This window comes from Sciurus carolinensis, chromosome X (genome assembly GCF_902686445.1).
Source record: "Sciurus carolinensis chromosome X, mSciCar1.2, whole genome shotgun sequence".
Classification (NCBI taxonomy): domain Eukaryota; kingdom Metazoa; phylum Chordata; class Mammalia; order Rodentia; family Sciuridae; genus Sciurus; species Sciurus carolinensis.
In genome coordinates, this window is record NC_062232.1 from 113,733,273 (window position 1) to 113,805,361 (window position 72,089).

General features: G+C 43.3%; 3 protein-coding genes and 1 pseudogene across 3 annotated transcripts; 1 reads left to right on the forward strand and 3 right to left on the reverse strand.

Annotated features, from left to right (window-relative positions):
• Positions 1–14,327: 14,327 nt before the first annotated feature.
• On the reverse strand, positions 14,328–15,409 carry LOC124972391 (magnesium transporter NIPA2-like; annotated as a pseudogene).
• Positions 15,410–29,839: 14,430 nt separating this feature from the next.
• Positions 29,840–30,022, forward strand: LOC124971663 (embryonic testis differentiation protein homolog B-like). Its single transcript, XM_047535324.1, has one exon. It carries the CDS (start codon positions 29,840–29,842, stop codon positions 30,020–30,022), a length of 183 nt encoding a protein of 60 aa, XP_047391280.1.
• A 15,280-nt stretch (positions 30,023–45,302) lies between these two features.
• On the reverse strand, positions 45,303–46,207 carry LOC124971664 (growth arrest-specific protein 7-like). The gene is given in 2 exon segments (XM_047535325.1): positions 45,303–45,409; positions 45,412–46,207. Coding segments are annotated over 2 exon segments (903 nt in total).
• A 2,034-nt stretch (positions 46,208–48,241) lies between these two features.
• Positions 48,242–50,425, reverse strand: LOC124971883 (RNA-binding protein EWS-like). The gene is given in 2 exon segments (XM_047535837.1): positions 48,242–49,660; positions 49,663–50,425. Coding segments are annotated over 2 exon segments (1,974 nt in total). The 5' UTR covers positions 50,392–50,425; the 3' UTR covers positions 48,242–48,415.
• Positions 50,426–72,089: the final 21,664 nt, after the last annotated feature.

Below are 72,089 nucleotides of genomic sequence, written 5' to 3' on the forward strand. Positions count from 1 at the left end.
CCAATGCCTCCCCCAAGGAAGAAATCCAAGATGACAGATGGGCACAAGTGGGTGTAGAGGGGGGAAAAATGTGTCATAGTCACAGTTGTTTCCAGCTTGTTTTAACCAGCAAATAAACCATTATGCTACTTGGTGAAGGGATGAGGGTGTGAGTTTTTTTTTTGGTATTGGGGTTTGAACCAAGGGGTGTTTAAACACTGAGCCACATACCCAACCCTTTAAAAAATATTTTATTGAGACAGTCTCCAAGTTTGCTTAGGGCCTCACTAAGTTGCTCAGGCTGACCTTGAACTCATGATACTCTTGCCTCAGTCTCCTGAGTCACTGGGAATACAGGTGTGCACCACTGCACCCAGCTGGTATGGGTTTTTCTAAATATCTGTTTCTCACTGGGTGAGACAACAATCCCATCCTTCACAACTTAAGTAATTTAGCCAATCACAGTGGTAAATAAAACTCCTATGAAATGTCCATGTGCTTTAAAGACTAGACACTTTAGTTTCTAATCCTAAAAAAGTACATTTTTTGATTTTTGGATGGGTGAACTTCTGGTTCCATGTCAACATCTTTTGGATAAAGCCCGTGAGAACAGAGCAGCAAAGAAATCAGAGGCACCTACTGACGCTAAATAGAGGTGTCTTAACACATCCTAGAATAGCTCCTACTTATATTTAGTACTTTCCTCCCCCATCACCAACTGTCATATCTGCAACCAATTTCCAACAAATTAATCACCACCCAGAATAGAAGTTACTTTATATAAGTAAGGAAAGAATGGGGACCTTTTGGTAATTCTGTAGTAAGCACTCTCTATAGTGCACTTCTTAAATCCTGGAATGTCCTGATGGGTGCTAAGTCATGTCAGCTTTGATGGAAGGACTCAACATGGGTCCGAGTAAGGAAAAGAGCAGAATCCTGGGACACCTCCTTGCATCACAGCAGAATGGGGGTGGGTTTCTAAACAGATGCCCATGTAATCACTGAGGACATTTGCTGGCCCTGCAAAAGAAATGAGTGTTTGGCTGAAATTACGTTAAAAGCCTAAATAAAGCAATGGGATGGGGGTGGGTAGGTGGGTAGAGGCTGGAGAGAGGGGGAAAGGAGCTAAACCAAGCTCCATAATGCTCTGCTTTAATACATGTATTCCAGAAATGGGGCACTAATTCCTTGAGTGTCTCCTGTGTGCTCAACTCTTGACAAGGATTATCACAGTTCATTATCACAACCTCCCTGATATCATGGCATGATGCTCATTTTGCAAATGAGGCTCAAAGATACAAGTGAGAAAAGGCCAAAGGTCTTTCCAATTCAAACACTAGAGGCTGAGACGGGAGGATCGTGAGTTCAAAGCCAGTCTCAGCAATGGTGAGGCACTAAGCAACTCAGTGAGACCCTGTCTCTAAATAAAATACAAAATAGGGCTGGGGATGTGGCTCAGTGGTCAAGTTCAAGTTCCCCCAAGTTCAATCCCTGGTACCAAAAAAAAAAAAAAAAAAAAACACCCTAGAAATTCAATGTGAACAAAATACAATGTGCTCCATGTACAGAGGAATGAGAAGTTATGCTCTATTTGTGTACGATGTGTCAAGATGCATTCTATCTATCATGCTAAGTGAGATAAGCCAATCTCAAAAAACTAAAGGACGAATGATCTCGCTGATAAGCGGATGAGGACATATAATGGGGGGTGGGAGGGGCTAGCATTAGGTTTAGGGTTAGGTTTAGAGTTAGGCTAAGGAGAGCGGCAAGAATGAAGGAAAGAAGGACTGTGTAGAGGGAAAAGAGGGGTGGGAGGGGTGGGGGGAGGGGAAAAATAAAATAAACATCATTACCCTATGTAAATGTAAAAAAAAAAAGATGCATTCTATCATGCATAACTAATTAGAAAAAAATTAAATAAAAACTACAATGTGTGGTTGCAGGAGACTGCAAGGAAATGGACAATACATGGATAGGTAAATATTTAAAGCAGTATGGGACCTACATAATACTTGAATTATTAACCTGTGCCTCCAGGACTCCTACCAAATAAATATCTATGCTAGCACAGTGGGGTAGACTGGTAGACCATCATACTCAGTTGGTCCTCTATTCTCATTTTCCCTACCTTTCTTAGATTTTGCTGGCTTCAAATTGCATTTAAAGCCATGTTCTCATACATGCTGATTTAGTCAGCTATTTTGCTTCCGTGACTAAAAGATTGGACCAGAACAATTTTAAAGGAGGAAAAGTTTATTTGAGTGCTCACAGTTTCAGAGGTCTTAGTCCATAGAAGGTTGGCTCCATTCCTTGGGGTTCGAGGTGAGGCAGAACATCATGGCAGAAGAGCATGGCAGAGGAAGCAGCTCGCATCATCAGGAAGCAAAGAGACTTCACTCTCCAGATACAAAATATATACCCATAGCCACGCCCCAGTTCCCACCTCCTCCAGCCACACCCTACCACTTCAATTAATCCCATCAGGGATTAATTCACTGATTGGGTTAAGACTCTCACCACCCAATCATTTCTCCTCTGAATCTTCCTGCACTGTCTCCCATGTGAGCTTTGGGGGACACCTCACATCCAAACCACAACACCTGTTAAAAAAAAAAAGGCACATAACCATTGCTTCCATGGTCCTAGATTCCTTAAATTTGCTCTTGAAAATCTCATCCAGTCTATCCAGTTTCTGTCTGGTACTTCAAGGGTTTTCCAAACAGGATAAAAAGGTAACAAGACAGCTGTGGTGTTGCATGTCTGTAATCCCAGTGACTCGGGAGGCTGAGGCAGGAGGATCACAAGTTAGAGGTCAGCTTCAGAAACTTAGTGAGAACCTGTCTCAAAATAAAAAATATAAAGGGCCAGAGATGTAGATCAGTGGTAAAGCACCACGGGATTTAATCCCTAGTATTGAAAAAAAGTAACTCAAAACTTTGATGTGAAAATGTTAGATCAGGTTCTTTTGATCTGACAGTCTAGTAAAGTCAATGTATCTGTAACAGCACACCTACAGTAACACAAATGAGGACTAGACCAAAGTGCCAATGCCTAGCTAAGAAACTGATTGTAGAAACAAGGTCTCTACCATAGTGTTAATTAAGTGGTGTCCATGAATGTACCCTGGCATTGCTGGTAATTCCTAATTTAGAAACTCAGAAATAGAGTCGGCATCAACCTAAATGATGGTCCAGCTAACAGGAGGCAGGTGCTGTCTTCCACTCAACACCTGTCATCTCACAAAACATAAGGTTCCTCTTACTTGTCTAGTTGGTCTTGACCATCATTTCCAGTTCTTTGCTCTTCATGCTACAGATGTATAGGTGACTAGTACCAGAGTTTTCCATCACAGGTCCTGGAGGAGATGATGGCTGTCCAAATCTTCCAGGGGACTTGCCTGTGGAGAGGTATCTAGCACCACTTCAGGGAAATTCTGTCACTTGGAAACTCAGGGAAGGTGAGTGAGTAGACTAAACTTCCTCTTTCCCTCTCCAGGGCAACTTCTGAAATCAGTTGTTGGGGACCAGGTAGTCAGACATGCTGCATGTGTGAGGCCAAAATAGTGAACAATAATGTCAGACAGAAACTGCATGAATCAAACCACAATAACAGATAAGAACTCAGTTTTGAGGCTGGACCAACTCTTCACAAGAACCATAATTCATCCTGCTTTAATAAAAATCATAGGGAAATTGTTAAATATTACATTGAAAGGTATTTATTACCAGTTATTTGCTAGAAGATTCATAAGCCCATTTTTTCTCTTCAGTAATATTGCAATTGACTCATACAAAGCTATGGATAACAAATCTTTTAAATGAATTCGGTATTCTCATTTTGTTACTAATTGCTAAAACTCAAATACCATGCAAGATTATGGTAGTGAATCATTTAAGTAGGTTTTCTGTTCTATTTAATAGACCATGAAATGCACATAGTGCAACTGTTTTTGTCTCAGTAAAGAGTAACAAAATACATTTGAAACTTGCTGACATTAGAAATGAGCTAATGCTTGGAATGATTTCATGAAGCTTTCATTCATTAGATGTTCCTACAATCTGACACGGAACATAGGTCTTTGGGGAGAAAACAATGAAAAAACGTATAGTTACTAATTTACAGATTGGGAGACTTCCTCTTAATTAGCAAATATACCTCTAGGGTAGTAGATGCAATGAGCATGGGGATAAAGTGCCTTCCATTCCACACTTAGATATTATTTCAAGTCTGGGACTTGTCCTGAAAAATTAACACTTGTCAATCTAGTTTCCCAATTCCTGAAACCAGCATTCCTAAAAGTACCAACAATACAGATCAAGAATTCAAATACCAGAATGAATCTGCTTTAAAAAATGTAACAGCTTGGTTTAGAAAACATTACTGATCCATCTAAATAGGAGTCATTAAATAATTTTAACAAAATATACACAATTCAAGGAAATATGAAGAATCAGGGGCTGGAGGTATGGCTTAGTGGTAGAGAACTTGCCTAGCTTGTGTTAGGCCCTGGGTTCATTCCCAGCACTGAAAAAACAGGAGTCCCCAGTCAACGCCCCCTCAGCAGAAGTAGCTTAAGATACATTGTTGCCCCTTCTCCCATTACCCCTTTTGTATCAAAAAAAAAAAAAAAAAAAAAAAAAGAAAGAAAGAAAGAAAGAGAAAATAAAAAAGAGGCAGGAATATTAGGAGGAACTTGACATAGGCAATGCCATTTTGAAACATATCCTCTATCTTGAAACAAGTCTCCTGGAGGTCACTCTGACTCAACCTGACCTAAACCCCACACAAAACTGTCATTGTGCAAAGAAATCCCAAACACTCCATTGTTATAGGAGTCTGAAATCCTGAAAAGCACCTGGTTCCTTATGAAGATGACGCCACAAGGACCCTTCCCTGACAACCCCCTAGCAGTGGCCTAATGGCAAAAATACACCCCCACTCCCCTAAGAGGGGAATCACTTTATGCCTTGACTATATCCTTTGTTGCTTTTAAACTGACATTTTTTTCTTTTTCCCAACCTTCTTTTCCCTGACCTTCTCCTCCCTGATCTTCTTTGCCCTGATCTCCTCCTTGATCTTTCCTCCCCAATCTCATTTCTCTGAATCACCTCTTTAAAACCCCCCTGCTCCCCTTGACAGGGAGAATCACAGACTCTTGTCCCAGAGTCCCCCGTGTTTCTCCTTTGCTAGCAAAGCAATAAACCTTCTTTTACTCAAAACCTTGTCTTCATTATTGGAGTGGTGTTAGGGACAAGGACTGAGTTTTCAATAACACCCCTATACCTACCCCAGGTATACCTACTGTTAAAAAAATCAACTGGTGAAAAGTTAACAAGCAAACTCATCCATTACCATTATCAAAGTGAAATAACTCTATTATCGCAATGAAAGTATCAGATTACTCAAGCAATTAGAGTCATCGGGCATTTGAAGTATTTTCCTTTAATTCTCCCCCCGAATATACATTCTGTGTCACATAGTGGAAGGATTTTTTTTTTTTTTTTGGTACCGGGTATTGAACCCAGGGGTACTTAACAACTTAGCCACATCCTTGGCCCCCTTTCTATTTTTTTTTTTTTTATTTAGAGACAGGGTCTTGCTAAGTTGCTTAGGGCCTCACTAAGTTGCTGAGGCTGGCTTTGAATTTTCCATCTTCCTGCTTCAGCCTCTGGGGATTACAGGTATGCCTGGCAGGAACTGCCTATTTCTTAAGCTAATATGGTAGTGCTTGGGGCACTAAAACATAGCACCTGTGAAGAAAAAGGGACAGTACTCTTGCCAATGGGTACAGTCCCTAACAGTCCACCACTCCTCTCCTTCACATTTGTAAATAGAGACTACATAAATCATTTTTTAATGCTAAGGATACTTGGGAAGGAGGACCTAGGCCAACATTTAAAGAACTAACAATTTATTAAATGCAAAATTATGGTTCTGAAATAAAATTTAAAATTCAAACTATTCCGGATGACCAGCAAATGTCATTCTATCCCAGGGAATAGAATGGGGTAATTTGGGGGTAAATTTACTCATTTGGAAGTTACAAATGCCCTGTGATTTTCAAAGGAAATGCATGCAGATACTAAAAATGGAACTTAATTGGATAACATGATAGTCAACATGAAATTGTTGTGGGAAAATTAAATCCCAAATGATACCAAATCATCCCCAAAATGTTCAGAGGAGACTGGTGACAAGTACTTATGAGCATTTGTTGTTATAAAATGACAAGCACTCAGCCAGATGGACAATGTGTGTGTGTTTCATTTTGTTGTTCTGTTTTGGATACTGGGTACCGAATCCAGGAGTATTTTACCACTGAGTTATATCCCTAGTCATTTTTATCTTTTTATTGTTAGACAGTTTTGTTAAGTTGCTGAGGCTGGTCTTGAACTTGTGTTCCTCTTGCCTCAGCCTCCTGAGTAGCTGGGATTATAGGCATGCACCACCACATGCAGGCAATGTGTTCTTCTTAAATATTCTGAACTCCTTTTCTGACATTTCTTCTACCATGCTGTCACTGGATTCTATTAATATAGAATCTAGGTTTGTTTGGATAATTTTCTTCCCCTGACTTTTCATGTTGTTCATGTATCTTCCCCTCTAGCAGTGCAGATCTGGGGTATTGCAGTTTCCCCTGTATAGGCTTATAGTGACCCTATAGGTTTCCAAAACCTTTTCTTTAAGGGGGAGATCAACATTGGCAGTGCCCAGTACAGACAATATGTAATCCTAAACCAAATAGCCCCTATGAAGATGTTAGCAATATTGTCATAATAAATAGAATGGTTCAATTATTATCTACAGTATAACAAATAGATTTGCAATAAGGTCTGCAGTTTCTAATGGAGGACAAAGAGGATGGGGAAGGGTGTAGGATGTAGCTGTTAATGGGATAAGAAAAGAGTATATATAAGTTCTAGACTGTAGAAAGAGTGATAGTGTAATCAAAAGAAATTGGTTGTTAGCATGAGAAAAGGGAGAAAGAGACTCTGAGGAAACAGGTAAACAAAAGGAAAATAGAGGGATAAAAAATAAATAAAATCTTAAAACTTTTCAAAAAGGAGAAGAAAATCTACAGTATAACAGTCATGTAGTAATGAAACCTCCCAGTGTTCAGTAGCCTGATGCATGAGAGGTACCTGACAATGAGCTTCAAGTCTCCAGCAGGCGTGGCAGGATGAGTTTTGCCCCACCCAAAGATCGGAGCTAAGGCTTCCAGGATTATCCATCTGGCTTCCAAATGTGTTGGCAAATGGGGAGCTGCAGCTTGGGGTGTGGACGTGGTCGGCTGGAGGTCCTGGAGGTGGGGTGTGGCTGGTCTGGGATCCTGGAGGTGGGGCGCAGTCAGTCCATCTGGGGGTCCTGGGGTCCTGGAGACGGGGCTTGGTCAGTGCAGCCCGGGGTCCTACAGGTCCTGGCTGTTGTCTTAAAATGGCGGCAGCCACGTGTAACCAAACCCGCAGATACTGTGACAGTGAACTTCCAGGCAACAGCAGGCAGCTGGTGCTCCACTGGCAGTCTGCAGTCGGTCTGCTGGCTGCTGTCAGATGATCAGCAGGTGAATCTCGGGTGGTGGGTGATGGATAGGTGAAAGGCAGGTGATGGACAGGCAAGAGGCAGGAAAATGGCAGATGATAGGCACCAGTCAGTGAGCAATCTACACTCAAAAAGTAGTCAATATGTTGGCAGACTGCACGTGATCACAGTAGACAAGTGGGATAAACAGAAGGGGATCAATAAGCTGCAAAAACTGCCTCACCGAGAAACAGATATCCTCTGCTTGAAACCGGAGTTATGGAGCGACAAGGAACACAGCCTCCCTCTAGTCCACCATCTTGGATCTCTTCTCTTCTTCAATATTGAAATGCCAAAAAACTTTTTCCATTTGCAGTAGACCCATGAAACAAGATACAAAAAAAACCCCTAGAATTTTGGGCTGGGGTTGTGGCTCACTGGTAGAGCACTTGTCTACCATGTGTGAGGCACTGGGTTCAATCCTCAGCACCACATATAAATAAATAAAGATATGTGTCCTTATAGAACTAAAAATGTATTTAAAAATCCTATATTTTTTAGCAAATATTTGATATTAAACCAATTTAATGGTAAAATAAAATTAAAAGTCTGGCTACATAACCTCTATAAACTAATAACTGTTGTAGAGCAAGAGGCACAAGAGGAAAACCTTTTCCCCATCTGTGAAGGAGGTAATAAGAACCTTTTTAACATAAAACTTATGAAAAAGGCCAGGACCAAAAATTAATAGAATAAAATGGTACCACACACAAATCTGTTAAATACAATCCCAAAATGGGTTTAATGTTGACCTAGGACCAAGAATTAACAGCAATCACTGCCATAGCATATTAGGACTTCAAAAACTGATCAAGTTTTGCATTTATAACTCAAGACTATCCCAAAATTTGCTGAGCATGGTGGCTCACTCCTGTAGTCCCAGTAATTCAGGATGATGCGGTAGGAGAATCACAAGTTAGATGCCAGCCTCAGCAACTGAGTGAGTCCCTGTCTCAAAATAAAGAATAAAAAGGACTGGGGATATAGTGCTAAAGTATCCTTGGGCTCAATGCCCAGTGTCAAAAAATAAAAATGAATAAATAATTTAAAAAGACTATCCCCAAATGTTTCTTTTTATGAAGATCTAGATTAGTGAACAAGACCAGAATTTAAGCAATATAAATTACATCAAACATACCATTCTTTTTGCAGTGCTGGGGTTTGAACCCAGGGCCTTAATGCTTGTGAGGCATGTGCTCTACCAACTGAGCTATCTCCCCAACCCAAACATATCATCTAATTATAAACTTAAAAGTCCTCTGTTAGACATTAGTTTCTTTCTCTGTAAATTGAAATTTATCCAAACCTTGTAAAGGAAATTTGTGAAGAGCAGCATGACTGAAATTCCTTAGATACCATGAGATGAACAGCCAATATTAAAACAAACAGGTCCATGTCTGCCTGACAAAAGCAATTAAGGAACATTCATGATGGACCTTAAGCTTCAAGTGCTTAGACAGAAAAATCAAGTTTCAAATGTGAAAAAGGAAACTACTTTCATTTGAACAATATTTTTGGAACATGGCCCAAGCCAAAATCAAACAAATTCAAATATCTTTAATGTCACAAAAAAAGAAAAAAAAAACTCACAGAACTATATTTTAAGTAAAACAAAAGTGAAATTTTTGGTAATTTGATTCCCTTCAGAGACTGAAAACAACGAACTCCTGCCAACCACACTGCTATTTCCATTACTCATCAAATGAAAATAAGTTGGGCATAGTGGTGCACACCTGTGATCCCAGTGACTCGGGAGGCTGAGGCAGGAAGATCTCAAGTTCAAAGAAAGCCTCAGGTTTTTGGTCAAGATGGCGGAGTAAAGGAGGTACTTTCCAAGCTGCTCCGAGGTGCAAGACAAGGAAAGCAGACGAACAACGTCTCTTTGAGGTTGGTGAAAAGAGAAACTTTACTGGGATTTAATACCAGACTCCTAGAACAGCCTAGGGAGTCAGAAGTTTGGATAGAAAAAAAAAAATCCTCCACTAGCACTGGTAGCCACCAATTTGGATTTGGAGAGGAGAACTAAGAAAACCTACATTTCAGGTGGCACCACAGCATGTCTTGAAACAGAGAAATCAGTGATCATGGACATTGTCCAATTGATCCAGTGGGTGAACTACACTATATGCTCACGTAAGAAAGATGCTGCACTTCTCCAGGTAACCTGTGAAGAGCCCAGACAGCCTCCATTATTTCCAGCTGTGCTCTAGTGACCAGCTGGTGTGGGTCCAAACCCCAGTGCCCAGACTTGTGTAATTCCAGCTGGGTCTGAAAACCCGACCTGGCAGAGGTCCACCAAGTAACCCAGGGTGTGACTAGAAAATCAGGTGAAATTCAGGTGTGCAGAATGTTGTACCCAGGGGAATTTGGGACACTCCAACCTAAGAGATCCCAGGTGCCTCACCTTTTGAGTTCTGCCCTTTGCAGGACCAGCTGGGGATGACCAGGAACTTGATCCAGCAGAGGTGAGGCAGGGTGGGGTGGGGTGTGAATGTGCTCTTTGGGACTGAGCCCAGGAGGAGCTGCGGGTGGTGGAGTGGATGAAGGACTGGCTCCTCCTCTGCACCAGTGGAACCCAGGGGAGATTCCAGGGGTACAGACTCCCAGCACGGATCAGAAGCAGCTGGGCTCTGGACATGTGCTGTTTTAAAAGCTTCACCAAACATCATACACAAAGCACTGGGGGTCTAGCTGTTATGGGAAGTCAGCTGGATGAGAAGAAGCAAGAGACTCAGAGAGTAGAACTCAAACTTTATTATACACCAGTGAGCCCAGAAATTCTGAATGCCAATCCACTGTTTCTCACAAAATTTATAGGCTATTTGGTGTCATAAAATTTCTAGTTTACATGACAGAAGGCCTTGTGTGGGGTTTCCAGTAAGAAGTGTGTTTACAGAAGCAAAAAAGCCATAAGAGGGGCTGGGGCTGTAGCTCAGTGGTAGAGCACTTGCCTAGCACGTGTGAGGCACTGGGTTTGATCCATAGCACAACATAGAAATAAACAAAATAAAGACATACTGTCTCTTGACAACTACTAAATTTTAAAAAAAGGGAGAAACTGTCTCTTTCACAGGCATCTTATAAATCTTTAACCTTGTGTCTGAAGCCTCACGCAGGGGTGTTTGCATTTCAAAAGGGAGTAGTCAGACTCCTAGAGACAGTCATTTACAATCCAAAACGTAGGGACTTCTGGTTAATTAGGTTTCCGGAGGGGAACTGACCCTTTCCCCAGGCATTTGTTTCTCAGGATAGTGGTCCTGTAATTTCACTTTACAACTAGGTCTGGTTTTCTCACCTCATGCCCCCTTTGATGCCCTTTAAGGGGCATCACCTCTGTCCATGTTCTCCAAGCTAAGCTGCTGGTAACTCTGGAGGACCATTTGGAAGTTTATGGCTGCTAAGCAGGAGGAGACAATTGGGTCAGCATGTTAAGACTGCAGGGACCAGGGGCTGGGGATGTAGCTCAGTTGGTAGAGGCCCTGGGTTCAATCCCCAGCATCGCAAAAAGAAAGAAAGAAAAAGCGGGGACCAAACAGGAGTGCCAGGAGGAGCCCAAGGAGGGGTCCAACCAGTGGTAGGAGCCAGGAAGCCCCCCTCCAGTTGTTGCTCCAAATGTCCAGGAGTTAGCTAATTCTTCTCTCTTTTTTGCAACCCGCTCTTTCAGTTGTTGAGCCATGTTTAGGACTATCCCTGACTGCTTTACATAAACACTGCATGCTTCGTTGAAGAAGAGGCAAAGTGGGTGGGGTTGTGGCTCAGTGGTAGAGCACTTGCCTAGCATGTGGGAGGCCCTGGGTTCCACCCTCAGCACCACAGAGAACTAAGTTAACTAAAGGTCCATTGACAACTTGAAAAAAAAGGAATCCACAAGAGGCAAAGTCCTCCCTTCTCAGCTGTTCTTAAACCCAGTCCTCTCCAGTTTTGTAAGGTCACTAATGCTAAGGAGTCTAATTGGTCTTGCATGGCCACTATTGATTTGGCTACTCACTCTATGTCATCTCCCAGGTCCCTAGATAATTGGGGCCAGTAGTATTTGAGCTTTCCAGGATGCCTTAGGACGATGTCCTGACGTAGAACTGCTTCTTTGGCCACCTGATCACCATTCTATTTCCTCGGCTCATCTGGTTAGTCCCTTTCTGGTGCCCATGGCAGTGCATCACGGTCACCTGAGCTGGTTTCTAGACTGCCTCTAGGAGTTGAGTATTCTTTGTTTTGTATTTCTTTACCCCCCCCTACTGATAGAAGTTCTCTTTCCTTTAGATGGCCCCATGCACATGCAAAGTGTCAAAGGCATATTTTGAGTTAGTGTGAGTGTTGACTAGCTAATTAGTAACATACTCTAAGGCCCTGATCAATGCTCATAACTCTGCCCACTGGCTGATCACCCCTGAAGCAGCACTCCTGCTTCCACCACATACCCCTCTGAGGTTACTGGGTATCCTTCTATCCTTTGTTCTTTGCATGAAGCTTCTCCTGACTGTGAACAGGGTGAGATCCAGATTCTGGAGGGGGCTGGTCAATCACTTCAGGCTGACTGGAGTAAATTTCATCTATCAAGCCTTTGTAGTCATGATCAGAGATCCCAGTTCTGCTGATAGGAAGGATGAAGGGTTTAGGGTATGCACATAACACCCCTTGTCAGTGGGCCACCTGGGCACTGGTCAGCCTCAGTGCCCCTTGCAGTCCATCAGAGCAGTTATAGCATGAGCAACTTTTACATTGATATTCTGTCTGAGCATCAGCTTGTCAGCTTCCTGGACTGAGGTCACAGTGGCTGCCAGAACTCTTAGGCACAGGGGCCATTCAGTCACTGCTGGGTCCAGTTGCTTTGAAAAGTAAGCCACTGACCATTGCCAGGGGCCAATCTCTTGGGTGAGGACCCCAAGGGCAGTCGTTTTTCTCTGCCATAGAGGTTGAATGCACTTTTTGTGTCGGGCAGTCCAAGAGAGGGTACTAAGGCTAACTGCAGCTTAATCTCATGGAAAGCAGGTTCCTGTTTGGTTCCCTAGCATAGGGTGTCATTTTCTGGCCTCTTGGTGGCCTCATACAGAACTGATACCCAGTAGCCAGCACTATATACCCAGGGATCCAGATCAAACAACATCCAGTCACTCCCAAGAACCCCTGTATTTTTGTCCTGATTTAGGTCTGGGGATGGAGCAGACAGTTTGTTTTCATTTGGGTCTTGAGGACTAATAGCCTGGTGTAATGAGAAACCCAAGATATTTTACTCGTTGCTGGCAAATTTGGGCCTTTTTCAAGAGACTCTGTAACCCATCTCCGAAAGGAGGGTTAGTAGGGTTTTAGTTCTGGCCCTGCAGGCCTCTCAATCTGGGATAGCCAAGAGGAGGTCATCTACATATTGTAGCAGGGCACAATTCAGATGGTCCTCAGGAAAGGCAGTTATTTCCCTGCCTAGTGCCTCCCTGAATAGGGATGGAGAGTTCTTAAAGCCTTGGGGAAGTTGGGTCCAAGTCAGCTGAATCTTTCCAGTCTCTGGGTCCTTCCATTCAAATACCAAGAGGATTTGGCTGATAGGGGCTAATCAGAGATAGAAGGCGGTATCCTTCAAATCCAGGCACATGAACCATTTGGCTTGGGGCAGAATCAAGACAAAGAATGTGTAGGAATTAAGGACCACTAGGGGTAGAAAGAACACCACCTCATTAATTTGGACTGGTTGGCAATCTTTGCTCTTTGGCTTTTGCACCAGCAGTGAGGGTGTATTCCAGGGGTACCAGCACTCAACCGGGATCCCAGAGTCTCTCAGTCCCTGCAGGTGCTTCCTTATCCCAATGTGTGTTTCCCTTGTACGGGGACATTGTCTCATTCTGATGGGCTCTGCTCCCAAATTCAGTTCAACAGCTAATGGGGGTGAATTCTTGGCCAATCCAGGCAGCTTGTTTTCTGCCCAGTCTGAAGGGAATTCTTGAAGCAGGGAGGAAGGATTTTCAGTGGTGGTTGGATTTTGAGCATAGAGTCTCCATTCATCTCCTTGGGGTAACATAACTGCCATCACTATGGTGGGTTCTTTTCCTAGGGTCAGGTAGGTGGGAGAATCAGGGGTGAAGGTGATCTGTGCTCCCAGTTTCGAGAGGAGATTCCTTCCAAGGAGGTGAATCAGGCATTCTGGCAAGTACAGGAAGTTGTGCAACACCAGATGTCCCCTGAGCTTACAAGTGTAGAATTTGCAGAAAGTCTGGCTGCCTGTGAGCCAGTTGCACCTACTATGGTAACCTCATCACAAGGGAATGGGGTGATGGGTCATGTGACCACAGAATGCTCAATGCTTGTATCAACCATGAACACCAACTATCATTTTTTTTATAGGGAAGGTAAATCAGAGGATAATGTATTGGGATAGTTTTGTTCTTGTTTACAATCAAAAAGTCTTATATGATCAGGGATTGATGGGAGTGGGAATGACAAATGTACATTTCAGACCTTTATCACCAATGAAAAAAGAAAGAATTTTTTAGACTTAAAACTTGTCATTAGTGCATTTAGCTTTTGAAGAAAGAATCAAAATGTAAAATACCTCTACAATAATACAACGTTAATAGAAATCAGCTACATACTGAGGTCATTTTAGTAAGCTACCATTGTTTAAATATAAGAAAAGTAACTTCTTGGTTCAAATTATTGAAAACTTAAAAAAGATTGTCTTTAGAGAACATTATTTATAGACAATGCTTTTTCAAACAGATTGTGATATTCAAAATCACTTTATAACATAATTATGGATTAACCTTTAAATCACATCTTTCTTTTTAAAAAGTTGTCAGATTTCCATTTTTCCAGGAGATATTCTCACTAGTGTGTTGTTCAATTCCACAGGATAAGCTTTCTTCCTTATTATTAAGAACTTTGTACACAGTAGAGAGATTGCCATTCATTGCTTTATCATGTTTTTGAAAAGACATGGGCAGACTTGCTAGACTAAAGCTGACGTCTTTAAAGGCATGCAACAAGAATATCCCCACAATGATTGTGAAGAAGCCACTCAGAGTCCCAATGATATCATCAGCAGGCATATCTTGCCACTCCTTAAAAAGAATAGCTGAACAAGTTAAAACTGAGGTTGTAAAGAAAACGTAATATATTGGCATCACGATGGAAGTGTTGAATATGTCCAGGGCCTGGTAGAGGTAATTGATCTGTGTGCTCACACAGACTATGAGGCTCAAGAGCAGAATCCAGGCCAGGGGATGCTGCAGCAAGACTTTCCAGTCAACAGTTCTTTGATGGCGATGCCCAAGCCCTTCACACAGGAGACTGAAAATGCTCCAATTACAGAGCAGATTGTTATGTACACAAGAATATTTGTCAGTCCGTGGTGAGGTTCCACCACAAAGATTATTATCAAGGACTCAATGACCACAAGTGTTGCAAATACCACAAAACTTGGATCACCTAACTTATGTGACATTTAAGGTCTCAGTCTCCTCTTCCTTTGGAGCATGGATGACCATAACTATAGACCCTAGAATGCTTAGCAAACATCCAATTTTCCCATGAAGATTAAGTCTTTCATTTAGAAAGTATGAAGACAGAATGGCACTTACGAGGACGCTGAGAGCTCCCAGTGGCGTCACTAGTGTGGCTGGTGCAAAGGCATATGCAGCAAAGTTGGCCACCTCGCCTGCCCCCATTGACAGTAGTCCAGCCCACCACAACCATTCTTTAAGACATGCATGGCCACCTTGACCTGCTCTCATGGAGCCTTTTCTGGCAAGTCGCAGGTGGCCTTTTTTTTTTTTTCCAAAATTAAACTCCTTCCTATGAAAATGCTGGAGGTCATAGCCAATCCCAAACCAATATAGAAATCATATTTTCCACTCCCTGGGCTCATTTTGTTTGTCACTTAAGCTCCTGTGAATCACATTGGTCACAGAACAGAGAAACTGCTGGTGCTGAGGCAGGGGGGTGCAGTCTTCACATATGTAAGTTTAATATGGTCTCTCTTTTGAAAACCAGGGATGATGTATTCATTCTCATTTCCTCGTAAATACTACCCTTTATTCCCATTTAAAGTTTTAAACTTTACTGGCAGAGTACTTCCAGCCCCAGCTGACATGTGGGCCGCTTGACTTCCCCTCAGTGATTCGGCCCCAGGAACCTTGGCTCACACCCCCACACAAGCCACTCCCTCTGGTGCTTGCGGGGCCACCGTCTCAGTGTCCAGTGGGAAGTGCGAACATCTGGGGCTGCTGCCGTGCAAGCTGTCTCTCCATACCAGCGCTGAGATAAACCTACCCAGGACAACCTCCATTCCTGCTGTGGCAGGGACCCAGGGCCACTGTCGAGGAGAACCTGGGCGCTCCCAACTGTCCTTTTGAATGTGGGCTCTCAGGGACCAAGAATCAAAGAGCCCCGTCTTCCCTATTTTGAGTCCCTTCCAGCCAGGCCAATGAGGCTACTGGTGCCAGGCTCCACATGATATCGGCCTTTGCTATGAAATGGTGGGTATTTCTGAATGGGTTTAACTTTTTACAGTTTGGGCATTCATTTTCCAATAGCTTAGATCCTTATAGTAGGCACATTGGTCCTGCTGTGGTTGGGGGACAGGGTTGACTTTGAGGCATCTGGTTCTTGCGAGGTGGTTCAGGTCATCTGACTGGGTCCAGGCATCTGAGTGATGGCAAAAGGAGGGACGCTTTTTGTCTCATGCATTTGTGTGCCTCTCTCTGTGTAGTTTGATCCTGATTGACGAAGACCTTGTTAGCCGCCTCAAGCAACTGAGAAGTGTTCATACCTGCAAACCCCTCTGACTTGTGGAGTTTCTTCCTCATATCTGGACTGGATTGGGCCATGAGAGCTGTGTGGACCATGCACTGATTCTCTGGGACTTCTGGATCTAAAGGTATGAAAATTTGAAAGGTTTCATGAGCCTTTTGTAAAACTATGAAGGAGTTCTTCTGGCTTCTGGAGTAATGTTTCAGACATGTTAGTGGGCTTCCTCTCACCTGACCCGACTCCTCAGAGGAGGGTGGTTTGGTATCACTCTAGCCAGTTGCATCCCTCTTCAGAGTTGTGGTCCCAGGCCAGGTCCTCCTCTGGGGCTGCCCTCTCTTTCCAGGTTCCAGCATCTACCTCTCCTGCAGGGGCCTGTTCTTGGAGCCCTTTCTGGGCTTCTGTCAGCATGCATCTTCTCTCCTCGGTATTGAAGAGGGTGAGGAGGAGTTGACGGAGGACTCCCCAGCTTGGTTGATGGGTTTGGAAGATTGACTTCAAGAGATTGATGAGTGCGTGGGGCTTTTCTGAGTATGGAGGGTTATGGCGCTTCCAGTTCAGGAGGTCAGTGGTACTGAAGGGCTGGTAGTAGAAAATGGAGCACCTTCTCGAATGGCGCCATCTGCATTGACCTGTGGGGCCCAAGAGCCTCATGCAGGGGCAGCTGTGGGCTTGTGGCTGCTGAGTGAACCTGAGTCATCTCCCTGCAGGTTCCAGACTAGGGTCTTCTTGTGGGGGTGGTGCTGCAGCCAGCGAGACAGATGGCACCAGGGCATCCGACAGTGAGTCCAGTTGACTGGGAGCTGGTGGTGGAGTGGTGGGTATGTAGGGTGGCAGGGGCAGTGGCTCCTCTTTGGGGTCCCCTGGATGATGGGCTTGGTGGGCTTTGGAGTTGCCATGTTTCTGGCTAACAAGACCCTACACTGGCCCTTGGAGCTAATGCAGAACCTCACCCATGGGGTCGTCTGTGCAATTTGGAGCCAGGAATCTATGTAAGGAAACTGACCCTGGTGGCCTGGGGTTTTGGTGACAACATGGTGAACTGCTTTGACGGTGGGGACATGGAGGGTACCTTCCAGAAGCCAATCTGCACCAAAAGTGGACCATTCAAGCTCACAAAGTGTGGTTTCTAGTAGGACATGTGTTTGCAGAAGCAAAACTGTTAAGAGAAACTGGCTCTTTTCACAAGTATTTGATAAATTTCTAACCTTGTGTTTTAAGCCTCCCACAGGGGTGTTTACACTTCAAAGGGAGTAGTCAGACTCCTAAAGACATTCATTTACAATTCAAAAGGTAGGGACTTCTGGTTAATTAAATTTCCTGAAGAAAGGCTGACAGAAAGGGAGGGGAACTGACCCTTTCCCCAGACATTTGCTTCTCAAGATAACATTCTTATAATTTCATTTTCGAAATGGTTCTCATTTTGCCATCTCCTAGCTAGACCCAAACCCCACCTCTCGGAATTCCACCTCTGGGAACCCCTTTCACAGAACCCCTCACTGTGAGTGGAGTAGACACACTCTCCAACCACACCCACCCACTTACTGCCAAGGAGGGAAGCTGAGAATGGGCAACCTGACTAGCTCCACAAAAACAAAAAGAAATTGATAGCCCCTGACTACTACTCTTGTGTGCAATACATATCTCAAGAAAAAACAGAAAGAAATTCAATTGGGAACTGACAACCAACATATAATATTATTGATAATTTTTTTACCTCAATGGAAACAATTCCTTAATTTTCCATCAGGAACCTTTTTTAAAAAAATGTTTATGTGCTGAATCGTTCATAGACATTTGTCCATATATATGTATTTGTCTCACTCATCCCATTTCTAGCATTTCTTGAAGGTAGTTATTTTCTTGACTCTGTCTTTTGAGGACTAGGTTTTTGATTGGTATAAGTTGGTTTTGTTTTATATTGTTTTCTATTTCTCTTAATTTGCTTCCTCTCTTTTGCTTAGCTAACAACGAAATTCTATTATTCTTTCACTCTTCCTTTAATTTTTACTACTACTCTCTCTCATCTTGCCTCACAGTTATTACATCCTACATCTCTTCTGCATTCTCCCTCTTCATCTTTATGACATAGCAAACCCTTTTGCAAACATACTGTGGTGGGCAATTGCTTACCACACCACTTCTTTTTATAGTGCCAATTAACATTATAGATGTCAAAGTATGAACTAAATATTTATTTTAATGCTGCATGTTGTTTACATTGGTGGTTGTTATTATTTGTCTCACCCTAAACTGCGAGGTACTAGAAACCTCAAGGACATTATAAATTCATGGGGCAGAAGCTCTGTCAACTCAGATTCTTTCTGATAAATGTGTAGACCTACAAACAGTATGAAAAAACAAGGGAACAGATCATCCCAATCAAACCATAATACCTCATTAACAGAATTCAATGATATCACATTGGAGGAAATGTCAGAGAAGGAATTTAGAAAGTTCATGATTAAACTAATCTGTGAGGTAAAAGAAAATGTAAGAAGTATAATCAGAGAGAAAATTCAAGAAGTGAAAGGCCACTTCAATAAGGAGTTAGAAATCCTGAAGAAGAATCAATCAGAAATTCTCAAAACAAAGGAATCAACAAACCCAATTAAAACCTCAATGGAAAGAATCACCAGCAGACTAGACCACTTGGAAGATAAAGTTTCAGGCAATGAAAAAATACATATAATTTGAAAATAAAGTTGACCATGCAGAAGAGATGTTAAGAGACCATGAACAGAACTTTCAAGTAATATGGGATCACATGAAAAGCCCAAATATAAGATTTATTGGGATAGATGAAGGCTTGGAAGAACTAAACCAAAGGAATGTACAATATTTTCAATGAAATAATATCAGAAAATTTCCCAAACCATAGGAATGAAATTGAAAATAAAATATAGGAGGTTTACAGGACTCCAAATACACAAAATTACAACAAATCTACACAAGGGCACATTTTTATAAAAATGCCCAGCATATAGAAAAAGGATAAAATTTTAAAGACTGCAAGAGAAAAATGACAGGTTACATTTAAAGGGAAACCAATCTAGAAATCAGCTGACTTCTCAACCCAGAACATAAAAGCTAGGAGGTTTTCAAATATATACCAAGCTCTGAAAGAAGATGGATGCCAACCAAGAATACCATACCCAGCAAAATTAAGCTTCAGTTTTGATGATGAAATAAAAACCTTCCATGATAAATAAAAGTTGAAGAACTTACAATTTGAAAGCCAGGACTACAAAATATACTCAATAAAAGATTTCATGAATAAGAAATAAAGGGCTGGTGTTGTGGCTCAGTGGTAGAGCACTTCCCTAGCATATGTGAGGCACTGGTTCAATTCTCAGCACTACATATACATACATAAATAATGGTCAATTGACAACTAAAAAATAATAATAAAAAGTAAAATTGAAAACCATCTAAAGGTGGAACTATACTAGAAGAACAGTCAATCAATGGAGAAACTAATTCAAATTAAAAACCAGAAACAAATCAAAATGACAGGAAATAAAAATCATTTCTCAGTAGTGACATTGAATATAAATGACCTAAACTTGTCAATCAAAAGACGTAGACTGGCAGATTGGATTTAAACAAGACCCAAAAACATGCTGTCTCTGAGACTCAGCTTATAGGCAAAGACATCCATGGACTGAAGGCGAAAGGATGGGAAAAAACATATCCCTCACATGAATCATGTAAACAAGCAGGCGTTTCTATCCTCATATCAGATAAAGTAGACTTTAAGCCAAAGTTAATCAGAAGGGACAAAGAAGGACATTTCATACTGCTTAAGGGAATTATACATCAGCAAGATATAAAAATCTTAAAATATATGCCCCCCAAAATGGAGCATCTGTGTACCTCAAACAAACCCTTCTCAATTTCAAGAATCAAATAGACCAAAACACAGTAGTACTGGGTGACTTTAACACACCCCTCTCACTACTGGATAGAGCTGTCAAACAAAAATTAAACAAGGAAGCTATAGTACTGGGCTGGGTATGTAGCTCAGTAGTAGAGCTGCTTGCCTAGCATGTTTGAGGCTCTGGGTTTGATACTCAGGACCACATAAAAAAATAAAATAAAAAAGTATTGTGTCCATCTACAATTAAAATATCTTTAGGGCTAGGGAGATAGCTCAGTTGGTAGAGTGCTTACCTTGCAAGCAGAAGGCCCTGGGTTCAATCCCCAGCACCACAAATAAAAAAAAAAATTTAAAAAAGAAGCTACAGTACTGAAATACACAATTAGTAACTTAGACTTCATAGACCTATGTAGAATATTTCATCCATCAATTACTGAATACAATTTCTTCTCAGCAGCATACAGATCATTTTCTAAAACAGACCACATTTTAGGACACAAAGCAACTCTTAGCAGATACAAAAATACCCTACATTCTATCAGATCATAATGGAATGAAATTAGAAGTCAATGATATAATAAAAAATAGAAGCTACTTTTAACACCTGGACACTAAATAATACCCTACTGAATGATCAATGGAAATATAGGATGAAATAAAAAAATTCTTAGAGGTAAATGAGAATAGTGACACACTTATCAAAATTTCTGGGACACTATGAAGGCACTTCTAAGAGGAAAGTTCTTTGCATTGAGCTCATTCATTAAAAGAATAGAAAGTCACCAAATAAATAACAATATTACATCTCAAAGCCCCAGAAGAAGAAGACAGGAAATAATTAAAATCAGAGTTTAAGTTAATAAAACAACAATTTTTTTAAAAAATCAATGAAACAAAAAGTTGGTTTTTTGAAAAAATAAATAAAATTGATAAACCCTTAGTCATTGCTAACCAAGAAAAAAAAAGGAAAAAACTCAAATTTCTAAAACTCCTGATGAAAAGGGAAGTATCAACGTGGGCACAGTCAACAAATATATGAAAAAATGTTCAACATCTATAGCAATTACATAAATGAAAATTAAAACAACACTGAGATTACATCTCATTTCAACCAGAATGGCAGTTATCAAAAATACAAGTAACAATAAATGTTGGCAAGGGTGTGAGGAAAACAGTACAGTCACATTGTTGGTGAGACTGCAAATTAGTGCAACCATCTTGGAAAGTGGTATGGAGTTTCCTCAAAAATCAACGAATGGAACCACCATCTGACCCAGTCATCCCACTCCTTGGTATATACCCAAAGGATTTAAAATCAGCATACTACAGTGATGAAGCCACATCAATGTTTATAGCAGTTCAGTTCACAATGGCTAAACTATGGAACCAACTCATGGGCACCTTCGACAGATGAATGGATAAAGAAAATGTGGTATATATACACAAAGGAATACTACTCTGCCATAAAGAAGAATGACTTTATGACTTTTGCTGGTAAATGGATCTGGACACTACTTTGCTAAGTGAAATAAGCCAATACCCAAAAAAACAAAAGTTTGAAAGTTTTCCCTGTTATGTGAATGCTAACTCACAACAAGGGAGCAGAGGGGAAGAATAGAAGTCCAGTAGATAAGACAAAGGGGAATAAAGGGAAGGGAGGGGTATAGGGATAGAAAAGATAGTGGAATGAATTGAACATAACTCTCCTATGTACATGTATGAATACACCATAGTGAATCTCTATAGCATATATATCCATAAGACTGGAATCCTAATTAGAATAAGATACACTCCATGTTTGTATAAATATGTCAAAATATACTTTACTGTTGTATTAGTGTTCTCTAGAGGAACAGAATCAACAGGAAGTATGATTATAAAAAGGGAATTTATTAGGTTGGCTTACACGACCAGAAGCTGGATAGTACACAAAGGCCGTCTGCAGCTGGAGAGCTGGAAGAACCAGCAGCTGCACGGTTCAAGAGGTGGAAGTGCCAGAACAAGAGGAACAACAGTGCTACCCTAATCCAAGACCAAGGCTTCTGGAAACTATCTGGAGAATCACTGGCAGTCTGCTTTGGAAGAGTGAAGAAGTGAGAGTCCAAAATCCTCAGGCGATGAAAGCAGCAATCAAGAACCGGTTTAAGAAGAGCCAAGCTGCATCTGCATATGCTTCCTGGTTCTTCCAGCTTTTATTCCATTCTATTGGGCGGTGCTACCCATGCTTAGGGAGGGGCTCCACTTCAGTTCACTATCCCACATTCCAATCATTCCTAGACACACACAGTCGTTGACATAGCAGAGGCCTCTAAATCATGGCCATCTCTTAATCCAATCAAGTCAACAATTCAAATTGACCATTACAACTGTCAGGTATAACTAAAAAGAATAAATAAATTTAAAAAAACCAAATAGGCATAAAAGTAAATAATTTAATTGGCCACCAAACTCCTCATGTTCACAATGAAATTACCAAGTGTTTAAAAAACTTTGAAGACAATATTGGAAGAAGACGAATTCAAAATGTAATCACACAAATTAAATGAAACATATTGTCATATTGTTAAAGAGGAAACTTCACTGAAAGGCAACTAACTCCAAACACAATCCTTCCATGTGTTACTTTCCTCTTTTTCAGGTCCAGAATAACAGGAATATGATGTCCGACAAGAAATCTCACAAACGGCCAAGACCAAGATTTAAACAAATCCATGCACGCGGACCATCCCTTCCCAACAATGCTGTAAAATCTAGGTCAAAGCAGGCCCCCTGGTGGCCAAGGACCACTGTGCGCTGCCGGCCACACCAGCTCAGCATCCACACCAGCATCTATCCCAAGTTCAAAACACCGCCTTACGATCACGACTCGGGTGGTGAAAGAGCAACACGTGCACCAACAAAATGATCTGTGAGCCGCGTCCTGCAACAGCTTTAAGCACAACACCGGGCCCAGTTGGCTAAGGCCCGCCCGGTCATCCACACAGAAGCCCACGAGACAAGACGTGGTTAAGGACATTAGCACACATCATCCACTTGTCCATCAAACATCACACCATTAACCACGAATTAGGAAGCAAAATGAACTAAACGTACGGTGACGGTGACTGTTGGAGGGGGCCACCATGGTCCTACATCCATGAGCGGAACCATCTTCGGGACCCAGCTGCACAACCCGCAGCTCAACTGCTCCCCGACCACAGAGCACCCGGGTAGCTGCTCACCAGTGGAGGGCTTGACAGCCAGGCCATGGCCCCGCCCTCCACCAAGGTGATTGGAGGGCCTGAAATGATAGACAGGGAATCTGCGCTCGCCGAAGGCCCACAAGAGGAACCCCACACCTATCTCAAGACCCAGCTGAATAGTTGAAGGCTTTGCACCGATGCACATCCCTCAACGTCCGAAACTACCCCTCAGACCTTGGCCTCGGTTTCCTGTTACTGTTGAGCGGGGAAATCGGGCTCCCCCTGTTAATCCAGGTCCACATCAATCGCACCCCCTTTTGGAGACCAGGCTGTGCCCTGCTCTGAGCTCCATATTTTATTTGTACAAGTAAACACCACCCTCTGCCTCATACAACTGTAAGGAACAAACAGATAAATTAGTATGCTAATAAAAATGACGACCTGTGAAATTAGGGAATTAATGAGTAGCACATGGATGCACAGGCACATCAAATGCATGTCGGAAAAACCAGGCTCATGAGCCCACGCAACACACCAGATGATCAGATGAAGCAACCCCCTCACTCCAGTCCATAAAAGGAGGAGCATCCTGAGACCGGACACCGGGTGCCTGGATCCATCACCTGGTCACTCATCATAAGCCTTCCCAATACAATTTCCACAGTGACCAACCACTGAATCCCTGTCCTTGGACTTTAGCAGAGTGTGGTTTGTCCTGCTTGTGAGGATCATGTACACCCACTCTAAGCTGCTGACACTCCAAGCTGACACTCTGAAACCACTGTCTTTCTGGGCCTTGGCCTAGAATAAGGTTGTGTTCTTTGACAGCTCTCTACCTGATCAATGTCTTCAGCTGGTTTGTGTCTCATCTGGCCACCTACTGTGACTCTTTGACTTTGTATTCATCTCTCTCTCTACCTGTGCTCTTCATTCCACATCCCGTAACTCTGGCCATCCTAAACCTCAGTCTTTCTGCGACCTATTCTTGCATCATTGTGCGAGGTGTGAGGTGTGGCTCTACTGTTATGAGAACTTCAGATTGGAATAAAAGAACTTGTGTTCAGGCTGGGGGGTGTGGCTTAGTGGTAGAGCGCTTACCTAGCACTTGTGAGGCACTGGGTTCCATCCTCAGCACCACATATAAGTAAAATAAAGGTATTGTGTCCATCTACAACTAAAAATGTATATAAAAAAAAAGAACTTGTGTTCACCCAGCTTATGAGTACCAGGTGAGCCACAAGTATTCCATGAACTGCTGATGCTGAAAGTGGCATAGAGCCTGTGAACTTAGGGATAGTCAAGAAACTCTGACATTGGGAAAGACACAAACATGTTTGGTCTACATTATTGGCAGAGCTTGCTCATGATACTCCTGGAGGAAACGGTCCATGAGTTCCTGCTCTTGCCCCTACAGGTATACGGGCATTCTTTGTTCTCAGGTGGGCACGTGGGGAGACATCAGAGCGGGGATGCTGGAGAGGGATGTGGTCTCTGAGATGACCAATACCACATGGTCCTTTCTCTAGGACCACCTACATCTCCTTGTGCTTCACAGATCATTCAGGCTCCATTCACGCTTCGCACTAGGTCAGTGCCCTGGGCTTCTCCCTGTGTGGGAAGAATGAGCAACCTCTGTCAACCTCCTGTGTGCTCTAGCACGTGGTTAGGCGTATGGCCGTAAGAGTGCTCTTTGGATTCACATCCCAGTTCATCCTCACGCTACGCCTGCAGTGAATCTGAGTGTGTGAGTTCTCCAGTCTCCCGTGGTGTCTCCCTTGGAACAATCCAGCAAGCCCCAGTGATACCACTGCCCTGAATGATCTGCCTTCCTCAAAAGTCTCACGTCCCCACACCCCTACTGATAGGACCTGGGCTTCCCTCTCAAGTAAGCTGCTTGTAGTCACAGGTTACCCTCCAGGCGCTTCCTGAGAACCCACACTTGGCACCTGGCATGTCAATCCCCCCACACCGAAGTGTGGAGCAGTGTGGGGGGTTTCCCTGCCCCATCCCGTGTGGATGTGAGAAAAGACTTTCTGTCAGAGGACAGGACAGTGCCGGCTATCAATTAATCACCAAAAAATGTATCTAATCAATAAACACAAGAGCCAATAATCTTTCCAAGTGGAAGGGGATGTGGTGGACTGGGCCATGCTAGATCTGGCCTCCAATGAGATGGAGAAGCCCACCTTCACCTTTATTTATAGTCCCATAGGTAAAGGGACCCTGACCTGAAGGGGCTTCTGTGAGGGACAGGATGGGGTGGAGTTAGGGAAACCATTTGCTCAGAGAATTAGCATTTCCTCAGGGGTGAGCCACTCTGTACAGGGCCACCTTCTCCAGGCTGTCTGGAAGAGTCTCTCATGTCTGCCACTTCCTGGGAGTCAGACCTTGTATCCCATGGCTCAGCCAAACCTGACTCTGCTGAACATGGAGGGCTCCCCAGGGGGCAGGATATAGAGCCCTGTGCTCTGTGTTACTGGGCACCAACACTTGACAGAAAGGCTGCCCATCATTCTATGTCTCCTGAATATGCTGCCTCATGATCTCCCTTTTTCTCACTTGATGATCTATGTCAGGAATACAGACATGAACAGGTAACAGCCAAAGAAATGCCTCTGTACCCAATATCCAGCTAAGGAAATGAAACTTCCAATGGAAGGACTCTACTGGTCCTGGAGTAAGCACTATTTGAGTCTGGACTTTGTTGTTCCCATATCTGTGTGGCTGGCACATAGAAAAGCACAGGCTAAAACCAGAGTTTTTTTCTATCACCTTACGATGCCCCCTGTCCTGTCCATCTGCTGGGTTCCTTCTTGGCCACGCCCCACTGTCAATCAGAGGGTCAGCTCTATGACTTTTGGATCACTTTCAGGCTCTTACATGCTTTGGTGGCCTTGGTATCCCACCCCATGAGTGTTCAGTCCTTTCTCTGTCTTGTCCAAGGTGATGATCACAGCTGTCCCCTCTCAGGGCTGCAGCTGCTTCTCACTTGTTCCACTGAGGTGAGGCCCCGGCTGAAGCCTTTGGTAGGAAAGGCAGTGAGCTGTGCTCTGATCCTTCCACTTGCACGTGGGCCCCACCTTCCTTCCCCCCACCCTGTTAGGCTTCTTACGCAGGGTCTGTTGAACATGGGATGGACACAGGTCAGACTCAGTAAGTGCCCCTTATCTGGGTGGAGTGCAGAAGCTCTTTTCATCTTATTTCTTGCTCTCCTGGGAGCTGCCCTCTTACTCACTTTGGGGAAGGCATCAATGGCGTGCGTCCCCTGCAGTCCCAACACATGGCCTTAAGGAAACTCCCTCCCACTCCAGCCACTACCACTTAAGTCATGATTTGGACTCCTTCCCTCTGACTCCACCAAACTTCCAGGCTGACAAATGAAGCCCCACCCCACCCCACGGCCACTAGTAGCCTGCTTGAAGCCCCCTCCCTAGTAATTTGGAGGTGGAGGTTGTTTCCACAGGTCCAATTGGCCGACCTTCAGCTGCTCCCAGCATGGCCCACCCTTGGCTTCCAATCCCCCACATTCTGCAAGGTTAGTGACCACCTTCTTAAGGGCCAGTGGCCAGAGCTCACCTACCTGTGGCCCTGGAGTGGCACCCAGATGGGTCATGAGTACAGAGCCTGAGAAAGGAAAAATGTCAAACCCCAAGAAATGAAAACCCGGTCTCTGTTGAAATGGTTGCATCAGGGGAAAGCTTTGTTGAGCCACACCATTTTCCTGGGCTTCTCATCGACCTTGAGGAAGTCAGAGGGGTGAGTCACGTGGTGTTTGGGCAGTGGCCAAGTCCACCCTGGGGTTTCTTGGGTCAGTTTCCACAGCCACTGGGCCAGATGCGCATCGCTTCTGTAACTCCCCAGCTGTCTTCCTAGTAAAACGCTCAGCAGGCCTTTGCGGGCCAGGTTGGCTTTCAGGTATTCATCTGCCTTTCGCCTGAGTCTCGGGGTGCTGGTGCTGGAACGGACTTCACGGTGTTCTTTATCCATGATGGCCGGCCTCCACAGATGGCTGCGGACAGAGACACAACAGAGGACCCCTGTCGGCATGACTGGAGTCCAGAATTACCTGTAGGAGACACCCGAGTGGCCCAGAAAACCCTCTATACCTGTGCCTGCACACACACACACCCTTGCACACACACTCTGTCTAAGGGTCTGTTTGAAGGGAACAAATGTCACATATTTGGTCTTCACACATACATGAGTCTATTTCTGGAGTCTTCGTTTTGGTACAATGACACATGGGTCCATTGCTCTTTCCATTTCCAGTGCTATTCAGTGAATTTTGGTATTCGGTATGACAAGCTGCCCTGTCAGACACTCCTGCACATTCTCTCTTCAAAATAATTTTAGACTGTGGCCATCCAGGTTCACACATACTCAAATTCTTCTTGTGATTTCTGATCGGGATTGCACTAAATTCATAGATTAATTCACAGAAGAGTGGACACCATCTCAAGAACGTGACTTCTTTCCAGGACAAAATGTTGTTTTAATACACTATTTTAATATGAATACACGATCAGTGTAACCCCACCTCATGTTCAACCACAAGAATGGGATCCTAGTTAGAATCGGTTATACTCCACCTATGCATAATGGGTCAAAATACAGTCTACTGTCATGCATATCCAAAAAGAACAAGTAAAACCGCAGTTATAAGATTAAATAAATAAATAAATAATTATTTTAGTGCCCACACAGGAGGCTCTTAAAAGTCACATGTGTATTTTCCTCATCATGTTTATAGAAGTTCAATATGTTTGGGACCAATGTCAATAGGATGCTGTTTCTATTACATTGTGTAATCATTGGAAGGCTGTGAGGAGTCTGACCCTTCACAGCCAACATTTCTCATCTAAATGCCCACTGATGTGAATTGTATATTATAACAGCAGTGACTGCACACTCATGACCAAGGCGGTCCAGCGACTGACAAGTGCAGCACTCTAAGTTCCTGATTCGAACTGGAGACCAAATACTGAGCGTTGCCCAGGACCCCTGTTGAGATGTCACGGATGCAGCGAGGCCCTGACACAGAAGGTTTATTGGGAAGTTTCACACAAGCCAGGGAAAAGTTCTGAGACCAAGATAAAAACCCCTTCCCAAGGGAATAGCTCATGCAGACGGTTCCAACTCCTGGGTCTTACCTGCCCCCTTTCATAGCCCCTTCCACTTACCTCCTCATCGTTGAACCAGGAATAGCTCACAGGCAGGAGTGGCCAGCAGGTCGATCCCATCAACCACTGTGGTCTCAAGGTTCCGAGACTCATTGTGCCTCGCCATGACTCCCTTGGGGCTTAACCAATCAGGCTCTGGAACCCAGAGAACACACTGAACCATGGAGACAGGGACCATTTCTTCTCACTCCTAATCACCTCTTCAACAGCTGTCTTCCAGAAAAACCACAGTGATCAGACAGGTAAAGCATCCTGACGTAACTGGATAAAATGGCATCTTTGGGGCCACCACCCACATCATCTGTGTGATGACTCCCAACCGTGCTGGGCACAGGGGAGAGGGCAAGGCACAGTGTATGTTCAAACTGACAGAGTGACTCTCCAAGGAGAAGTGGGCGGGGACCCAGGCCCTAGTTAGGTGCTTCCTCATCTCCAGGCCCACCTATGTGTCACAGGGATGAATCCTTTCATCTCTCCTGGGGGTCAAACACTGAGAACTCCTTGGGCACCCACCTCTGGCCTTGGTACTTTGTCAGATTCAAACCAAGTACTTACTGCTCCAGGCTTTTGGGGGTGAGTCATGGGCAGCTCTCTGACAGGGGGGCTGGAAGTGGGATGCAGGCTTGTGGGGACATGTCTTGAGCTGTTTTGGACTCCCATCTTCTCTGTTGGTGTCCCCTTCTGGGCTCTCAGGACAGATCTGGCTTTGGAAGGGCTCCCTGTCCTCTCCTGGTGGTATCCTCACCCTTGCTCTTTACTCCTCCAGACCTTGAACAGGTTAGTCATACTGAGTTCCTGGCCTCAGATCCCTTCCTTCCTGAGATGTCTGTGGTGGTTTCTCCTTACGCTGTCCTTGGCAGATTCAGAGAGCAAGTCAGACTAGGTCCTGCCTTTGCCAAACTTGGGATCAAGCAGATATAGCCAAGGGAGCTCACAGTTACCATACAGCATGGAGGGTCCATCAGTCAGGCAGTCAAGAAAGGTTCGTGAGAACCCACACATTGAGCAATTGAAACAGGAATTGAAAAGGTGTCAATAGAACAGAAAAGAGATGCTAGGCACAGACCCATTCATATGACAGAATGAAGGAACTGATCAAGTTGGCACTGCAAATCAGATGATGCCCCAAACCCATCTCTTACAACCATTGCTGCCTCTGTGTGTGTGTGTGTGTGTAAGAGAGAGAAAGAGGAGAGGAGACAGTGAGAAAGGGACTTTGGTCCTGTTGATCATGGAGATTTCTTTATCTTTTCTAGGCTTTCTCAGTTGTGCTGTGTTCCTGAAGTCGTGGGTAGAGTCCACCAGTCATGGACAAAGGACATCCCATGGATATCTCCCCACCACCTGAATCAAACATGGTGGAGAAGTCAGACTCACAGTTCAAACCCCGTGGGGCCTCCAATAACATACTGACCTATTTAATCAATAGACAACTGGGGAGGCCCAGAAATGATGTGGATCTGTCCAAGTGGGTGTGGATGCTCACATGAGCTTCCCCACAGTGGAGTGGCCTTTGTTGCCGTGTCATTTTGTCCTGGGACTCCCCTATTCATCTTTATCTGGAACTATAGATATACAAAAAAAGAATTTGAACAGACCTTACCCATGTTTGAGCCAATAATTAATAATTGTGTCTCATCTCCTTTCATTTTCAAGTGTGTCTTCTGACATAGCCTTCTTGTGTTACACTGTACAGGGGGCCACAACCATCTAAACACTCCATTCAGGGGCTCTCACACTGAGAGGAATGCTGAGACTGCTCTGCACATCACATCTCTTCCATCATTCATTTGAAGAATAAGTGTGAAGGCATAGCTTTGTAGGACTGGCCACTCATTGCCGAAGACTCTTCTCCTAAATTATTTGGAGAGACAGTAAACATATTCCCATTTAAAACCTAACTGTTTGCCCCCATGAGAATGAGACAGGGACTGGACAGGAGACAAATTGGTGGATAAATTCTTGGAGATTCATTTTTAATTCATTGCTAAGTCTTTTCTTCCTGTTTTACTGTCACAATGCATGGAATCTCCCTTTCCTTGCCCATGTGCACTAACTGCCCTGTGCCAGCAAAGTTTGTCTGTTGGGAGAGTGAGGAGGAAGCAACTGAAGCTATAGGAGGAGCAGGGGAGCAAGAGAGACACCCCAGAGGAGGAGGGGGAGAAAGCCAGCCCCCTACACTCCATGGCCATCCTAGTGAAGAGAGGATTTAGCATGGTGAGCATCAGGTGGCAACAGGGAGAAATTGCAGGAAGATCCCATTGAGGGAAAGAAGTGAGCAGGTCAGACATAAGTTGTGGATAAGTGATAAAGGCAATAAAGGTGTTGGAGCAGCACTTAGGTATGTAAAGGGCTTCACACTCCACAGCCAGAGCCTCTGGTGGAGGTATGCTCTCAACTCAGTGGGACCTCAGGGCAGTTGGTGCAACTCCTCCACGTCTGGTGGTTGGTTGCACAGTCTCTGTGCATGAGACTAGGGACCTCTTCTTCCACATTTCAGGGTTTCACTCATTGGTTCAGTCCATAAAGAATGGTGCTTCCCTTGTGCCACTTGCTGGGGTTGTAGTCTGTAACACAATTCCAGATCCTAATGGAGTTGGCCTACTGTCACTCCCTCCAAGCGTCCTGATCTATGGAGCAGCTCCTGGGAGAGAAAGGGGCAGTGGAAGCTGTTGCAGCTGCAGGTCCCTGGGAAAGTCCTCTTTCCAGAGCAGCCCCCACACCCTGTGGGAATCACAGAGAAGTCTGATATGAGACATGCATGGCCATGGATTCAGGCACCTCCTATTGGAGTCTCCATTTGGACCAACGTGGAAGCATGTCCCCTTGTGAGCAACAGTAGATTTGGTCAGCCCAGTTAGGTGTGAATCAGTCAGAGCCCTGTTTCCAGATTCCTCCCTGGACAGAGGAAATCACTTGGGCCCCTGGGGAGCCGCAGTTGTGGGGTGAATACGTTCCCCTCACCTTTGTAGATGGCAAAGCCCAGGATGCATTTGCTCTCATAGGCAGGCCCAGCACAGCTGCACGTTAAACCTTTTGCTTCAGAGATACGTTAATTCTAAGGCTCTTTGCCATCAATTGGGAGACAGTTCCCCATTATTTCACCCTCACCAGGGTATCATCCTGGTCTCCCTAAAGAACTCTAGGAGCAGGAGGTGGCAGGTGGGGTTAAATATGTGTACTCTGCAAATGGAACAAAAATAACATGAAAATATGAGCAGATGTCACCAAAATTCTTTGAAGCTCCAGAGATTCCAAATAGCATGTTGGGGATGGGATCTGGATGGCTAATATTAGATATCCTCTGCTCATTTAGGGATAGAAGCCTGAAAAAAAGATAATGATACTGAGCAGAGATTAGCATACTATCAAACTATCACCTATGACTCTGGCCTATTTCCTGTCTCCCCCCCACAGTACTGAGAAGTGAACTCAGGGAAACTCTACCACTCAGCTACATCCCCAGACCTTTTTATTTTTTAGAGACAAGGTCTCACTAATTTGCTAAGACTGGCCTCAAACTTGAGATCCTCTTGCCTCAACCTCCCAAGTCACTGGGATTATAGGATTGTGCCATCATGCCTGAACCTGGTTTGTTTTAAAGAGCCCATTGTGACCTAATTCACACAACATGCAATTCACCCTTTTAGAGTGGACATTGTAATAATATTTAATATAGTCACAGCACTGTTTCCATCACCAACCAATTTTACAATATTTTTCCTCAAAAAAAACCCCAGGGGCTGGGGAGATAGCTCAGTCGGTAGAGTGCTTGCCTTGTAAGCACAAGGCCCTGGGTTCAAACCCCAGCACCCTCAAAAAAAAAAAATAACCCAGGGGGCTGGGGATGTAGCTCAGTTGGTAGAGTGCTTGCCTTGCAAGCACAAGGCCCTGGGTTCAATCCCCAGTACCGCAAAAAAAAAAAAAAAAAAAAAACCAGTTCACATTGCTTATCACTACCTATTTCTCCTGCTCATTTTGTAAATCAATTTTACTATAACATGGCCACATCATTCATTTTCTTGATTTCCATAGCTGCTTTGGCACCACAATGACAAAGGTAAGTAGTTATGACAGAAACTATGTGGTCCCAAAATTAACTTGTCCCCCCTCATGCCACCAGTTGGCATAGTGTCCCTCGTATGTGCTCCTCTTCCTAGGGATTCTCTGGAATGCTGTTCTGGGTGTGGGATTAGGTAAACAAGGGCAGCAGTGACATGTAAGTTGTTACTCCATCCCAGCACACAGCTTCATAGTGGCCATAGGGAATAGTTTTTCCCCTGAGCCTAGTGTGAATCAAAACTGTAGGGAAAGCCTGCAGGAAACAGGGAGGAGAGGCAGCTCAACAGTGACACAGGTTTATTTGGGACAAACGTGCAGAGGGGGCCTAATGGAGTTTGGAACTGTCTTCTGCTTACAGCCTAGGGAAGTTATAGGAGAGTAAGGGGGGTTTGTACTTAGGACGTTGCTAGGGGGCTGTCAGGGAAGGGTCCTTGTGGCTGTCACCTTCATTCTTGTGGTGGCCATTGTGCCATGTCAGAACAAGGTGTTTCTCAGGATCCTATCAGTCATGATAAAAATCCCCTTTCTTTGTGTAATGGTGGAGTATTGTCTGGGGTTTAGGTCAGGCTGGGTCACAGTGACCGTGGGGTGACACTTGTTCTAAGATGAAGAATATGCTTCAAAATGGCCTTACCTAGGTCACATTCTCCCTAACAAAAACTTCATCTTAAGTCACAGACAATTCGTGCCAAGACACATGCTGAAGGACCACTTATGGAGGATTCCAATCCAATACTGTCCCTTAACACAAAGTGAGTATGGAAACTGCCGACTTACAGCCACTAGATCTGTCAGAGAGGCTCATTAGGATCACTTGATGCAACACAAAACAGCAAAACCTCAGGGGAACAGCTGTAGACAACATGATCTTATATTTAGAAGACCCCCAAAACTCTACCAGAACACTTCTAGAGCTATAAATGAATTCAGCAAAGAAGCAGGATATAAGACCAACACTCATAAATTAATTGTAATCCTATACTTCAATGATGAATGAGCTGAAAAAGAAATTAGGAAAACTATCTCTTTCACAATAGTCTTTAAAAAATACCTGGGAATCAATCTAACAAAAGGGGTGAAGGACCTCTACAATGAAAACTATAGACCACTAAAGAAAGAAATCGAAGAAGACCTTAGAAGGTGGAAAGACTTTCCATGTTCTTTGATAGGCAGAATTAATATATTTTTTTATCTTATTTTTTTTGTGGGGTTCTTTTTTTTGTCTTTTTTTTTTGGAACTGGGGGTCAAACCCAGGGCATTGCAAATACAAGGCAGACACTTTGCCACTGAGCTACATCCCAGCCCCAGAATTAATATTGTCAAAATGGCCATACTACCAAAAGTGATCTACAGAGCTTTGCCCCCTGCTCTTCAGATAAGACATTATTATCCAGAACATACAAAAAACTCAAAAAACTTGACACCATTAAGACAACCCAATTCATAAATGAGGAATAGAACTAAAGTGATACTTCTCAAAAGAAGAAACTCACATGGGCAATAAATTATATGAAAAAAATGTTCATCAGGTCTAGCAATTAGGGAAATGCAAATCAAAACTACTCTAAGATTTAATCTCACTCCAGTCACAATGGCAATTTTCAAGAATGCAAACAATAATAAGTGTTGGTGAGGATGTGAGGGAAAAGGTACACTTGTACATTGTTGGTAGGACTGCAAATTAGTGCGACCACTCTGGAAAGCAGTATGGAGAGTCCTCAGAAAACTAGGAATGGAACCCCATTTGACCAGCTAGCCCACTCCTTGTTATATATTCAAAACATCTAACATCAGCACACTACAGTGATGCAGCCACATCAATGTTTATAGCTGCACCACTTACAATAGCTGAGCTATGGAACCAACTCAGGTGCCCTTCAACAGATGAATAAAGAAAATGTGGTAGCTGGGACTGGTGGCACATGCCTATAATCCCAGTGGCTCAGGAAGCTGAGGCAGGAGGTTCACAAGTTCAAAGCCAGCCTCAGCAAGTTAGTGAGCTCCTAAACAATTTAGTGAGACCCTGTCTCAAAATAAAACATAAAAATGGTGAAGGATGTGGTCCAGTGGTTAGCACCTGTGAGTCCCTGAGTTCAATTCCTGGTACCAAAAATGAAAAAAGAAAAAAGAAAAGAAAATGTGCTATATACATACAATGGAGTATTAGTCATAAAGAAGAATGAAATTGTGACATTTGCCAGTAAATGGATGGAAATGCTAAGTGAAATAAACCAGTCCCCCAAAATTGAAAGGTCAAATGTTTTCTCTGATGTGTGGAAGCTAATCCAGAATAAGGGAGCGGCGGACAAAAAGAAAAGAAAGAGAGAGAAAAGTAAAAAAGGGAGAGGTAATTTTATCAATGTAGAGGAAAGATCAGTAGAGTAGATGATGGGAATTGAGGAGGAGGAAGAAAGGATAGGAAAAGGGAAGAACCGTGGAATGAATCTGACCAAACTTTTGTATGTGCATGTATGGACATGTGGGACAGTGGGTCCCAGGATCAGGTGTTTAATTTAAAAAAAGGAGGGTCTCTAATTAAAAAAGAAAGTAAACTGCCAATGGATAGAAGAGGTATCAGTGGGGTGGGGAATAGGGATAGTGCTGAGGACTGAATTGAAGTGGGTTGTGTTCCACAATTTTGTGATAATGTGAGCAAGTCCTAGCAAGAGACCAGCGCCTCCTGCTGGTGGTGGTCCAGATGCATGCATCCTGTCACAGCACCAATTGTTAGGGTGAGCTGTACAGTTTGTTTATAGCTGTTTTTCTAACAAAGAGTGAATAACTTCCACTGGAGGGCAGGGAAATCTAATCATCGAGTACCATACCCCAAGTCCACAAATTTCTGGGCATGTCCCTGGCTACTAGATGTAATTTCTGATTAGTTGAGACTCCTTTGCAAATCATAGGAAATCAACCTAAACTGGATGAAGGGGAAATATGAAATTTACTGAGTCACATAAGCAAATAATAGAGTTTATGGCTATTTTTGGCTTTCAGTGGGTTCCTATGTTCCTTTGACACACACCCATCATTGCTTGTGTGTATGTGTGTGTGTGCACATGTGCATGAGGCTCATTTTGAATAATCCCTGCCTCAGCCTTGGAATCAGTCACTTCTCTCCACTGAGTCTCTGGGACTAAGAAAACAGTATGGTTTTGTTTTGTTCCACAGGATTCTAAGAATTGATTGCTTGATCTTAGAATCCTTATGCCCATTCCTCTTGGAAGATGGACATGTTCATGTCACCTAGGTGCTCAGGTTTTCCTTTGGCTCCCAAAATCATTAAGAACAATTTCTCAGGGAAGATGGGAGGGAAAGGGGAGACATTGAGAAATGAAATCGACCAAATTATGTTATGTACTTGTGAAAACATATAACAAATCTCGCTACTCTGTATCATTATAATGCAATAATAATAATAATAATAATAATAATAATAATAATAATAAAGAATTGTTCCACCAAGAGTTATGGGAGAAAGGAGCCAAAGCAGGGTGCTGAGAACCTGTTGCAGGACAGAAGGGTAGCAGGTTTACATGAGGTATGGAGGAGACGTAAAAGCAGGGAAGGTAGGAAGGTGAGAGAGAAAGAACCCTCTGCTAGTGGCACAAAGAGTCCCTGTAAGAGGAAAATTGAAGGAGGAGGATAGTTGTGGGGGTAGAAGAGGAAATAATGGGAATTTCCATGTTACCTGGAGACCCTGCCTTCTCCTTTTTCTCTGGGATCCTGTAGGGGAGGCAACCTTTCACTGCTACCTTCTTAGGGTTTTTCAGCTGAGCTTGACAATTAAATTGATGTAAGAAAGATAAAGTGGTGAAAAGCATACAAATTTATATTGCACCTTTTACATGGCAGGCAGTGCTCACAAAGAAACAAAAAACCACCAGGTGCACACCTGTAATTCCAGCCACTCAGGAGGCTGAGACAGGAGGATCATAAGTTCAGGGCCAGCCTCAGAACTTTAGTGAGAATCTGTCTCAAAAATAAAAATAAAATTTGTTGACATGAGACTCATCTTTCTGGTCATAGCAACTCAAAGGAAGTGGTGTGCACCCAACATAGGGACCAGAGGAGTCTGGCTTCAACAGTCATTGTGGAATTTCTGTGGTGACACATGGGAAATACCCAAGCTCAAGGTCCCTAATTTCCAAGAGAGGTGCCTCAGACTGAATTAAGGGCAGTGGTTACAAGACCTAAAAACTCTCCTCTCTTACAGAATAGCCAATATGGGAGGGACCACCTCTATTCTACAAGACTGCCCACTCAGATATATACTCCATCACTTTGACCCTGACAATCAAAAAAAAAAAAAAAAAAGCTGACTCGTTTTCTATTGCAATACTACTTGACTCCAATATTGACTCCAGTATGAGCTAGGGGATTCAGAACAATGACCTCTGAATGGTAGCCAAAATTTTCCTCAGAAAATGGATGGAACTAGAGACCATCATGTTAAGTGAAAAAAGTCAAATGTGGAAGGTCAAGGGCGGTATGTTTTCTATCATATACAGAAACTAGAGAGGAAAAAGGAAAAGAAAGTGGGGGAGTCTCATGAAAATCAAAGGGAGATCAGTAGAGGAAAGTGACCAAGTAGTGGGAGGTGGGAAGGTAGGTAGGAAGAGCTGGGCAGTGATATTGGCCAAATTATATTGTTATACTGTGTGCATGTGTGAATATGTAACAACAAATCCTGTCAAAAACTATAATTCACCAATAAAAATGTGGAAAAAATAGTACCATCCTGCAACTAGATGTCTTTTGCAGGAGATAAAGCAAATGTCAGAACTCCCCTACATTCAAGCCTTCATGGCCCTATACCAAAACCTGCCCCTAATCAAAGACAAGATCTCACAAGGGGCCTCTAAGGCTATTTCCCCAAATCCAGATATCCTGACCATTGTTAAACCACCCCTCTGTCTCTCATGGGGAACATCTAAAGCAGCCTCCCCCATATGATCCTTTCAGGCAGGAACCCCACAGGCCACCCCCTTCTCTAAAGCTACTAATCCCTCAGCATTTCCAAAGCAGGACCCATGATGGTCCTTGTAACCCTGCTGCCTTCATGTCACCAATCAGGGAGGTGATGGGGGTAGAGGGAACTGTGAGGGTCCAAGTACCCTTCTCTATTCCAGATATTCAACAGTTTATGGAAATACTCAGAGGACCCAGAAAAATTTGCTGATCATTTCAAATCTTAACCATGACTCTTGATTTGTCCTGCAAAGACACTGTTTATCTTGACAGCATGTTGTACCCCATTGGAAAGGGAGAAAATTGCTGAAGCAGTTTTGCAGAGAGCCATAGCTGGGGTTGGACCTCCTACTGTCACTGCCACCTTGGCTATTTGATCAGTCCTTCTGTTCCCCAGGGACTCCTTTGACATGTCCTTTTGATGCCCCTGGAAGTGTAGGAAGCCACCCTTTGGGGAAGAGTCACAGCTTCCAACAGCTGCAAGATCTGTTCCTTATGCTTAATGGGGAAGTGTTGAACTATCAAGAGGCCTCTTTCTTTCCAAATGACTGTGCGGCATGCAACACCAAAAACACATCTTTGGAGTGTGTATACACATTGAGTTCTTTACCTTGTCCTTTCATTAGGGCTCTGGTTAGAGCAATTGTCTTAGCCTTTTGAGTGGAGGTCCCTAGGTACAAGGGTTGAACTTCTATTATTTTTTCAAGGCTAACTACTGCATACCTAGCCTCCCTTGGACTAATGTAGAAAAAACTACTGCCATCTGTGAACCATTCCTCCTCTAGGTTAGGTAGGTCAGACAGGTCTGGGTGGCTGGCATAGGTTCAGAGATCATTTCCTCACATTAATGCTCCACCAGGAGGTCAGGGGGCTGGATTGAGTGTATTACATGTCCTGATACTGACTTCAGGTTTATCCAAGAGAACTGCCTGATATTTTGTGAACCTCTTTCCTGTCATTTATCAATGCCCCTTTATTTCTAAGGTGGTTTAAACCTTTCATGGAGGGAAGACCTCAGGATGTTGTCCCAAAATATGTGAGTGACCTCTGTTACCAGGAGGGCTGTAACCACCACCACTCACAGACATCCTGGCTATCAAGTGGTCACCCCATCAAGGGTCTTTGAAAAACAAGCCACTGGTCTGTGTTGCCTGGGAATCAAATAGTACCTACACTTTGCTTAGGGACCCCAATCATCAGAGAAGGCAGAAAGAACTGACCAGAACTTAAAGTGGGTCCTAGGTAAATTCTCTCAGGATACTTCTGAAATATGGGAGACCCATTGCACTCATGAGAGTTCAAAATGCACCTAGGACCCAGCTAAATATCTGCCTTTATGGAATGCTATATGGGTAACCCTTTCTGTCAGAACTTAAAGCAGATCCTGAAACTGCCTAACTCATTAAGTACCTAAATAATGTGAGCAAATTTCAACTACCTATTCAAACCATAGGAAACCAAATCCTCCAACTCTTAAGGATGGAATGGCCCTATAAGTAAAACCAGGAGAACAGGTGCTAATAAAAACCTGGAAGGAAGGATTCCAAGAATCAATCGAGGGCAAAAGTGAGTCTGGTTATCCCCACAGCTATAAAAGTATCAAAGATCAACAGCTGGATTCATGTGTTGAGGATGAGGAGAGCACCATCTGGCCATCACACCCTGCTCAAAGAGAATTAGATCAGCAAATCAGTTGAAGACCTCAAGTTCCTTTTAAAGAAACAGTCACAAAAATGACAAACTAGTGCCTTCTGATCCTCTACCCCACCTGATGTGGGCTCCAGTTTGGGGAATTATCTTTCTCTATGGATTATTGTGTTTGGGGTTCTGCTATTCTTAACACTATACTCTCAAGGATAGGACCCTTTACTTTCTCTTTAACATGGGGTTACCTTTCCAGATGACTCCTATCATATTAAAAGTCTCATTCTGCCTTTCCCCATTTCTCATCCTGACTCTGGAAGTGATCCTTACCCTATGACCATTATTTGGCTCAGGCCAGCCTCTGGGAGAATCTTTGGATCTGACACACCTGTTCAAAACTTTAAACCTTACCCACTGTCTTCTAAAGCAGTCGGATTCCAGGTTGGCTGAGGACTGTTGGGTATGACCATCACCTAGCTCTACAGAAACACTACCATCCCAGTCCATGACCAGCTATGGACTACCAGCAAAATCACTCTCCACCTGAAATGTCACAGTGGTCATCCATTCTGGTTAATGAACTTTGGTGATTTGTACAACTTCCAAATTAAAAAGATGGCCAAAAACAATGACTGAAAAGGCAGTTCAATTCCAGTCTTATCAAAATAACCTTACTAAGACCTCATCTCACCTGCCAATATGGGGGGCATACTATAACCCAAATGAGGCTCAAGTTCCAGGCACCCCTCTGAATCCAGAGGGAACAGAATCTTAGGTATAACTTGGGAAAATTAGAAAAACTCCTTTGCAACTACTCCTTAAAAATTACTCTACAGAGTCCACTTTAATTCCATGGTGACCCAAGCAGCCTCCTTTAGAAAACTAGTATGTTTGTCATGGAAACCATTCTTGAAAAAGGATACCTTATTAAATAGAAACAAGCTATTATCAAAACAGACTCTCTGGTTGCACAGACATCTTTCCTTGGGAGATCTGCTCCAACTGGTTATGAAAACTCAACTGAGTAGATTCTCATTGGTATAAAAAGAAATTTCTTACACTGGGAAAATAAAATCCTGAGGGTAACCCCAGACTAGTCCTATGGCCCCTTCCAACTTCTGACAGAGGCTGTGTTGGCCAGAACTCTATCCACATGGGAATCTGAAAATAATAAACTAACACACATTTTCAATCAAACTTGGTTTCTGTATGGAGACACCAGAAATATTCTTCCTGTGTGGAACCAATTCTTACTTGTGTCTACCAACCAACTGGATGGGAATGTGTACACTGGTATATCTAGCTCCAAATATAAGATACAGCCCCTAACATTCAATCTCTAATCACACCTTTAATAACATTTATTAGAGCAAAATAGGCTATACAACTAATTCCTCTCTTAGTAGGATTGGGATTATCCACTGGAGTTAGCACAAGGGTGAGGGAGATGTAGAAGGGTTTTGGCGGCCAGGGCAAGATGGTGAGTGAGGAGGCCCAGGGCAGGGCCAGAGCAAAGGAGCTTGGAGAGGGTCTTCTGATGAGGTCAACTTCCTACTTGACCCAAGTACTCTTGGACACAAGTGGGGACCCCAATCAGATAGATACTTCTGTACTCGTGTTCCTAAGTGGAAGATCCAATAGAAAAATGAAAACAGATATGTGGATGCAGGGGGGCACCAATTAATAATAGTGAAGCTAGCGTGGACAGGGGAGGAGATAAGGAAGGAGGAGGTTCCAGAGACCATAAAAAGAGCAGGCCGAAACTCCCCCACCTGACTCCTGCCTCCAAGGACACTTCTCTTCGGAGAAGTCTGTCTAAGTCACTTTCCAAACAAACCTGCTGCTTGCTTGCTATCTCTGTGTCTTTGTTTTTTAGTACTTTGCTGAACAGAGACAACAAATTCAGCACCCCTGTACAGTAACAAGGGTAAGGGGCTAAACACCTCCCTATCCTACTTTCAGAGTTTATCTAAAGATCTCTCGAATAGCCTAGAGAAAATAGTAAAAAGTATAATAACCTTTCAAAACCAGATAGATTAATTGGCAGCAGTCACTCTCCAAAACAGGAGGGGGCTAGGTTTGTTAACTGTTGAAAAAGGGGATTATGTCCCTTCCTGGAGGAAGAATACTGCTTTGAAGCAAACTAATCTGGAATTGTTATGAATACACCAAAGAAATTAACAAACTGTGCCTCAAAAATCCAACAGCAATTGTTGGAGTCATGGGGATCATGGTCAAAATTGTGGAATTGGATGTCTTAGTTACTTCCCTTGGTGGGACCCCTTTGATGCTCCTTCTGGCATTGTTGTTTCGATCCTGCTTATTATACATACTAACAAAGTTTATCTCCTTTAGAGGCCATCCAACTTCAGCTGGTACTATAGCAAGCCTTCAAACTGATTCTCCAAATGGACCCAGTCACTCAACTATTTCAACTTGACCAGATAGGGTGAGAATTTTGTGAATCCCAAACAGGAAGGGACAATAGCCTACTGTCAGCCTGAAGCAGCTATAATAAGATGAAACCTCCGGCCCTTTAGCCACCCCCAGAATTTTTTTGGATCATGTCTCTTGTCTCTCAGGGGGAAATGTTAGGTAGGAGTTTAGGGATATCAAGATGGTAGAGGCAAGGTTACAAGAAAATGGCTGGGGTACAAGATGGGAGTTGAATTATGTCCCCATTTACCTTAAGTCCAATTACTATGACAACTCCTGCCACTGGGGTCTTAACATTCATGCCAAAGCCTACCATAGGTTCAGTATTCTCATAAGGTATCGTTATAATTTGGATGTCCCCCAAAAACTCACATGTGAGACAATGCAAGAAGGTTCAGAGGAGAAATGATTGGGTTGTGACAGTCTTAACCCAATCAGTGAATTAATCACCTGATAGATTAACTGAGTGGTAACTGGAAGCAGGTGGGGTGTGGCTGGAGGAGGTGGTTAGTTGGGGGCATGGCTTTGGGGTATATATTTGTATCTGGAGAGTGGGGTCTGTCTCTCTGCTTTCCGATCATCATGTGAGCTGCTTCCCTTTGCCACACTCTTCCACCATGATGTTCTGTCTCACCTTGAGCCCTGAGGAATGAAGCCTGCTGTCTATGGACTGAGACCTCTGAAACCGTGAGCCCCCAAATAAACTTTTCCTTCTTTACAGTGGTTCTGGTCAGGTCCTTTAGTTACAGCAGTGAAAAAACTGCCTAAAACAGGTATCGTAAAGTAATCAATGAGAGCAAAGTGGGCAGTATTCTAATTAGGTATCATAAAGTGACTGATGGGAAAAAAGGAGACAGAGTATTCACTGGGGTCTGTGTGGGAAGGGGACACACCTCACAACTCAACGTATAAGACAATCCCCGACACATACACATTGGTGCTTGGAGTGTGTCTGTCTGTCTGTCTGTCTCTCTCTCTCCTCCTCCCCCTCCACTTTATGGAGTTTAGTTGATCTAGTTGTTCTATTTTTTAGACTTACTTTCTTTTTCAATAAATCTATGCATTGTCTGTCACTTTGCATGTCTTTCTCAATTTTTTGGGATGCCAAGAACTGGACTCCAGCTGGACATTCCACCTCAACTTGCAAGTACTTAGAAAAATGGGGAACATTCAACATTCCTAAATTGGTTTTCTTGTGTGCTAAACTATATGTCTTTGGTAATAGAATAAAAGAATAATATATATATATATATATAAACTTCTGACTAGCCATGTCTAAATTTTGACCCAATGGAGAATACTTAATTTTTTTTTCAGTTTTTATAAAATGACTGAGGGAGTTAGCAACAGGGAGGGCTGGTGCCTGGGTCTAGTGAAAGGGAGGAAGTGGCCAGTTTAGGATCTCGGGAGATGAATGAGCTAGGTGACAGAGTTAGATTGGGTGGAGGCACATGGGGAAAGAGGGATAAAAAGGAGACTAGGTCTTGGGAGGGCTGTAGTGGTGAAGGCTGCATTGAAGGTACCCACAGCAACCCATGGAGAGGACAGTAGCATTTCAGGATAGACTGTCCCTGATATCTTTGTATTGTGGGGAGAGGATAAAAATAAAACAAAGTGACTCTAACCTGTGATAGATTGAATCAGGAAAGGAAAGCTTTAGAAAGTTCAAAGGAGGGACTGGTATGGTAGGGCATAGCTATAATCCCCCAGAGACTTTGTAGGCTGAGACAGGAAGATCCCCTTATGGTTTAGATATGAGGTATCCCCCAAAAGTTCATGTGTGAGACAATGCAAGAATGTTTAGCGATGAAATGACTGGGTTATGAGAGCCTTAAACCAATCAGTGAATTAATCCCCTGATAGGGATTAACTGAGTGGTAATTGTAGGGTGTGGCTTGAGGAGGTGGATTGCTGGGGGTGTACTCTTGGTGTTCATATTTTGTCTGTGGTGAAGGGAGTGCTCTCTCTCTCTCGCTCGCTCTCTCTCTGCTTCCTGGCAATGTCCTGAGCTTTCCTTCACCACACCCTTCTGCCGTGATGTTCTGCCTCACCTTGGGCCCAGAGCAATGGAATCAGCTGTCTATAGACAGATCTCTGAAATTGTGAGCCCCAAATAAACTCTTCTTTTTCTAATTGTTCTTTTCAGGTCTTTTGCGCCCAGCAGCAAAAACAAGCTGACTAAAACAGATCCCATGTTGGAGGCCAGCCTCAGCAACTCAACAAGACCCTGTCTCAAAACAGAAAATAAAAGTGACTAGGGATGTAACTCAGTGGTAGGGATGTGACTTGGTGGTCAAGTGCCCCTGGGTTCAATCCCCAGCACACACATGCATGTGTGCATACGCACACACACAAACACACAAACACATATATGGAAATAGAGAGAACACCTCTTTTGAGACTCAGTGTTCTTTTTGTATCCCTAAGTTCCTATCTTATAACATTCAAATTGCACATCATACTTCAATCAGTGGTATTAGCATACAGAGAAGCCGAAAAAGGTTTAAGGTGGTCACAGGATTTAAAGAGGCACTACAAACTGCAAAGGCAAAGAAACACTGCAGGTGGTCTCATAAGGTATGAAAGAACCCAAGAGGACAGGGAACTCACAAGGTGAAAGGATCTAGACAAAGCTTCCAAATGGGCTGTCTTGAAATGGCAGAGAAAACCCAGGGTGAGCTGGAATCTGGGGACAGTTCAACACCATGGTAATCTCCTGGGCAGAGACTGTGACATGTATACCGGGTGGAAGGGTCAGCATTGTTGTGCCATATTCTCAGATGTCCCTTCTTTTATGGGTTCTGGGTGAGATGGTTGCCACATCCATTGGTCTGGTGTTTCCAATAAGCTCACATGACTAGTTTCTTTGGTATGGTCTTGTTAAGCCCATAAATCTATGTGCATCTGATTTAATTCAATAAAGTTTGCACGTGGTAATTTTTTATTAGCATGAATAAGTTATTTATCAGTCTGTGCCTTATGATGTGCTGTGCAGCTGGCAGTTGTTCTTGGTAAGTTCTGTGTGTCCAACATCTGGTGGTTATTTACTTGCACAGAGAAGTTGCCAGGTCATTCTACCTTAGCACTTGTACTCAAAATGGGTAGGGCACAGCCTCAAGGCTGCTGTTTTTGTACACAATGGAGAAAGTCAAGGCAGGGCACAGGCTTCTCTTTAATGCATGCTACAAGAAATTACCAAAGTTCTTCATCAATTGTGATTGGCTCATCAGGTGTTTAACCATGACTACTCAATCTTTCACTATTCAAAGTTGTTTTTCTTGTCCTAAATATAGTTTTTTGGTAAGGCAAACTCATTTAAAAAAAATAAAAAGAAAAGTCTTAAACACTAAGAAGTTTTCTTTTCTTTTTTTGTTTTTTTCCAGCCTCGGTTTGTTCTCAGAGCAACAAGCATGGCATGGTGTTTGTCTTGGAGACAAGGACAGGGTTGCAGGTCTGTCTTCTTGGCCTGGGAATATTTGGGATCCCCCAGCTGGGCCATCCAGATCACCCTTCTGGAATCGCCAGCTCTCTCCTCTCTCCTCAGTGGACAGGAGAGTGATGGGAGGGCAGCTTCACCCAGCAGGAGACACCATCTCCTCTCCGCGGAACACCCAGCCCCTCTCCTGGGCAGGACCCCCGGGGCCACACAGGCGTGTCTAGATCTCCATGTCCACAGGGCGAATGTTGCCCGTTTTGTGCTCTCTGACCCACAGCTCTCTGTCTTTGGCTGGGTCCACTTTTTGAAGCAGTTGGTTCACAGGCCAACTGTGCTTTGGTTGAACATGTCCGTCTTGTGCTGCAGCTGTGTGTACTGGCACAAATGTTGCCGGATCATCTCCACCCTCTCCACTTCCAGCCGCTCCAGCTCCAAAGTGGTGGTCACCATCTCGTCAAACCACTCAGACTGGGCCTGGTTGTAGAGGTCCACCCAGCGCATGAGGTCATCCCCAGCCTGTGTGGACTTCCTCTGTGCCTTCTTGATGTCCTCCTCCGTCTTCTTGCTCAGCTTGATCTCCAGCTGCTGGGTCTTCATCTCCAGGTCTCTCTGCTGCTCTGTGAGGGCTTTCCGGGCCTTCTCCACCGATGCATAGCAGCTGGCAAGTTGCTTGCGGAGGTCAGCAATATGGTGGTCACACTTTTTCATGTCTTTCTTGAAGTTCTCACGAAAGTTCATTAGGGGCTTCTCTACCTCGCTGTGCAGCTTGGCGGAGAACTTGAGATGAACTTCTGCTTCATCTGCCAGGCTCTTCTTCACCTGAGCCCATGCTTCTCCCAGGGAGCCTTCCTCCTGCGCAGCCAACAAGTTCTGAGAGAGCTTAGCCAAGTTCTTTGCATGTTCTTCAATCTTTATCCTCTCTCGGACCAATTCAGACATTGCTTTCTGCATTTGCTTGCCCTTCAGTTGCTTTTGGAGCAGCAATTTGAACCCCACCATGGTGCCTTTGCCTTGGGGGTCTTTCTTCTCAGCCCAGAAGTAGTCACAGTAGCGCCACTCCATTGGCTTCAACAGCGGCTGTTCAGGCATTGTGTCTGGGTGAGGGAATGTCACGCAATTTATCATCTTCTCTGTGTGGTCACCTTTATTTTCAAAATTATGTATTTTGTCTTCATTGCCTGAAGTTCTGTCTTCCAAGTGGTCTCCTCTGTTGGTGCTGCTTTCCATTGAATTTTTATTTTGGTTTATTGATTCCTTCATTTCAAAGATTTCGTCTAGATTTCTTCTCAGGATCTTTATCTCTTTATTTAAGTTATCTTCTTTCTTCTGAAACATAGCTCTGATTTCACTCTTTATATCCTCCTTAAAGTCATGATGCAGTTTTACTAAGTAAATTCTGAACTCCTTCTCTGACATTTCTTCTACTGGTTTGTCAATGGAGTTGATAATTGGAACATCCTGGTTTGTTTGGAGTGCTTTATTCCCTTTTTTTTTCATTTTGTTTGTGTGTCTTCTCATCTAGCCGTGGGGATCTGAGGTAGTAGTTTTTACCCTGTAGATTTATAGTGTCCCTAAAGCTTTCCAGTACCTCACAAATCTGGGTTTCAGTTTCTGTAGGCTCTGCCATGCTGCAGTCCCAAGATGGCTCCCTAAGAAGGTTTCTAACAGTTCAAGGCCACATCCCTGGGGTGGCCTGCCTGAGAAAACTCAAGGAAGAATTTACTGTTAGTTCTAGCCAACACCTGAGAATAGGTCCCTGATTATCCTTTCTTAGAGCATTGACTACTACAGTTATGAGTCTTCTTCTATTCCTTTGAGATGTATTTGTATGTCCTAAGGCTCAGGAGCACCTTTCTCCAGGACCTGAAAGCCATTCCTTTGAAGTGTAATCACCAGAAAGGGTAGCCCCCGACAACCTTCAGCCCCTGATCTCTATGGAGGAATAGAATTCTAACTGCCATAACTGCCAGTTAGCAGATGAAACTGCCTTACAACATTAACAGTGACCAGTCCATTGTACTTTCACACTCCATTGACCCTACTAGGCTTCCACTCAGCTCCTCCCTAATCTTTCATTCTCTATTTCTTTAATTGAATTTACCTCTTTCCAGTTTTGGTGCTCGCATGCTAGACAAGTGCTGTACCACTGAGCAACACCCCAAGCCTGATTCTCTCTTCAAAGTGTCCATTCACCTCTATACAAATTAAAGTTCAGTTTAGTTCACAATAGATCTTTTTCCCCAGAGCAAGAGGATGTCAGGATAGACATCTCCTCCTGCTGGGAGAAATCCTAGTTCTTGGCTGGCAGCAGTGAACTTCTCAAGTGCATAAGGAAAACTTGCAGGGAGGAGTGTTCTGCTTCTCCTACCTAGGAAAGTAAACAACTGCCCCAAGTTGACTCAGTGTTACCAAGGGCACCTGTATAGGAGCCTGGTGATCTGATCCCCTGTGGCACATTGTGATTGAGCAAGAAACCTATAAAATGTAAACGAGTTTACAGGCTGCTCGCCACAAGCCAGCTCCCGGAGTCTGGGTCTTGACTCTGCGCCCTTACCCCATGTATGAGGTAGCGTGGCACAAGAGAAACTACATTGTCCAAGGAGTATGCAGAGGCCCCACACTGACCTATAGACACTGGCATCTGATTTTAAAGCAGCCTTCAGATGGTTTAAAGACGTGTAACCCTTGCCCTTCCCCAAGTTCCCTCTTTTCACATATCGCTTTATTCCTAGCCCAGTGAGGGTGGGACCATTCCAGAAGGGCCTAAGAGAAACCACCAGCCCCATGTTAAAGTGAATTGGGAAGGACCCATGGATAGGAACCCTAGGGGTCACTTCTCAGACCTAAGGAAGGTTTCAGGTTAGCCAGCAAGGGACAGGGGACTGGTCAGTTGTAAGGATGAAGTGGATTAAAGGGTGGATCCACAGTAAAACCCAATAGTTCCTGCATGACCTCCAGCCATGGTTAGGCACCTAGACTCAGGGAAATAAAAGCTTCCTAAGAATGAGACCTAACTAGCATTTAGCTGTAGTTAAGCACTTCCTCTGTGGTAAGCACTGGTACCAGGTGTTGACTTTTCATGGACTTGGATCCACATTGGACATTTTATGAAGGAGACATCATGATCTACATCAAACTTTATTTTATTTTATTTTTTTTACCATTTAATTTGTTTTAATATTTCTTCACAAATGGTGAAAAATACTAAAGTACAGACAAGGAATAATCATAATGTTGTGGCCAACATTATAAATATGGAATTATAAATTTAAAACATTTTCTGGTTTAAAAAATAAATCTGGTAGTCAATGCAGCTCTGCGGGGTCTGTGTGTCTAGTAGGGCCGATCTCTGCGCTCCTGACGGTGCTCGCCTTTATCCATTTTTCCAGGTCCTCCACGTCCACCTCTTCTTCCTCCCATCTGTTCCATCAAAGGTCCAGGGGGCCCCCCTGGACCACCTCGTCTTCCTCCGCCAAAGACACCTCGGTCCATGCCACGGCCACCACGGAAACCGCCTCTGTCTCCACCACGGCCACCTCTAAACATTCCCCCGGGACCACCACGGTCCATGAGGCCACCTCTTCCTCCCCGCATGCCACCAGGGCCACCTCTGCCACGATCACCACCCGGGGGTGGGAAGGGTGGGGGGAGAAAGCCCTCAGGCTTCGGGGCCTTACACTGGTTGCATTCTGTTCTCCAGGCAAAGTTCTGGTTTCCACAACCCGGATTGGGACATTGCCAGTCCCCAGCTCGGTGCTGGACGTTTCCTCCTCCAGAAGGATTCCCTTGGGAACCCCGTGGCCCTCTTGGGGGGAAGCTGCCTCTGTCTCCTCCACGGCCTCCCATGCGACCCATGGGTCCCCCAGGACCTCCTGGGCCACCTGGACCTCCACGAAGTGGTGGTGGCATCCCTCTGCCCTCACGGGGTGGCATGCCACCCCGCATGCTGTTCATTGGTGGCTTCTTTTGAGCAAGAGAGACTTTTAGTTTGCTTCCTTGAAAATCTTTTCCATCAAACCACTCCACGGCAACCTTGGCAGTCGGCGGGTCTTCATAGGACACTGTGGCATCACCTTTGGGCTTGCCTGTTTCCTTGTCCAGGTAGATGTGGATCATGGGTTGCCCAGTTCTCTTGTTCATCTTAACAACCCCACACTGCTTAAAGAAGTCTGCCAGATCATCAAGGGTCACATTGTCATTTAATCCTTGCACATAAACTGCACTGTTGTCAGAATCTTCATCAGGATCTACTGGAGGGCCTAGATCAAGATCTGGTCCTTCATCCATGGGTCCACCAGGCTTATTGAAGCCACCTCGCTCTCCAGCGCTGCCCATTCCACCGCGTCCTCCTCCCCGCCCACCTCTGCTCATGCCTCCACGATCAAATCCCCCTCTTCCCCTGCCCCGGTTATCAGGGCCACTCATGCTCCGGTTCTCTCCTGGTCCGGAAAATCCTCCAGACTCCTGCCCATAAACACCCATGCTACTGGGGTGGTCCTGTCGGAATGAACTCTGCTGCCCGTAGCTGCTGCTCTGTTGGCTATATTGACTTGGAGCCTGGCTGTAGGATCCAGTCTGGGAGGGGGGTAACTAGTGGGAGGCTGCTGCCCATAGCTGCTTTGTTGACCATAGCTACTCTGCTGTCCATAGCTGCTCGGCTGCCCATAGGTGTTCTGCTGTGAGTAACTGCTCTGATCATAACTAGTCGGCTGTGTAGAGGAATAGCTGGTAGGAGGATAGGATGGAGGCGCGGTAACTGGCTGCATGGGGTAGCTCCCAGGAACCTGGGGATAACTGTAGTTACTCTGTCCGTATCCTAGGCTGGGCTGGTTATAACCCCCTGTGCTAGACTGAGGTTGACTAGTCTCAGCGGGCTTGTTACCATCCTGCGGTCTTGCAGGTGCGGTGGCTGCTGGCTGCTGCCCATAGCCAGGGTAAGCAGGCTGAGTGCCATATGCAGACTGGGCTGCATAGGAAGCCTGGGTGGTGGTGACCGTAGCAGTGGTGGTGTCATAAGCACCAGTGCCGTACCCTTGGACAGGCTGGCTGTATGCCTGGGGGGCAGTTGGGGTAGTATAACCAGTGGGAGGCTGTCCATAAGAAGTTGCATATGCGGTCTGCCCATAGGTGGCAGTGGTCTGAGCCTGGGTATAGCTGACATCAGTAGGCTGTCCATAAGTTCCATAGCTTTGTTGCCCATATGCCTGCTGGGTGGTTTGTGCATATCCTTGAGTTGGCTGGGCAGTGTAGGCACTGTAGCCCTGCTGGGCTGCAGCTTGGCTGTAGGTACTGTAATCCGTGGACGCCATTTTCTCTCCTTCCTCCTCATTCTCTCAACATCCGTCTCCCCTACATCAAACTTTAGATAGAGGAACTGGGTGTCAACATTGTCCAGCTAGCAGATTATCATACCTAGATCAGCTGGACACTAAAAATCAGGTTCCTAGCAGTTAAAGGGTGATATAGGGACAAAGTGTCAATTTTGGAAAACTGGATGGAAAGGAGTCATGAGTGTTTCTTGTACCTTGGTCTTCATCAGATAAGATGACAGGTACAAGAGTTGTCTTAGCAAAAACAGAGAGGACTCCTTGCACACAGGAAGATAGAGATCCTAAGACCTGTGGAGATGTGTATGATGTAACTGCCTCTGTGACCTCAGAGATTGCAGTAAATATATTTTGGTGGTTTTAGACATTTGAATTGCAGGAGACTATGGATTCTAACCTCAGCATCATTTTCCTCTAACGTTTAGCATGACTTCGGACAACTCAATCCTATCCTCAAACCTCATTCCTTCATCTTCATTCAGGGGATAATACCAGAACCCAGCTCCAAGTGTTGGGCAAGGGCTAAGCAAATTACTACATTTATGATGCTTAGAACAGTAGCGGCCACACAGTGTCAATTCAATAAGTGTCCTAAGGCAGGTATGGTGGTGCATGCCTGTAGTTGCAGCAATTTAAGAGGCTGAGACAGGAGGACGGGGGTGGCAGGAGGTCATGGGCCCACTAGTGCCAGTACACATATTCCATGATGAGAAGAATGAGGAATCGAGGATTGGCTGCCCTTGCAGAGTATGACTGTAACTGAGATCTCTTCGTTTGGAGGCTTCTAAGGGTGAATGAAAACTACATGAACTGTCAGGGTTATGCAGCAGTATTGACAGTATTCCTAGTCAGGAGTGGTGTTACACACCTGTAATCCCAGTGACTTGGAACAATAAGGCAGGAGGATTACAAATCTGAGGCCAGCCTCAGCAATTCAGCAAGAGTCTCAACAACTTAGTGAGACCCTGTCTTGAAATAAAAAATGAAAAGGACCAACCTAGATGTCCTTCAATTGATGAATGAATAAAGAAACTGTGGCATATATATACAATGGAATATTAGTCCGCCATAAAGAATGATAAAATTATGGCATTTGCAGGCAAATGGATGAAATTGGAGAATATCATGCTAAGTGAGATAAGTCAGTCTCAAAAAACTAAAGGACAAATGACCTCGCTGATAAGCGAATGAGGACATATAATGGGGGGTGGGAGGGGTTAGCGTTAGGGTTAGGGTTAGATTTAGTGTTAGGGATAAGGAGGGTGGTAAGAATGGAGGAAGGAAGGACTGTATAGAGGGAAAAGAGGGGTGGGGGGTGGGGGGGAAGAAAAAAAATGAAAAAGGCTGGGGGTGTAGCTCAGTGATCAATCATCCCTGGATTCGATCCCCAGTACAAAACAACAACAACACACACACACACACACACACACACATACATACACACACACACACACACACACGCAAAACAAACAACTCACATAAAAGGAAGGATTCGTCCTGCATTTCTTGGGTGGCCTCCCTGTATGCAGAAACCCGAGCTTGCCCTCCTTAGACTGGGAAAGGTGTTGGGAAAGGTGTTCGCTCCCTGCGCCTCTGTAGGGGGCTCCTAAAGGGCAGGTGTCACTGGCCCCGGGCCGGAATGCTAGAGGGGAGCTGCCCTCCCCGGCGCAGCTCTCTGCAGTGATGGCTGTGGATGGCTGAAAGGTGCCTAGGAGCTGACCTTTCAATTTTCACCACTTTTGCCTCAGCCACGTGAGGCCAGCGGCTGACGTGCTGGGCAGCATGGCTCTAGAGGGTGTGTGCTGGGGCTCGGGCATTCTGCGAACCTTTGGGGACTGGGCGCAGAGTCGGATGTGCACGTGCATTTCCCTGGGGAGTGAGTCGGTGGCTGTGTGTCGGCAGGCCCTCAAACTGGAGGGCAGAGTCTAGTGCCCCTTTGTCTTCAGGGCTGGGTCTTCTCTCTCCCGTTTCCCTGTCCTCGGCTCCAGGAGGGCCTGGAACCTGAGACCTCGGGCTGCAGAGAAACTCGACTCCGGGAAGGGCCGATGACGCTCAGGGCAGACGCTGCCACGGAGGCCGCCTGGTTGTGCAAGGGGGACCCGATGCTGCACGACCACAGCAATGACTGCGAGGTGTTGCGCCAGCACTTCAGGCAGTTCCAGTACACAGAGGCGGCCGGGCCTCGGGAAGCTTTCAGCAGGCTGTGGGAGCTTTGCTGTCGGTGGCTGAAGCCCAAGATGCGCTCTATGGAGCAAATCCTGGAGCTGCTGGTGTTGGAGCAATTCCTAACCATACTGCCCACGGAGATGGAGAGCTGGGTGAGCGCGTACGGCCCGGAGAGCAGAGAAAGACTTTTGGCCCTGATAGAAGACTGGCAGAGACAGCGCCACATACCACCGCTGGAGGTGAGACAAGAGTCGGGGGTTTGGGTTATATTATTGTTTGAATATGAGTTGTTCCCCCAAAGCTCCAGTCTTAATGCAGGGATGTTCAGAGGCAAAATGACCAGGTTGTGAGAGCTGTATTCTAAGCAGTGAATTGATCCATTAATGGATTAATATTTTGAATATATTAACTGGGTGGTAACTGTAGGGAAGTGGGGCATGGCTGGAAGTAGGTAACTGTGGATGTGCCTTTGAGGTTTATATTTTGTCCCTTGCACCTTGTGCTCCCTCTCTCTCTCTCTCTCCCTCTCTCCTTCCTGGCTACCATGAGGCGTGCAGCTTTGTATCACCATGTTTTTCTGTCATGATGTTTTGCCTTACTTTGAACCCAGAACAATGGAGTTGGCCATGGACTGAGACCTTTGAAACTGTGAGTACCAAATAAACTTTACGTACTCTAAGTTGTGCTTGCCAGGCATTTAGGTCACAGGGTCAAAATGCTGACTAACACAGGTTATTAGACCAAAAGAGGAGCCAAGACAGCTGGACCTGGACCATACATTTTGTCTGTGTGCCATTTCCTAGCCCCAAGACTTTTCTCCACCTTCCTTTCATTCTTCAGTTTTTCTACAATTAGCATATGAGTCAGGTTCTCAATCCTATCTGACCCTACCTCCCCATAACACATATATTATAATATCCCTCTACCATTGCTAACTGAAATTCATAGATAGCACAGCCTGTCTATGTACACCAACCAAAAACATCAATATATCACTCACTCTGTGGCCTGCTTGTATGTAACATGTGAGTTGATATTGATTTTTACCTTGTTAAGGAGTTGATTTATACAAGAGGAAGAATAAAAAGAACTGACAGAAAATGTGACTCACAAAGCCTAAAATAGGTTGCTCTCAACAGAAGAGGGTTGCCAGCTGAGTCACAAAGGAAAAGGAAGTTTATTATGATCTAATATTATAATAAACACACATGCTTGGACTTGCCTATACCAGAAAACATCATGAAATCATTAAATGCCTGAATCACTCACTGGGAATGGGACAACTAGAAATTCAGGCATGACAATGAAGGTAAGAATCTCCAATACAGTAGCCACTAGCTGCATACAGCTACTGAATACTTGAAATGGGGCTAGTGTAACAAAGGAACTAAATTTTAATACAACTTAATTTTAAGTAACTTTTACTTCATTTCATTTTATTTTAAAAATATTTTTATTAGTTGTGGATGAACCTTTAATTTATTTGTATGCAGTGCTGAGAATCGAACCCAGTGTCTCACACATGCTAAGCAAGCTCTCTACCACTGAGCCACAAGCTCTCTACCACTGAGCCACAATCCTAGCCTCCACTTCATTTTAAGTAAGTTACATTTAAATGGCCAGAGAAGGCTAGTAGTTACCATATTGGATAGCACAGCTCTCAAGGAAAGTGGTGGAAGAGTGGGAAGCATTTCTGATCCTTTGATTGTGGCACCTAGAGGGATTCTGAGACCCACAGATGAGATAGGAGGGATTCCACTTCCATTCTTCAAAACTCCTGCCCCAAGAGAGAGATAAGGACAGAGTGTTCTTAAGCCCCTCTTTTCAGGAAGGGGAACTGGGGCTGGGACAGAGGAAGAGAGCACAGTTTTAGATGGGTTCAGTCAATGCCCTTATAGTCACTGGATATCACCTAAACTTGCTCCTTCTTAACTTGCTCTTTCTCATCACATTAATCTCCTGGGGCAATGAGAATAAGAGGATCATATGGTCTGGCCTATAATAAGCCCTCCCCAAATAGAAGCAATTACCCATACCCCTCAATAATTTTCACTTCCAAATCCTTTGATCTTGTGGAAAATGAACAACTTACCCATTCAGTCACACATTCATTCATTCATATCTGCTGATCCTAAATTGGAAAGAGACATGACATGTACCACTCATCTCCCCACAAGTCTCACCAAGCATTTCTGTGTTTTTGCACATTGGGTTGAACATGACCAGTAGATTACATTACATTAGCTCATAGCCCAATGGGTAACTCATTCCGTAACACAAGAGATCATAATGACAGAGATATAAGGAAAGTTCTGGCTGCTATGGGAGACTAGGAGAAGAGTTTTTAAAATTCCTATGCCGAGGAATCCCTCAGGCAGGAAGTGAAATGCTGAAGCTTGGGTCCCTCTAGACTCAGTGGCAAGAACAGACTTTCTGACCCCTGCATCCAAGATCTCCATAGAATCCCAGGGACAGACCTGTGTCTAACCACCCAGTTGACACAGTTACAGGCAAGACTGTCACAGCCTTTTCTTTTCCCATGTGGGGTGGGGACTAATGACTACTAGCCCAAAGTTTCCTCAGGAGGATAAAATTTAAACTTCCCTAGAACTTGGACCCCAGCACTGAGTTACCAAATAAACAATAAAACTGATACAATGTTTAAACAATGCTCAGATGTATAAAAGATATGTAATTATAGTTCACTATAAACTGTACACAGTCAGAAGATTATTGGATTTGTGCATGTGTGTGTGTGTGTGTGTGTGTGTGCGTGTTACTAGGGATTGAACCCAGGGAAATTCTACCACTGAGCTACACCCACATCCCTTTTTGAATTTTATTTTGAGATAGGGTCTCACTGAGTTGCTAGGTCTGGCCTTGAACTTGTGATCCTCTGGCCTCAGCCTCCCGAGTGGCTGGGATTACAGGCAAATGCTACCATGTTCTTGGCTTATTACCGGCGTTTTAAAGGAACAGATGATATCAAGAAGAATCTGCCACTGACTTGCCTTCTGTATTTTGGTCTATTCAAGGGTGGGTAGTGTGGTATAATGAAAAATTTTGAGGACTCAGGGGACTAAGATTTCATGCAGACTGGACCAGGCATTAATTGTGTGCTACTTGCTTCTACTTTTGGTCCCATGACTTCTGATTTGATGTTCTGCAGTGCCTTGCTGTTCACTCTAACCCTGCCTCATCATTAGATTGATCAGGACATCCTTACCAGTCATACAATATCTGAATTTGTGTTTTGGTCTTCATGAAGTGAACAAAAGAAACACTTTTTATACAGAGAAATCAAATTACTTGCTACCTTTCTTAAGAAGGGAACAACTTCAGACTTGGTGTGAACACTCCACACCCTGCCTACATTCACCTGATGTCAATGCCTCAGATTAGAGAAGTCATAGTTCTACCCTAGTTCATGGTTTGCTATATACAGAAGAGTCACATCTTCATTGATTATGCTTTTGTTCATTGTCTACAATCAAATATAGATGTGGGAGCTTCTACAACAAACAAATTTTATTTGAAGAGTGCAAGCATTTTATAAAATCCAAGACCAGATTAGCAAATGCACTTCTTAGGATGAAATGAGAGTTGCTCAAGAAAAGTTAACAGCTTTTCGGTTGTGTTCGGCAGATTTTGTGTTGCTGTGACCAAAATACTTTTCAAGAACAACTTAGAGGAGGAAAAGTATATCTGGGCCTCATGGTTTCAGAAGTCACAGTCCATAGACAGCTGACTCCATTGCTCTGGGCCCAAGATGAGGCAGCATGTAATGGCAGAAGGATGGGTGGAGGGAAGTTTTTCAGCTCATGGAAGCCAGAAAGCAGAGAGGGGTGTGGGAAAAGGCCACGGGGAAGATGAATCCTTTCAATGCATGCTCCTGGTGACCAACTCCTCCAGTCATATCCCACCTGCCTACTGTTACTACCAAGTCAGTCCATTCCAACCAGAATGGACTAATGAGGTTACAGTCCTCACAATTCAGTCATTAACACAGGAGCTTTGGGGAGACACCTCATATTCAAACCATAACATTGGTTAAATACATTCACTGCAAAAAATAGGACACTGAAGAGATTTACCAATCATTCATTCCTGGCATCTATTTTCAAAATAAAAAAATGAGTATAACAAAGGCTGATTAGTTCAACTAGAATTATGTGAAGGGGGATAAGTGTTAAATTGAATAACCACAAATACAAAAAATTACACATAAACTAAGGAATCAAGAAGAACAATTTATAGAAGCTATCCAACAATTGCCCAGTACCCCTAAAAGGAGAATTCTTTCCATCGAGTTCCAAAATCTAAAAATATTTGAATGGGGAGGGTTCATCTCTGTTCATGGGAGGATCAGGAGGATCAGTGATCAACTGTGACCCCAGACTCCCATGATTATCTCTTCTGGACCCTCAAGGAGAAGCATAAGTGCTTGGTTGCTGCCTACAATCATATTGAACATCCAATGGGTCAGCACCATGTCTGCACAATCTGACTCCAAGTTCACAGTAGAGTGGAATCTACAATAGGCCTTTCTAGCATTCTATGCATTTGACTGATGGGGACACTAAGAATCACAGCCCAGTGCTGTCCTCTGTCAAGTTTATTAGAAGCACCACAGGTGGTCAACATATGAGTAAGAAAGAAGACACATAGGAAGAGTAGAAGGCCAACCCAAATCTAAAGTGTTAGGTGACAAGACCAGCAACAGCAAGTGATGTATAGATTGTATTATTAGAGTCAGTGTAAGGGGCAGAGGAGCAAATCCAAATCCAAAGGGCCTCAAAGATGATTCTGATTATATACTAATGCCTACTTTTCACATTCTACTGTAAGAGGACTATGTGCTAAAGTTCTTAATACAGAATTGAATTCCTGACATCCTGACAATTATTTCATCAGGTAATGTGTATCACAAGTCATAGAGATCAAATATCTGCCAAATGGAGGTGATCAACCCTCTGCTCATCCATACCACCAAAGAGCATGAGGATCTGGAGGCGTAGCTCAGTGGTAAGGTGCTTTCCTGGTATGTGCAAGGCTCTGTGTTCCAAGTACAAAAAAAAAAAAAAAAGACATCGGGATTAGAGAGGAACAATACAACACTTGTGGCAACAAAGTGTTGAGATCAGTATATTGATTTAAACTATCTGTCATGAAGTGATCACTTCCATTGATCATACAAATCTGCCCATGCAAAAAAAGTGTGTGTAAAATAAGTATATGTAAAAGCTAGAGGAGAAGCAATCACTCATACTGGTAACTTGTTCTGGACATCTACTTTGCGCCCAGACCACATGAAGAAGTTCTCTGCACATGCCTGACTTTGGCCAGGACTGAGAAGTCATCAATTTGGGGGACCAAGAGATTGGGGGAAACCGTGACACAAGGTAACATATTGTAAGACCAAATACAAAGTAAAATAAGAAATTCTTCTGTCTATTAGGAGGGAAGAGACATATCACTTGTCTTCTCGTAGAGCATTCCCTTTAGAAAACTTGTAAGTTCTTTCTCTACCTCCTGGCAAAAGATGCAAATCTTGTAAACACTACATTATGCTTCTTAGCAGCTTTAAAAGCAGGAATGGAGAAGGACCACCATACCACTCTGCATGTACCTGATTGCCATGGACCTCGCAAGTTCAAGCATGGTGAGGACCTGGATGGAAGGAATGGACAAGGAGCTGGCAGCAAAAAGGTTTGGGCTGCATGAGAACTAGGGAAAGAGGAAGAGGGGACAACTTGAACAGTTGAAACCAGAACCTCAGCCAGGCCCTCCTGTGACAATGCTCGGTTGTCACAGGCTTTTCATCAGTGGCAGCTGTGCCTCATTTCCTTTAGCATCACCACCATCCCCATCATCTGCATGAGGCTCAAAATGGCTGCTGCCATCCCAGCAACACTACAGGATGCATCAAACAGGGAACCACGATAACAAGGAACAAACTCCACTGGGTGTTCCTCACTGGCTAATGTCTCCTACTCCTGTCAGGCCTATTCTCCAGACTCACAAATAAGACCTTAGGAAGTCTGGAGCTGCATTCAAGGTGGGAGAGACAGGCCTTCAGTTCCCAGGAGGGAAATGTGCCTCTTGCATGCATATAAAAATGTCATCCAAAACGTTTTCAAATTTCTGAGAGAGAAGTAAGTATAAGCTTACTTGATAAAGATCATGATGAGAGTCCTAATTAAAAAAACCAAACAGGGTACTGCCATGGGAAAGCCTGACCTGCAATGTTCCAAAACGGTCCCAGTGGGTGTATTTCCACGCACGTGGCTTTTCAGTGGTTAGGTTTCCGTGTGTAGTCCTGAAATCTCTGGACTTTGTACCTGAGCACATATCACACGTGAAATACAAAACTCATTTCAGAAAAGGTGAAGACTAAGAACATCAGTCCTTAAGTATGTTGTGCCATTTCATCAAATATCACCCAAATCAGTTGTGACCCTCTCTGTATGACATCTATAGAGTTTCAAAGACCTTGCCTTAAAGTGTCCTTATGGTAAATTGTCTTTCTTTAATCCACGCATATAGAAGGCATGGAAAATACTTGAAGGCAAATATGAGTTTGACCTAGACTATGTCACACTGAGAGTTGAAAGCACATTACCGGTCCCAATCCCAGTCCCACCAACAAGTAGACACTTAACCACTGAGCCACATCCCCAGCCCTTTTATTTATTTATTTATTTATTTTATTTTAGACAGGGTCTCGCTGAGTTGCTGAGGCTGGATTTGAACCTGCAATCCACCTGCCTCAGCTTCCAGAACCCCTGGGATTACAGACGTGTGCCATTGTGCTGGGCTCTGAGTGAACACTCTCGACTCCATGCTTGATGGGACTAATTGACACCACATTGACTTAGGCATGAAATCCTGGGAACGATTCAAGAGCCAGGGCCCACGTTTTTGTGACAGTACTGGGGACTGAACCCAGGGGCACTCTACCTCTGGGCTACATATCCCCAGTCCTTTGATACTTTTAGTTTGAGATAGGATCTCACTAAATTGCCCAGGCTGGCCTTACACCTGCAGTCTTCCCTCCTCAGCCTCCCAGATCACTGGGATTACAAGTGTGCACCTCTGTGCCCAGATCAGGTCCCACTGTAAACTCAGGAAGTACACCTTCTCTCTCTTTCATTGACCTCCTATATCCTGAGATTGTCACCAATTAGAGAGACCTTCCTTTGGAATCCTCTACCTTGTGACCTCTTCCTGGATGTTGATACTCAGCAGAATTACTCAGAGCACCACTCATGTAGGCCTTCCTCACTGTCACCCCAACTCAATGGAGAAAAGCCAAGTGACTGTCATCATAGAGGCAGAGGGGACGAGGGCATGCATAACAGGGGAGAGGTGTCGCTTCAGTGTCAAAACCGCTTTTCAATGGCAACTAAACTGCCCTTGGTCACCATTACATTACTGGTTAAGAAACATAAGTTTAGCTAAAGCTTTTTCTAGGGATCTTGGGCCTCCATTTTTCACAGGGTGCCAAATAACAATGACCTTCATCTTCCAAAGATTTCATGTCATTTAATCCATTGCCAGCATCAACCAGAAGAGGTTGAATGTGAAAAGGCTGGACAAAGGCTAGACTCTTGAGTTTGTATTAAACAAGACAAACGGAACTTGACCTTGGGTGAGTGAACTTCATGGTCTGTGATGCTACCTTCTGAAGGAAACTTATGCCGACAGAAAGGTGAGGCACTGGAAGTATCCACTGAGACCAAGGTTACAAGTGTCTGAGCATATCTCTCAATAGTGCATAGTGATATTTGCACTTTTCTTTCCACTCTCAAATTGGCAGATGTTTCCACACGAACTAAAACAAATAATTACCACACAGAAGAGAAGTGACTTTACAGAATCAAAGAAAGAGCAGAAACCTCTCTGGCACTGCCAGGTTAACGGCACCCCTCCAGGTCAGTTTACGGATGGCAGCAATTCCTACTGGGTCCTGGGTGCTGGGTACTGAGCCCTGACAGCCTCCACGTGATGTGTGCAAGCTGGCCAGAACAGAATGAGCCTCAGAAGATGGAAAAGTCTGGGGTCGAGCCTGCCTCCGGCTTTCCAAAAAGATTTGTGGTGTCATTTCCAAGGAAATGTCCTGGTAACCACTGAGGAACCTTGCCGGAATTGGGAAAGAAATATGTAAATGATCTTTGGGCAAAGTTGAAAGAGCTCAGACAGGAGCGGGGCTTCAGAAGTGGCAGGAGGAGTTAAACCAATTACCAGAACACTCTTTTCTAATATGTGGATTCAGAAATCAAGATTCTTTTTTAAAATATTGTTTGGATATTGATAGACCTTTATTTTATTCTTCTATGTATATGTGATGCTGAGAATCGAACCCAGTGCTTCCCACATGCTAGGCAAATGCTCTACCACTGAGCCACAACCCCAGCCCCAGAAATCAGGATTCTAATTCCTTGAGCAACTTTTGTGTGTTGAGCCCTTGATAAAGATAATCACACGTGATTCTCACAATATCCAAGGCACCAGGTACAATTCCCACTGTGCAAAGGAGGGAACTGAGGCCCAAATATGATAGTGAGAAAGAGCCCTGGGGCATTGAGGCTCAGCTACTGGAGACAGAACGAAACAGGATGTGTTCCCAGCAAAGTAAGGACCTGACAACAAGGCACAGAAGGGGGAAGAGCTGAAGGCATACCAACTTCTCAATGACTTTCCTTGTTGGCCTCTGTCTCTGCACTCCTACCAAGTAAATGCTTTCCCTCCAAGGTGGAGACAGACTGGCAGATAACTTCTCCCCTCCAGTAGATGCACAAGTCCTAACTTTTCCTTTCTCATAGATAACACTGGCTTTAAATTATCTTCAGAACCATATTTTTACAATATTCTTACAACCTCTGCATTTGTGAAATTTATCTGGGGCAATCCAGTTCAGTTCATCTTGCTTCTGCCTGCTACTGCAAGAATTTCCAGATATGATAAGAGGATTGAAAGTTTGATGGTAAACTGTCATGATTAGGTTTGTAAGTCAGAACATTCCAATAAGTCTATTTGTTACAGTGGCACCCACACTTAACAAAGGAACACCAATAATGATTGGAAGATGTCACTGCCTAACAGGATCTCTACAATGGAAGGAGTACGCAGTGTCCATGGAATGAGCCTAACATTGTTGATAGTTCCCAATCTAGAGATTCTGGAAAGGAGTGTCAATATCATCCTAAACAATGATATATCAGACAGGTGATGGTTGCTGCCCTCTGCCCAAAACCTGTTACCTCACGAAAGATAATGTTGCTCTTATCTGTTGTTCTGCACACTTGGTTCAGGTTTTACTCTTTTCACATTACAGCTTCATAGACTAACCATTTCTGGAATTTTCCACTACAGGTTCTGAAGTAGATGGTGATTATATAAATTTCCAAGGTGATTTGCCTGTGGGTGGACAATCTTGTACTATTACAAACATTAGCTACTTGGAAACTCATGCTCTAAGTAACGGGGGCACACATCCTCTTTCCTTTATGTAGAAGAGCTCCTGCCAACAGAGGGTGGGGCCAGAGTACCCAATCCTGCAGCTTGTGTCAGGTTGGCCAACTGGGTGAAAGGTAATGTAAGTTTGCACAAATTATGCCACAAGACCAGATAGCACTGCTTTTCAGAGGCCTGATACCTTCAAAATGTACCATAGGTCATCCTGTTTTCATTAACTATCACAGGTCAATTATGAAATATTATTCTGAGAGGTAATACATTTATTTTATAAAAGAGGGAGTCTCTGGGAAATCCTATTTCCTTATTGTTCAGTAACAAGGCAATCGATTAATGCAAAAGTATATGAAACAAAACTTTAAAACGGGGTTTGTGTTCTCCTCACTTTGTTGCCAAGTAATCACACTCATATAAAATGCAATGTTATGCAGAACAAATTTCTCAAATGGGTTTTTTGGGGGCCTTAGCACGTTACCAAATATTGGTGCAAAAAACAATGAAATGTATATTCTACAAGTGCACTTTTGTATGTTAGTGTCGATAACATACCAAACAATATGTTAGAAATTTTTCACATCAGAAAGGAGCTAACATCATTCAGAACAGTTTCATGAAGAATGTATTATGTTAAATAACATTACCATTATTTGTCACTGAATATAGTTCTACGAGGAGAAAAATTCGACCAGATGCTTATAATGTATATTTGGTGGATTTGCTCTTAATTCACAAGTATACACCTAGGATACTAGAGACAATGAGCACATAATAAAAGTGACTTGTAGCTGGATGCAGTGGCACACACCCATAATCCCAACTACTCTGCAGACTGAGGCAGGAGAGTTACAAGTTCGAGGCTAGCCTCAGTAACTTAGCTTGTTCTTCATCTCAAAGTGAAGTAAAAAGGGATGGAGAGGTAGCTCAGTGGTAGAGTACTTGCCTACCACACATATGAGGCCCTGAGTTCACTCCCCAGCACCACAAGACAAAAGTAAATTTTGACTTCATCCCATATTTATTATTCAAGGTTCAGGGTTCTACCTGAAAAGACAGAATTAATGAGGTTAGTTAGCATCCCAATTCCTCAAATTTGTATTCCTGTTGGAAACAAATATGTAGATAAAGCAAAATCCAGATACCAGTAATCAATCCTACTGATTTCTAAATGTAATTTAGTCAGATTGTATTTATAGAATGTCAATGTTTACCAATATAGAAAGTGTTAAATCATTTACACACACACACACACACACACACACACATGCATGCACACAGACATACAGAGAGTCAATATTAAGAATTAATCAGCAAAAAAGGCTAATAACTCAATCATCAACATTATAAAAGGGAAATATTTGTGTTTTACCTCAAACCAAGTACCAGGTAACTCCCAGCTCTTGTAGTCCTAAAATTTTTGAATGAGACAAGAATTTTCCTCTAATTCTTCCCATGGGTATACACAATTTTGGCTCAAAAATAAAACCATGGGTTGGCCAGCTACAGTGGCACATGCCTGTCTATAATATCAGTGACTCAGGAAACTGAGGCAGAAGGATTGTAAATTCAAGGCCAGCTTCAGCAACATAGTGAGGCCCTAAGCAACTCAGGGAGACCCTGTCTCAAATTTTGGAAAAAAAAAAAAGAGTCGGGGATGTAGCTCAGTGGCAGAGCACCCATGGGTTCAATCTCTAGTACCCCCACCAAAACAAAACACAAAACCCAAAAGCAAAACACTGTGGGCTGGAGGAGCACTTCAGTAGTAGAGTATATGCATAGCATGTTCAAGACCTTGGCTTCAATTCCCAGCACCACAAGTAAGATAAACAAAAATAAACAAAGTAAAATAAACAAAAAAATGAAAGTGTGAGAAATGATCTGTAAGTGTCATTCACACCCAGAGAGCACTCAATTTAACATTGAATTTCCTCCTTATTAAATTAAAAATTTCCAATGATTTTCAAAGAAAACTTATGCAAAAGACTAGGGACAGAACTGGGTTAAATAATGTGAAATTCAGCATGCAATTCATTTGGTAAATAAAATTCTAAACAATGTTCAGTGATGACTGGAGACCATTACCTCCAGACATTTGCTGTCATTAAATAACAAATACTGGGTCAGTCAATGTATGAAATTTTACGTGGAAAATGTCAAAAAAAAGTTTCTTCAGTTTTGGTAGATTTATGAAATAAGATGCAAAAACTAAAACTTCAATAAGTACAATGATATTAAAACAATTTAATGGTAATATAAAATGAAAGTTTAGGCAAGCTGGCAACTTGAGGCCAGTAACTGTCATTAAAACAAGAGGCACAAAGTCAATTAAAAGAATATTTTCTGTTTTTCTTTAGGCTTTTTATTTTTCTAAGTCATTCATCAATTTATTTATTTAAATTGTCAGATAAAATTTCATACATACTATGTACAATACAATGTTCACAAGTATTTTTCATTATGCATTGTTTAAATCTAAACAATTAACATGTGCTTTACCACATTATTTATCATTTTTAATGTGAGTACATAACATCAGCTCAAAATTTTTCAACAATAGAATATATGATCACTACTTTAGTCACTGTGGTATACAGTAGGCCCCTTACATGTATTTCTCCTATCTAAATGGAAGACCCTTTCACCAACACTTCTCACCACCTCCCAATGGCCCCCTCCGCTGGTAACTACTGATCTGCTCTTTTTCTATAAGATCAACTTTTAAAAAATTTCCAAAATGAGGGAGATCATGTGGTATTTATCTTTTCTTACCTGGTGTATTTCAATTTATAATGTTCTCCAGATTCACACTTGTTGTGCCAATGATTTCTTTCTCTCTATTCCCAAGTAGTATTGGGTTGTGTTATAAACATATTTTCTTTATTCACCTGTGCTGATGGACACTAAGGCTGATTTCATATCTCAGGTGCAAAACATGGAAGAGCAGGAACCTTTTAAACATGCTCATTTTATTTACTTGGATGTATGCCCAGTAGTGCAATAGTGGGATCATATTGTAGTAATAGTTTTATTGTTATTTCAAAAAGTTAGATAAAATAATATTTTCTTTAGTTACATACTGAAGATAATAAATACTTTTTCTGTATAAACTTATGAAAAGGGCCAGGACCACATTTAATTGAATAAAATTATGCCAAACCCACAATTCTTCTGCAAAATACAATCCCACAGTTTAATGACTGCAGATGACAGATGCTTAAGAGCAGTCCCTGTTGTAAAATATCAAGAACTAAGCCAACTAATTAAGTTCTGCATTTACAAATCAAAACTATCTCAAAACATGTGCTTTCAAAAGAACATTTATGGAGCAGTAATAACACCAGAATTTTTTAAAGAAAATTAATTCACACAAGAAATTATAAAATAGAATAAAAAGCACTCAAATGGTGTTAGAGTTTGGATCTGGAATGTCCTCTAAATGCTCATGAATTGAAAGCTTGGTCCCCAAAGCAACAATATTCAGAAGCAGGACTTTTGGGAAGTGATTGGATCATGCAGGTTCTGATCTCATCGATGGATTAATCCACTAATGGGTTCATATTAGAATGGACTATTGGGAGGCGGTAGAAACGATGAGGTTGGATCTAATTGGAGGAAGCAGACCACTGGGGGTGTGTACTGGAAGGGTAGATCTAGTTCTCTGCCTCCTTCCTCTCTGTTTATTTCCTGGCCACCATGAGGTGAGCAGCTACACCTGCCATGATACTTTGCCTCACCACAGGCTCAGAAACAATAGAACCAAGTGGACATAGACTGAAACCTCTGAAATTGTGAGCCAAGGTAAATCTTTCTTCCTTTATTTTCTCAGATATTTTGTCACACTGACAGAAAGCTAACACAAATGGACATTAATTTTCTCTCTCTAAATTGAAATTTACACAGAAATATTAAAAGGTATTATAGGAGACCCAGGACCAAAACATACTTGAATATAATGAGGATGAACATGTAAAACTAAACACCAAATTGGGTCCAATTTTGGGAGTGAAAAATTAGCTAAGGGCATCCATGGTGATTTTAAGACTTCAAATGCCCATCCAGAAGATTCATTTTAGAATGCACACATTGAAACATTTTCATTTAACAAGTATTTAAAGAACAAGGCCAAAGTGATTGCAATGTCATCACATTGCAAAAAAAAAAAAAAAAAAAAAAAAAGAGGTGAAAGACCTCTACAATGAGAACTACAGAACACTAAAGAAAGAAATTCAAGAAAACCTTAGAAGATGGAAAGATCTCCCATGTTCTTGGATAGGAAGAATTAATATTGTCAAAATGGCCATACTACCAAAAGTGCTATACAGATTCAATGCAATTCCAACTAAAATCCCAATGATGTACCTTACAGAAATAGAGCAAGCAATTATGAAATTCATCTGGAAGAATAAAAAACCCAGAATAGCTAAAGCAATCCTTGGCAGAAAGAGTGAAGCAGGGGGTATCGCAATACCAGATCTTCAACTCTACTACAAAGCAATAGTAACAAAAACGGCATGGTATTGGTACCAAAATAGAAAGGTGGATCAATGGTACAGAATAGAGGACACGGACACAAACCCAAATAAATACAATTTTCTCATACTAGACAAAGGGGCCAAAAATATGCAATGGAGAAAAGATAGCCTCTTCAACAAATGGTGCTGGGAGAATTGGAAATCCATATGCAACAGAATGAAACTAAACCCATATCTCTCACCATGCACAAAACTAAACTCAAAATGGATTAAGGATCTCGGAATCAGACCAGAGACCTTGCATCTTATAGAAGAAAAAGTAGGTCCAGAGCTTCAACATGTCGGCTTAGGACCAGACTTCCTCAACAGGACTCCCATAGCACAAGAAATAAAAGCAAGAATTAATAACTGGGATAGATTCAAACTAAAAAGCTTTCTCTCAGCAAAGGAAACTATCAGCAATGCAAAGAAAGAGCCTACAGAGTGGGAGAAAATCTTTGCCAATCATACTTCAGATAGAGCGCTAATCTCCAGAATCTATAAAGAACTCAAAAAACTCTACACCAAGAATGTAAATAATCCAATTGACAAATGGGCTAAGGAAATGAATAGACACTTCACAGAAGAAGATGTACAAGCAATCAACAAACATATGGAAAAATGTTCAACATCTCTAGTAATAAGAGAAATGCAAATCAAAACCACCCTAAGATTCCATCTCACCCCAATTAGAATGGCGATTATCAAGAATACAAGCAACAACAGGTGTTGGCGAGGATGTGGGGAGAAAGGTACACTCTTACATTGCTGGTGGGGCTGCAAATTAGTGCAGCCACTCTGGAAAGCAGTGTGGAGATTCCTTAGAAAACTTGGAATGGAAACACCATTTGACCCAGCTATCCCACTCCTTGGCCTATACCCAAAGGACTTAAAATCAGCATATTACAGAGATACAGCCACATCAATGTTCATAGCTGCTCAGTTCACAATAGCCAGATTGTGGAACCAACCTAGATGTCCTTCAATTGATGAATGGATAAAGAAAATGTGGTATATATATACAATGGAATATTACTCAGCCATAAAGAATGATAAAATTATGGCATTTGCAGGCAAATGGATGAAACTGGAGAATATCATGCTAAGTGAGATAAGCCAATCTCAAAAAACCAAAGGAAGAATGATATCGCTAATAAGTGGATGATGACACATATTGGGGGTGGGAAGGGTTAGTGTTGGGGTTGGAGTTGGGTTTAGGGAGGGGGGCAGGAATGGAGGAAGGAAGGACTGTATAGATGGAGGGGAAGGGTGGGAGGGGAGGGGGGGAAGGGAAAAAATGGCAGAATGAATCAAACAACATTACCCTATGTAAATTTATGATTACACAAATGGTATGCCTTTACGCCATGTACAAATAGAGAAACAACATGTATCCCATTTGTTTACAATAAAAGAAAAAAAAAATAAAAGAGGGACTGCTGGGTAAAAAATATATATATATATATATATATCATTCAAATATAAAAAAAAAAAAAAAACCAAAAACATGCCATTCTACTATAAAATAACACAGGACAAGGGAACCCTGGGAACTCCATTCCCTGCAGGATCTTAAAGTTACAATTTCTTGCCAAGCAAACCTCTATGTTCCATATCCATAAAGTGTGAACTTTTTAAGGAGCACTTTTATTGAATACAATGATATTAAATACACAAGCACATTATAGGAAAATGCAAAAGGAGAGTTCAAGAACTACTACCAGACGATTCCTAATGGTTGGTGAACAAGATGAACATTAATTTGCTTATTTTCATGTTGAAATTACCAGGAAACTTTTTGGGGGTGTGGGGGATTGAACTCAGGGCTTTGTGTATGCAAGGCAGGCACTCTACCAACTGAGCTATATCCCCAGCCCAGGAAACTTTTTTTTAAAAAAAGGCAACATATGAAGAAGACTGATTCTGAACTTTAACCCCCCAAAATTATATTAAGCATATAAGCATGGTGCTAAATGAAATGCAAAACTGGCTGCAACAGCAGCTGCCACAAGCTGTCATAAGTCCACACCAGATTCCTTGGCACATTACTTTCCTCCTTTTCGGGTTGCAAATATCTGATATAGCTCATGGATTTCAAGAGCACAATTGAAATGAATACATTTCAGTACTATCTACCCAATCATTCTGTAAAATAAAAGGAAAATTAGGTCTCTAGCAGACAGTGCCACTGCCACGTTAGACCCAGAGTAGCTCAGCCAATCGCATCAGTTGTTTCTCATTTTTGTTTTTCAGTTTTAAGTTCAAAACAACACAAACCTAATGCTCATGAATGGGGGTGGGGCAGGGTAAGATCAATATTTAAACAAAATCATCTGAAAAATTCAGCATGTTGTTATATAAAGTATGACACTGAGGCCAGCATGCCTACAGACTTTCACCGTCATTAGTCTGGAGGCTGTTAACATCACATCTGGTAAAGACATTAGAACAAACCATATAACCGATGGGATCAGAAGCACAACACAAATCACCAATTAAGAATCAAAACTAGGGAGCTGGAGTTGCAGCTCAGTGCTAGAGTGCTAGTCTAGCGTGTATGAGGCACTGGGTTTGATTCTCAGCACCACATGTAAATAAATAAAGCAAAAGTACACCAACGACTCAAGAAAAAAAGGAATCGAAGTTAACTAAACATATGTGATCACCAGAGGCAGCCACCCTGTTCCCACATTTGGGTGGGTAACTTTTTACAGAAGCCCAGTTGTACAATCTGTAGTTTAATGGTCACGTAGTAGGGACTCTTTGAGAGGCCGTCTATGGCCCCTCCTTCAAACAACATCATTGGAGGATATGAAATGATAGACAGGGAAACTGTCCACTCACTCCAGGCTTACAGTGGAAACTGCCCATAATTCAAGGTCCAGTTCATAGTGTAATTGCTTGGGATGTCTATGTGCCATCCCTCAGCATCCATATCTCCTCCTCATGCCTTTGCATTATCATAGTCTCCGCTTCCTGACATTTCTGATTTTTGAAATCTTACTCAACCAATTTATCCAGGCCCAGCTCAACTGTACCCTCCTCCAGGAAGCCTTTCATATTTATTCCTCTCACTTCTACTGGTAGATGCGAGTTTGTCTTTGCTATTGGGTGGGCACATGGATAGACATCAGAGCTGGATGAGTGAGAATGATGTGGTCTCTGGAATCAGATAACCCTGGGCAAGGCATGGTGTGGTGGACCCGAGACTTGCACTTGGAATGTTGGGAAACCAGTTCAGGTTGCCATAACTGTGGGAAAACCAGAGGAATCCAACAAGTTAACTCATAGTAGCCCCTCAGGATCAGTCCCAGCAAATAATTCAAACAACTCTCTACTACTCTGTTCTGGATCTCCATATCCTTTCCTCCCTTTCTGTCTGTGAAGATCTTGCACCAGCACCACCAACAGCCCCCCAAACATTTCCCCCATGGTTCAGGCTAAGGTCTTGTCCCTGTACCCTCAGTGGCTTAGTCACAAGCCACCTCTTCTCTGAAGTCATCCCTGATTTCATGTTCCCTTCTTCAACCTCAATAGTAACAATTTATTCTGTTGTTTTAGTATAAATGATAATGGGGCTTCAGGTCAGCTGCAAAGATCATCAAGTTTCATGAGTATTCAAGAACACAAGGGAACACAGGTGTTTTTCAGAAGGTCATCTGCAGAGTGATTTTTGCAGCTGTGCTCAATTTGTGAGTCTACACAAAGAGGAATCCCCAACTAGAGTTGACTACCTTGAATGTTGAAGTTACCTATCCCCAACTGTGGAAGAGGGATCACACAGTCTCTGGGTCATGTTAATTGGATTAGTAGAGTCACTGTACACAGTGCCCTTGGGAGGGACGCTCTAATGACAACACTGTCCCACTCACAGGGAAGATTATTTTGAGGGGAGAAAGTCAGACTGCATTGTGTGACTATGCAACACTTCATGATGTCGCCCTACCCGCCCTGGAACTTCACAGCCAACAGTAGCAGGGAAAGATGTCCTCATAGTTTTCTAAGCTAACACAATGTCCTATAAGGGCATTAATCCCATTCATGAAGAAAGATCTAATCACCTCCCAAATGCACCCCTTCATACTATTACACTGATGATTAAGTTATGACAGGAATCATGGAGGAATACCAATACTCAAATCATAGCATTCTGTCCCAGAATCCCCTCAAATTAGCCCCCCAAATCTTAACTTGTTCCAGCACCAACTCAAAAGTATAAAGTTCAGAGTCTTATCTAAATCAGATGTGAAGCTGGACACTCACACCTGTAATCTCAGCTACTTTGGGAGGCTGAGGCAGGAGGATCACAAATTCAAAGCCAGCCTCAGCAACTTAGAGTGATCCTGTCTCAAAATAAAAAAATGGTTCAGTGGTGGAGCACTTGCCTAGCATGTGTGAGGTGCTAGGTTTGTTTCTCAGCACCACATATAAATAAATGAAATAAAGGTCCATTGACAACTAAAAAATATTTTTAAAATAAATAAATAAAAATAAAAAGGGCTGGGGATGTATTTCAGAGGCAGAGTGTCCCTGGATTCAATCCCCAGTATAAAAAAAAAAATGAAAAAAGTCTATTAAGAGGCATGTGGCTCAGTGATAGAACACCCCTTGGTTTATTTGCAGTACTGGGAAGTACTGGGGAGTACTGCAAATGAATCAATCAGATATGAGTGGACTCATATGGGTGATGCATCTGGAAGGAAATTTGTCTCTACCTGTGTGCATATGAAATCAAACAAAAATCTTAGCATTCCAGAACAATTTTCTCTGACTTGATGTTCCATCTTCCAGACACACTGGGCCAGGAATTAGGACTCCAAGGCTTCTGGTAACCCCACTTTCAAGGCTTTGCGTGGCCCATGCCACAGCTCTCAAGGTGTGGAGTCATGGGATAGCTGAGATTTCCTGAGGACAGAGCATGGGCTGAGGAGAGAGCCAGCCCAGATCCCCAAGGAAGGCTGAGATGTGAAGGGTGCGCTTGCTGGTTGACAGCAACAAGGGAGATACAAAGGAGTCAGCAGGATGTGTGTGTGTGTGTGTGTGTGTGTGTATGCCCAAACCAGGATAATTACAGCATCCTGGTGCTAGCCAGCTCCCTGGCTCCCACAGCTGTTTCTCCTAAATGTAAAGGCATTCTGTGGCTCTATATGTTTGCTCAGAGATGCACACCCTACCATATCGATCAGAAAAAGAAAATTCCCTACTACGATCTCAATAGGTCTCCCCAAATTCACATGTTTGAGCCTTAACTCCTCAATGTGTCAGTGTTAGTAGGTAGCCTAGGGGGGGATATTTGGATCATGAGAGCTCTGATTTTCTTAATTCTTTTCTTGCAGGAGTTCAGCCCCTGCCAATTTTGGTACTGGGGATTGAAACCAGGGGCCCATTACCATTGAGCTACATTCCCAGTCCTTTTTATTTCATTTATTTTGAGATAGGTTCTTGCTAGGTTGCTGAGGGCCTTGCTAAGTTGCTGAGGCTGACCTTAAACTTGCAATCCTCCCGATTCAGCCTCCCAGGTCTCTGGGA

Coding starts and splice junctions, on each gene's coding strand:
- LOC124971663 (XM_047535324.1), top strand. CDS start 29,840: ATGGACAAAGGACATCCCATGGATATCTCCCCACCACCTGAATCAAAC.